Here is a 72089-nt window from a genome sequence, read left to right as displayed (position 1 = left end):
TAGAAAAAGACCAAGCAAATTATACCATAATGACAAGCAAAGGAGCCCACGTTCATTCGTCAGCCCAAATCTTTGACACAGCTAATTTGTTTCATTAAATACAACTCATTTCCGGCCCATTTTAATTGAACCTTAATGCATATCAGGAAAATAAAGCTATTAAAACTGGAGATTGGTGAACTTGTGCTAACCATTTATTTAAATAATGGAAGCACTATTTAATATGCTGTGTAAAATAAAATTTTGCAGAAAAACGGCATAAAAAAGCTGTGTAAAAAAAAAAAATAGTGAATTTCACTGTCCGAACGGCAGATTTGACGCCCTTATTCTACGTAAGTTCCGGCAGAAGTAAAAACACATTAAAAAATGACTCCCTTTTTAATGCAGAAAAGCCTAGAATTGTGGGGCGTATTTTGTTGCTGTTTTTTAAACAGTATATTACATAGGCCCCCAAGGGGCCCATTCACTAAGGTACGAATCAGAAACACAAAATCCGATCATTTCTGATGATTGCAAAGTTTTTGTATTGAAACGATCGTATACGTATTGGCGATCCGAAAGTCACAAAATATTTGTATCCCAACTTTCGTATACGGCGCAAAACCCTTTCGGACTTTGAGCCTTCAGTGCATGATTTTGGAAGCCTCCCATAGGGCTCAATGGCACTCTGCAGCTCCAACCCGGCCCAAGGAAAGTCTCCCATAGGGCTCAATGGCACTCTGCAGCTCCAACCCGGCCCAAGGAAAGTCTCCCATAGGGCTCAATGGCACTCTGCAGCTCCAACCCGGCCCAAGGAAAGCCTCCCATAGGGCTCAATGGCACTCTGCAGCTCCAACCCGGCCCAAGGAAAGCCTCCCATAGGGCTCAATGGCACTCTGCAGCTCCAACCCGGCCCAAGGAAAGTCTCCCATAGGGCTCAATGGCACTCTGCAGCTCCAACCTGGCTCAAGGAAAGTCTCCCATAGGGCTCAATGGCACTCTGCAGCTCCAACCCGGCCCAAGGAAAGTCTCCCATAGGGCTCAATGGCACTCTGCAGCTCCAACCCGGCCCAAGGAAAGTCTCCCATAGGGCTCAATGGCACTCTGCAGCTCCAACCTGGCCCAAGCAAAGTCTCCCACAGGGCTCAATGGCACTCTGCAGCTCCAACCCGGCCCAAGGAAAGTCTCCCATAGGACTCAATGGCACTCTGCAGCTCCAACCCGGCCCAAGGAAAGTCTCCCATAGGGCTCAATGGCACTCTGCAGCTTCAACCTGGCCAAAAGATAGTCATGATACCAAAGCTTAAATGAATCTGAAACTTTCGTACTCGGCGGGACAAATATGATTTTGTCGCACAAATTGTCTTAAATCACAAAAAAGTCCCAGAAATTAACAAAAAAGTTGCAAAAAGTACGCACAGTTCTTAAAGTTAGAAAAAATACAATTTTTTTCTATTCGTAACCAATCGTACATCGATAAACAGGCCCCTACGTGTCTTTTTTAAAATTTCTTCCATGTATATAGTATTTGCTTAGCACTAGTGATGGCCAAAATAATTCCCCAGGCATGGATTTGTTGTAAATTTCCATGTTTTGCCTTCAGTGGATTATTTTGTGGAAAAATTGATGCCCATGTCAAAAAATTGTTGGACGCATCAAAAAAAATTATTGGGCGTGTCAAAAAAATTACTCATCAAAAACAAATGTTTGCCGTGCAATGTTTTCGGCATTTCGCAAATCTTTTGGGACAGATTTGTTCATCACTACTTAGCACCCTTTCCAATGCTGAGAAAGTTCAAATTGTCACTGTTGAGATTTTATATAGAACACAAATGTGCCATAGGGCATTCCTTAATAGAAATATTGCCATTTTTGCCAGTACTAAGGGCCGCCCCCTAGGACCATACATGTTAGGTCACATCAGCCAATGAATGGGCAGAGTTCTGCCTTTTGCTCCCACACTACTTCCTGTTACAGTTAGAGCTGCATCACTTCCTGTCAGCTGATCACTGAGGGAGCACACAGCCAATCACCAAATGGCGGCTCAAGGGAAAGGACGTAAAAGGGCAATATTTACTGATACATATATTATAGTTTGGTAAAACTCTTTAATAGTCCACTTAATAAGATCTAAACTATCTATTGGTTACATATTCCTCCTGGGAGTATAGTTTGCCTTTGAATTACCTTCAATTGTGGCTTTTTTGGGGTAAGTCAGTCCATCTGTGAGCCTACAAACCCATACCGACCATGAAAGACAGACTTCAGCAGACTTTCACATACAATATAATGTTAAACAACTGGGCTACTAACTAAGCAGAAGCCCAGGCACACAAGTTTGTCTTTTACTCCCACACTACTTCCTGTTACAGTTAGAGCTGCATCACTTCCTGTCAGCTGATCTCTGAGGGAGCACACAGCCCATCACAAAATGGCGGCTCAAGGGAAAGGATGTAAAAGGACAGTATTTACTGATATATATATATTATATATAGTTTGGTAAAATTCTTTAATTGTCCACTTAATAAGATCTAAACTATCTATTGGTTACATATTCCTCCTGGGAGCATAGTTTGCCTTTGAATTACCTTCAATTGTGGCTTTTTTGGGGTAAGTCAGTCCATACTGTGAGCCTACAAACCCATACCGACCATTAGGGATGTAGCGAACCTCAAAAACTCAGAAAACTGATTTTAAAGTTGTTTAAAGGGTGCCACGACCTGGACAGTGGCATGCAGGAGGGGGATCAAGGGCAAAAATTTCTCTGAAAAATTGACACACGCTGTTTTTCGAAATGATCGGTAATTTTGCGACTTTTTCGTAATTTCCGGCGCTTTCGTAAAGTTATCGTAAGTTTTGCGACTTTTTCGGAGCATTCGTAACGTTATCGTAAGTTTTGCGACTTTTTCGGAGCATTTGTAACGTTATCGTAAGTTTTGTGACTTTTTCGGAGCATTCGTAACGTTATCGTAAGTTTTGCGACTTTTTCGGAGCAGTCGTACCGTTATCGTAAGTTTTGCGACTTTTTCGGAGCATTCGTAACGTTATCGTAAGTTTTGCGACTTTTTCGGAGCATTCGTAACGTTATCGTAAGTTTTGCGACTTTTTCGGAGCAGTCGTAACGTTATCGTAAGTTTTGCGACTTTTTCGGAGCATTCGTAACGTTATCGTAAGTTTTGCGATTTTTTCGGTGCCGGCGAACCCAAATTGCGAACATCACGAAAAGTTCGCGAATTTGCGGACTTGCGAACACCCGATGTTCGCGCGAATTAGTTCGCCGGCGAACAGTTCGCTACATCTCTACCGACCATGAAAGACAGACTTCAGCAGACTTTGCATACAATATAATGTTAAGAACCTGGGCTACTAACTAAGCAGAAGCCCAGGCACACAAGTTTTGGTTGTCCCTCAGTGCTAGTCGTACCCTACATAGAAATATGGCTTCTTGCATGTTAAAAGATTAAGCTGTGGATCACCGTCAGTTCTCTTCCCGTTTACATAGAAAACAAAAATATCTCCCTTCGCTCCCACCTCCCCAGAGAATTCTATATTCATATTCTGCAATAGCTTTGCTTACCATTTTTCGCCTTGCAGGACTTATTGTCAGATTGGATTAAGTAACCTTCAATACAGCTGCATGTGTAGGATCCAAGTGTATTTCTGCAAGTCTGACTGCAGGATCCATATGCTGCACACTCATCGATATCTAAAATAAACAAGTAAATGGAAAGTTCAGCACAAGGGTTAGAGCTTAAAGGCATCGCAGAATTAGATTTCATCCCTCCATATTTCTATTTTGGTTTTATATACTTGGAAGTTGATGCAAAATATTAAAAAAAACCATTAATGGTGCCATGGAGCCCTATTCTTCTACCTTGCTAAATATCTGCTAATTCATTTGTTTATCCATATGGGATCCATTGTCTGAAAACCCATTATCCAGAAACTTCTGAATTATTGAAAAGCCATTTCCCATCGATTTCATGTCTGTAATCATAAACCAGTACCTTGTACAGGTATGGGACCTGTTATTCAGAATGCTCGGGACCTGGGGTTTTCCAGATAAGGGATCTTTCCGTAATTTGGATCTCCGTAATTTAAGTCTGCTAAAAATCATTTAAATATTGAATAAACCCAATAGGCTTGTTTTGCCTCCAGTAAGGAATAATTATATCTTAGTTGGGATCAAGTACAGGTATTGTTTTATTATTACAGAGAAAAGGGAATCATTTAACCATTAAATAAACCCAATAGGGCTGTTCTGCCCCCAATAAGGGGTAATTATATCTTAGTTGGGATCAAGTACAGGTACTGTTTTATTATTACAGAGAAAAGGGAATCATTTAACCATGAAATAAACCCAATAGGGCTGTTCTGCCCCCAATAAGGGGTAATTATATCTTAGTTGGGATCAAGTACAGGTACTGTTTTATTATTACAGAGAAAAGGGAATCATTTAACCATGAAATAAACCCAATAGGGCTGTTCTGCCCCCAATAAGGGGTAATTATATCTTAGTTGGGATCAAGTACAGGTACTGTTTTATTATTACAGAGAAAAGGGAATCATTTAACCATTAAATAAACCCAATAGGGCTGTTCTGCCCCAATAAGGGGTAATTATATCTTAGTTGGGATCAAGTACAAGTACTGTTTTATTATTACAGAGAAAAGGGAATCATTTAACCATTAAATAAACCCAATAGGGCTGTTCTGCCCCAATAAGGGGTAATTATATCTTAGTTGGGATCAAGTACAGGTACTGTTTTATTATTACAGAGAAAAGGGAATCATTTAACCATTAAATAAACCCAATAGGGCTGTTCTGCCCCCAATAAGGGGTAATTATATCTTAGTTGGGATCAAGTACAAGTACTGTTTTATTATTACAGAGAAAAGGGAATCATTTAACCATGAAATAAACCCAATAGGGCTGTTCTGCCCCAATAACGGGTAATTATATCTTAGTTGGGATCAAGTACAGGTACTGTTTTATTATTACAGAGAAAAAGGAAATCATTTTTAAAAATCTGAATTATTTGATTAAAATAAGTCTATGGGAGATGGCCTTTCCGTAATTCTGAACTTTCCAGATAATGTGTTTCTGGATAAGGGGTCCAATACCTGTATATGCAATCCAAAACGTACTTGTAAGGAGTGAAGGAAGCAGTTGGTGTGTAAAAAATAATCCAAGAACCAAACATGCAGCTAAGAACAGGTTTAAAGAAGTAGAAGAGGATAATGTACCCTTTTTGTAAAATATAAGCATATAATAAGCCACTGAGGAGTTTTATGACCAAATACCATATATAATTCCTCATATTTTACAAGGGAAACATTATCTTTTTATTAATACTCAAGTTTCAATGAGTCATATGACACAAATGACATCACAAAGCACTGTTTTACATGCGATTCCCATCTCTTGTGTATAATAATAGTAATAATTGAGTATACTTTTGTTCATGGACTACACATAAATTCCTTTTTTTAAAGACAATTGCAGAAAACGGAAAATGTGATGTTGATATAATACGATTGTTCTATCCCGAGCTCTCTTCTGGGTACGATGTGCCAGTTATGTTCCTATTTATAAAAAGTGTAGAACCTGTACAGTCATTTTTATAGGTACAAGTGCAGAGGTGTTGGAGGCTGCAGAGCTTTTTCCATAACTATTGCAGTGATCATAAATAGTCGCGGCCACATCAATGGTATGGAAATGATCTCGCTCAATTTACTCTCCAAAGGGCTAAGGGGATTTCAAGGTAATCCATAACATCATATTACTACCTGCGCGCATGGAAATGCAGGATCCAAGCCACAAATTCCGTTTGTAAATATATTTTTGAGCAAGTTTAAAAGAAAAAGTTATTTTAACCCCCAAAATAAATTTAAATTAGGGATGCACTGAACCCATTTTTTTGGGATTAGGCTGAACCCCCCCAAACCCACCCCGATGGATTCAGCCAAATACGGAACTGGGTAAGGGTAAAAAATTAATTAGCATATGCTAATTAGGTTATGGCCAAATGGAATATGCGCCTGCCTAATTAGCATATGCTAATTAGAATCAGAAGGGGTTCAAAATTGCCAGTTGCGTAGAGCGCGGCAAAATTTTTTCCCCCTGACCATATGCTAATTAGGATTGGAAGGGGTTAAAAATTGCCAGAAATATTTCCCCTGACCATTTAACCTTTTCTGAATGCTAATTAGCATATGCTAATTTATGCTAATTATAATTTGGATTCGGTTCGGGCCGGGACCATGGATTCGGCCCGAATCCCGAACGGGATCCAGGATTCAGTGCATCCCTATGAGGAACCAATATCTTCTCAGGTATCTGGCAGCAATTATCACTGTATAAAACAACACCCATAGGTTTTTATCAAAGAAGAGTTGGGGGTGTTTCCCCCAAAGTGTCAGTTTTACTTTACAATGCTAAAGGCTTACCTTTGCAGGTCCTTCCATCTGGTCCTGTTTCATAGCCGTCTCTGCAGTAGCACTCGGTACCATTTCTCATTATTGCACATTTATATTGGCAATTTCTCTTCTGGCATGTTGTTTGCAGCTCTTCAAAAAAAATAAGAAAGAAAGTGCACATTTATATATGAGAAAAAAAACATGACGATACATTAGTGAAAGCCACTGTTATTAATTACGGTATTATAGGTAAAGTGACCACAGTGCCATAGACCAAAAACAAATCAGAGTTAAACATGACAAAAGAGTATCCTGATACAGATATGGGGTCTTTTAACCTGAAACCCAATATGCAGAAGGTTCTAAATTAAGATCAAATTGTGCAATTTTTTTGCCAAAGTGAAACGAGATTCGCTTATCAATAATGGTAAGTAACCTGCATAAATCCATGTTGGTGGCAAATCAATACCAGTATGTACCAGTAGTGATGAGCGAATCTGTCCCATTTTGCTTTGCCGCAAAAAATTCCACGGATTTTTCATCGCTTTGCGTATCTTTTTAAAGAATCTTTTTTAAAAATTTTGCTGGCAATTTTTTGTTATGTTATGAATTTTTACACGACAATGGCAATACTCAGAATTTCACCCTGAATCTATGATTGGCAAAATGTTTTGTTTTCACTACTATGTACTAGTAGTGATGAGTGAATCTGTCCCATCTGGCTTCGCCAAAAAATTAATGAAATGTCAGAAAAATAAGCAAAACAGCGAAAATCTGCATTTGTTGCGTAACTTTTTTTGCAGTGACAGCATCTATTTTGCAGTTTCACCCCCAAAAATTTGCAGAGTGAGGAAAAAGCCGCAGTCAAATCAAAAAGGTAGTGGTTGTGTCAAATACGTTGTGGCACATAAAACTCACATAAAAAGTCACATGTCAAAAAAGCATTTTTTCTTAAAGATTTGCGAAGCGGTAAAAATTTCTTGTGTAAAAAAATTTGGTTGGAATTTTTACACACCAAATTTTGTCGCCCGTTTTGCGAAATAATCTGCCAATGGCAAAACTCAGAAGTTCACCCCGAATCTATGATTGGCAAAATATTTCGCCCATCACTATGTGATGAGTGAATCTGTCCCGTTTGTCTTTGCCAAAAAATTCACAAAATGTCAGAAAAATTAGCAAAACAGCGAAAAATCGGCAAATGCGTTTGCTGCATGACTTCTTTTGTTGTGACCGTGCTGATTCTGCCATAACCGCACCTATTTTCTTCGCGACTGCGCCTATTTTGACGTGAGCACGCCCTATTTGACGCAACCACAACTTTATTTTACTGCGCAATCAATTTTTTCGTAGCAAATTTTCATAGAAGCTTCGCAAAACAATTCGGCAATACCGAGCAGAATTTGCTTGGGCCACATTGAAACCTATACGGTTTTCTCTCTTATTTATTTATGCCTGAAAGTTTGATACATTTCAAGCTCAATTCTCACATAATTTTGAGATTCATTAATATGTTGCAGGGTAACGCCATTACATTTTCATTGCTATACTTTGCTGTAAATGCAAACATTAATGCAGATGTAATAGTTGTAAAATAGATTCTACTCGCACTTTATAATGTCCCCAAATTACAAATCTCTACTTGGTAATGCTTCATTTACTAAAACGGATTTTGTTCCATTTTTGTTTTTATAGTGAAACCACTCTGAAATTGAAACACGTAAACAAAAAAGGTCATTTCTAAAATAAAAAAAAAAAGGTACCTAATGCGTTTACGGTCAGTTGATGTTTTCATTTTAAAAATGTTGGGATAATACACAGCACTATAAGTTTAATGGAAATCAATATACTGTATATACTCGAGTATAAGCCTAGTTTTTCAGCACCCAAAATGTGCTGAAAAAGTCACCCTCGGCTTATACTCAAGTCGGGTGCCATGGGTTCCTTTCAGACTAGCACCCTCTCTCCTTTGTGTGCCAATTAGGCCCCCCGCAACCAGACCCTCCAGTGCCTGTTGTTTTTGTTGACCCTCTTCTCCACTTACAGAGCTAGTTTACTGTTTTTCTTTGAAATAAATATTTAAAAACATATACCCACTGATGCCTCAATTAATGTAATTTTATTGGTATTTATTTTGCTTATTGAAACTTAGCAGTAGCATTTCCCACCCTAGGCTTATACTCGAGTCAATACGTTTTTCCAGTTTTCTTAAGTAAAATTAGGTACCTCGGCTTATATTCGGATCGACTTATACTCCAGTATATACGGTAAATAAAGCTATTTCCTAACTCTGGGGGGAAAAAAATAACACATTTGGTAATAGAAACAAATAAATTGTGTTGTATTTAGACCATTTAAGCCCAGGCTAGAATGACAAGGGTAAAAATCACAGGACACTTTTTTTTTCCAAACCCGACTGCAGTTCTATTGAAGGTGTCTGCATTATTTGGGTCGTCTCGTAAAAGGAGGTTTAATTAGTTGCGACAGTAATTTTAGTGACAGGTTTATTGAAATCAACTGGAAGCAGCTGGTTGGAAGGCTTTACTCTGTAATATGCAGATGTTTTGCACAAATCTAACCCATAAGGAGCAACCTGGGCTTTAAAAGAAGCTTCAAGCAAAATGGATGAAGAGGAAATGTAATAAATTAATTTATGCTCTAAAATACATTTAGGGGCACATTTACTAATCCATGAATCCGAATCCCGAACGGCAAAAATTCGTATTTTTCACGACTTTTCGTCTCAAATTTTCTGTATTGAACGATCGTAAACGCCGGGAAAACCTTTCTGACTTGTTTGTGCAATGAACGTTCTTTCATTCAATCCGAAAATTTTGGTAAGGTGACGAAAAGTCGGGGATAATACGAAAAAGTCGTGACGGCGATGAAAAAGTCGCAAAAATACTGATCGTTACGAAAAAAATGCATTCAGCCGCCTTCGGAGCGTTCGTGGATTAGTAAATGTGCCCCTTAGTCTGTACATATAAAAGAGGGGTTACTAGTGGGTTATTTACCATCCCATAGCTCACTAAAACTCCTTCTTCGCCTTCAGAGTTCCTAGGTTACACTCCTTCCTAGACTTGTTGCTCAACTACTACTCTACAGCACTTTACAGAGATTGTTCATCATTCATATCAGCCCTTGCCCAAAGGAATCTTGCAGTCTAAGGCTCCTATCACATTCAAACGCACTAGAAGCAATTTAATCAGGAGCCAGTTAACCTGCTTTGTTTTTGGTGTGTGGAAGGCAACTACAATACACAAAGGTAACCCCCACATAAATGGGGAGAGCATACGTAAGTCCTTGCAGATAGCACTCAGACCAGAAGTCAGTACACCACTGAGTCACCATGGTGCCCATCATAGTTACATAGTTACATTGGACCAGAGTCCATCAAGTTCAACCCTTCCAAGTAAACCCAGCACCCACAACCTATACTTACCAATCTATACACTCACATACATAAACTATATATACAAGCACTAATACTGACTGTAGATATTAGTATCACAATAGCCTTGGATATTTTGCTTGTTAAAGAAATCATCCAGGCCCCTCTTATAGGCATTAACAGAATCTGCCATTACCACATCTCTAGCAAGGGCATTCCCCAACCTCACTGACCTCACCGTGAGGAACCCCCTACCCAACATCCCCCGGCAGGGCATTTCCCAACCTCACTGCCCTCACCCTGAGGAACCCCCTACCCAACATCCCCCGGCAGGGCATTTCCCAACCTCCCTTCCCTCACCGTGAGGAACCCCCTACCCAACATCCCCCGGCAGGGCATTCCCCAACCCCCTCACTGCCCTCACCGTGAGGAACCCCCTACCCAACATCCCCCAGCAGGGCATTCCCCAACCATCTCACTGCCCTCACCGTGAGGAACCCCCTACCCAACATCCCCCAGCAGGGCATTCCCCAACCTCACTGCCCTCACCGTGAGGAACCCCCTACCCAACATCCCCCGGCAGGGCATTCCCCAACCTCACTGCTCTCACCCTGAGGAACCTCCTACCCAACATCCCCCGGCAGGGCATTCCCCAACCTCACTGCCCTCACCGTGAGGAACCCCCTACCCAACATCCCCCGGCAGGGCATTCCCCAACCTCACTGCCCTCACCGTGAGGAACCCCCTACCCAACATCCCCCGGCAGGGCATTCCCCAACCTCACTGCCCTCACTGTGAGGAACCCCCTACCCAACATCCCCCGGCAGGGCATTCCCCAACCTCACTGCCCTCACTGTGAGGAACCCCCTACCCAACATCCCCCGGCAGGGCATTCCCCAACCTCACTGCCCTCACCGTGAGGAACCCCCTACGCTGCTTCAAATGGAAGCTCCGTTCCTCTAATCTAAAGGGGGGGCCTCTGGTGCGCTGATCATTTTTATGGGAAAAAGAACCCCCCCCATCTGCCTATAATCCCCTCTAATGTCCCCTCGCAAGCGCCTCTTTTCCAGAGAAAACAACCCCAACCCTGACAGTCTAACCTCATAGTTTAACCCTTCCATCCCCTTTACCAGTTTAGTTGCAGTCTCTGCACTCTCTCCAGCTTATTAATAAAATTATGTTTTTATGCCGATACTTCTAGCTTCCTATCTAAATGGGAGGGCACCTTGAGAACAGAGCTCTGCAGAAAATTTCAAAGCCTCACCCATAGCATACACTTTCTTCTTAACAGGAAGACATACATTACTAAAGAGGAACTATTTTAGTGATAGCCAAAGACTAAGGGGCTGATTTACTAATCCACGAACGTCCGAAAAGCGTCCGAATGCATTTTTTTCGCAATGATCAGTATTTTGCGATTTTTTTTTCCGTCGCCGTCGCAACTTTTTCGTAAATTGTTGCGACTTTTTCGTAGCCGTTACGACTTGCGCGAATTGTCGCAACTTTTTCGTAGCCGTCGCGGAAAAATCGGAAAGGTTTGCCCGCCGAAAAAGTCGTAAAATGTTCGTTTCCCATCCGATTTTTTCCCATTCGGAATTCGGATTCGTGGATTAGTAAATCAGCCCCTAAGTATTTCCAAAAGATTGAACCATGTCATAATTAGTAAAGTTAACACACCCGATAATGGAAAATGATCACTCATTTGACGTTTTGGCACACCAGAGACTGATATGACAAAGTAATGTTTTTGGGGCCCTCAGTTACATTATCATTTGTCCATGTATGTCTACAATATCCCTCACAAATATACTTTAACTGCACAAACCATACCTGTTTACTTCTCCCTAAATACAAAATGCTTCAGTGAAGGGCTGAACTTTATAAACTGTTGACTTTTCTCATTGATGCATGCCTGCTATAAAGTCTGCTTATCTCTTTATTTTACAAAGAATGTTCTGTCTGCCTGATTGCAGTACATTATTTCTTCCACGAAAAAAAGCACAGGACAGTTTTCACTCCAAAGGAAGAATAATGATGTGAAACATTGATATTCAAGAAAACATTACAGTCAAAGGATCCTTTGAAAAGATTACATATGCTACAAAAGCAAATTGTTACTGGTTTATTCTATTCCTAACAAATGAAACCCTAAAAAAAAGCCCTTTTGAAATCTTTAGAATCATTGTTTTGAAGAACAGAAGATTGTTAAGTTCTCTAGAAAAGTAAAAACTCCTACAAAGCAAAGCAAAAGTACCATACATTAAGGGGCACATTTACTATAGGTCGAATCCGAGTCCGAATGGAAAAAATTCGGATTGGAAACGAACGTTTTGCGACTTTTTCGTATTTTTTGCGATTTTTTTCGGCGCCTTTACGACTTTTCGGAAATTATCGCGACTTTTTCGTTACCAATACGATTTGCGCGAAAAAACGCGAGTCTTTCGTAGCCATTCCGAAAGTTGCGATTTTTTCGTAGCGTTTAAACTTGCGCGAAAAGTTGCGCTTTTTTCGTAGCGTTAAAACGTAAAAGGCGTGATGTTTTAACACTACGTGTTAAACACTACGAAAAAAAATCGCAACTTTTTGCGCAAGTTTTAACGCTACGAAAAAATCGCAACTTTCGGAATGGCTACGAAAAACTTGCGTTTTTCCGCAAAAATCGTATTGGTAACGAAAAAGTCGTGATAATTTTCCGAAAAAAATCGCAAAATACCGATCATTACGAAAAAAACGCAATCGGACGCATTCGGCCCATTCGTGAGTAAGTAAATGGGCCCCTAAGTAGGCTCTGGCTCCACTTGGATAGTTAAGATAATTTTGTGCTCACTCAACTTTATATTTTTCATTTTTAAATCTGGAAAACGTCTAATTCTGTTAATTTAATTTTATATGTATATATATATATATGATAAGGAATACATTTATAGCTGGTTTAGAAGATAAATTGTCCTTATTGTCATGCTAAATGTAACGGTTGGGTTCCATAAAGGTGAAGCTGACTTTATGCAAGTTTCTCTTTTGCTTGTCTCGTAAGGTTCTATAATTCATTCTGTCTAAGCCTTTCTGTCAATGTGACAGTGCTCATTTGAGGGACTGTAGGGGTCATGGCTGAGTGAATGAATGGACTGTAATTTAGTGAAGGCTGCTAAATGAAAAAAAAAAAAAAAACAGAGCTAAAAAGGGAAAGTTGTGCTCACCAACACATTTTAAATCATTAGGAAGTGGTGCAATGAGGTTGTGACCACAAAATTCATATAGACAGCAACAAGAGCCCCTCTGCACTCACCCATTATCAAATCTTTTGAAAGTGAATTTTTCGGCAAAGCAAAATGGGACAAATTTGCTCATCTACTAACTACTGTTAGGGGCGTATTTATTATGCTGTGTAAAACTAATTCGCCAAAAATGCTAAAAAGCTGTGTAAAATACATGGAAAAGATCGCCGTCTGAACAGCAGATATTACGCCGGATATTACGCCGTTATTTTCCATAAGTTCCGGTGGAAGAAAAAATGTGCAAAAAAAGTACGCCAATTTTACGCCGGTTTTACGCCGTTTTTACACGGCGAAGCCTGGCGATGTGTGGCAAATTTTTTCACCGTTTTTTACACAGCATAATAAATATGCCCCTTAGTCTCCAACTTTCTGCCAGCTTAAGCAAGGAATGCAACCCTTTCTGACAGTTAGGGGCTGATTTACTAATCCACGAATCCGAATTCCAAATGGGAAAAAAATCGGATTGGAAACAAACATTTTGTGACTTTTTCGTATTTTTTGCGTTTTTTTTCGTCGCCGTCGCGACTTTTTCATGAATTGTCACGACTTTTTCGTAGCCGGTATGACTTTCACGAATTGTCGTGACTTTTTCGTATTGGGCACTAGTAAACGGCGGGCAAACCTTTCCGTTTTTTTTCGCGACGGCAACGAAAAAGTCGCGTCAATTTGCACAAATCGTAAAGGCTACGAAAAAGTTGCGACAATTTCCGAAAAAGTCGCGACGGCGACGAAAAAAATCGCTAAAATACCGATCATTACGAAAAAAATGCATTCGGGCGCTTTTCGGACGTTCGTGGATTAGTAAATCAGCCCCTTAGCATTGCCTTTTCCTTTCTATTCTTCTAAAAAAAAAAAAAGCAGATTTGATCTCATGTAAGTGTTCCTGCTGTTTCTTTCTTTATTCATTAATGTATATTGTGCTTTGGTTTATTTCCATGGACCCTTTAGAAATATAGTAATTTTCTTCCATTTCCATAAACATAATGTAAACCATTAATTACTGTTGGCAGTCATATACAGTATGTTAGTTTGGAGACTCCATTGTTTCTACATGACAAGCAAAATATCATAAATACTCTCAGTATTTATATTTCAAAATCCATGTTTTTTTATGACTGTCATTATTATTAACTGTCATTATTATTAACTGTAGAACGCAGCTTGGCAAAGTTGAAACACTGGCTAGCATATTTATTTGAGCTTGCCCCCTGCTTTACTCTAAGGGGCTGATTTACTTACCCACGAACGGGTCGAATGGAGTCCGATTGCGTTTTTTTCGTAATGATCGGTACTTTGCGATTTTTTCGTATGTTTTGCGATTTTTTCGGATTCTTTACGAATTTTTTGGATCCAATACGATTTTTGCGTAAAAACGCGAGTTTTCCTATCCATTACGAAAGTTGCGTAAAAAGTTGCGCATTTTGCGTAGCGTTAAAACTTACGCGAAAAATGCGCAACTTTTCGCGTAAGTTTTAACGCTACGAAAAATGCGCAACTTTTTACGCAACTTTCGTAATGGATACGAAAAACTCGCGTTTTTACGCAAAAATCGTATTGGTAACGAAAAATTCGTACAGAATCCGAAAAAATCGCAAAACATACGAAAAAGTCGCAAAATGTTCGTTTTCAAGTCGGAACTTTTCCAATTCGGGTCGGATTCGTGGGTTAGTAAATCAGCCCCTAAACATTTACTTGTTTCCATACTGTTTTTCAATATATATTTTTTGCATGAATGTTTCTGTAAAAACACCTCAGTTGAAGATTCTTTAAGACAGACAACGAAAACCTGCTGTGTAATGTAGGCAAGCCTCAAGTGCAAAGTGATTTTATTTTAGCGTTTATGGATATTTGTTTGTAAAAATATTCCGAGAACATTAGAGAGAGAAGATTTAAAGAGCAACAGAGAAATATACAAATAGACAGACACAGATATACAGTATAGGCTTAGATCAGTGATCCCCAACCAGTGGCTCGGGGGCAACATGTTGCTCCCCAACCCCTTGGCTGTTGCTCCCAGTGGCCTCAAAGCAGGGGCTTATTTTTGAATTTTTGGTAAGGAGTAGTGATGAGAGAATTTTTTTGCCAGGCTTGGATTTGCAGTGAATTTCCGCATTTCGCCACTAGCGAATTGTCTTGCAAAACTTCCGTGAAAATTTGCTGCAGGAAAATTTGTCGTGCGGAAATTTTGTTGCGTGTTAAATTGGGCACAGTCACGTAAAATCAGGTGCAGTCATGTAAAAAAGGGGCGCGGTCACATGAAAAAAAAAACAAAAAAAAACCCAGTCGCGACAAAATTGTGCGCGCTCACATCAATAAATACACGGGCGCCAGAAAAATAGACGCGGGCGACAAAAGAGATGCGGGCGGCAAAAAAAAACGATCGACAAATGAGTTTCGCAATTTTTTTTGCAGTTTCACGAATTTTATGGCGAAGCAAAACGGGACAGATGCGCTCATCACTATTAAGTTTAGTAAGTTTTGGTTGCATATAAACCAAGTTTAATGCTAAACAGAGCCTTCTGTAGGCTGCAAGTCCACACAGGGGCTATTAAGTAGCCAATTATAGTTCTTATTTGCACCCCCATAAAACTTTTTAATGCTTGCGTTTCTCCCCAACACTTTTTCCATTTAAATGTTGCTCACGGGGATAGTCGGAGGGGATATACAGTATATGGGAGGTATATATACACCTTTTAGGTTCTGGTTCATTAAGAACCACCTCTTTAAGAGAACCAACACAGGTTAAACTACCAGGAGAGTGTGGGCTTGACAGCCTAGGGGGTGTTTAAAGAAGGGAAAGGCAGGTTGGTATGAGCTGAACCATTAATAACTGTTGTCATATATGTTAGTGTGGAGGCATCATTGTGGAGAGAAGGATAGAAAGATAGATGATAGATAGATAGATAGATAGATAGATAGATAGATGATAGATGGAGAGAAGGATCGATAGATAGATGATAGATGGAGAGAAGGATCGATAGATAGATAGATAGATAGATAGATAGATAGATGGATAGATGGATAGATGATAGATAGATGATAGATAGATGATAGATAGATGATGGATAGATTGATAGATGGATAGATGATAGATAGATAGATAGATAGATGAAAGATAGATGGATAGATAAATGGGTAGATGATAGATGATAGATAGATAGAGAGAGAGAGAGAGAGAGAGAGAGAGAGAGAGAGAGAGAGAGATAGATAGATAGATAGATAGATGATAGATAGATAGATAGAGAGATAGATAGATAGATAGATGATAGATGGATAGATAGATGGATAGATGATAGATATATAGAGAGATAGATAGATATAGATAGATAGATAGATAGATAGATAGATAGATAGATGATAGATAGATGATAGATAGATGATAGATAGATGATAGATAGATAGATATAGATAGATAGATATAGATAGATAGATAGATAGATAGATAGATAGATAGATAGATAGATAAGTGATATATTGACAGGCAAATGAAGACATAAATGAATAGACGGCTCTCAACTTTCTGCCTTTTTTAGCTGCTGCAGTTGGCAATGCGGTATCGTTTGACTTGCAATTTTCTAAATGTTCCCTTAGGAACAAAGCTGTGCATTTCAGCTGAGTTTAAGTGAATTCTCTACCCCCAAGAAAATGTATAACAAACACCTGATTTCTGGCCAACTATACACATTATACGCACCAGCTGTGTAACCACCTCTGACTGCTTGAGGAAAAGCAATTATAACTGCCAACTGGATTCCAGTGAGTAGAAGTAATTATGTGCCTTGCCATTGTGCCCTCGGATATATAGCCATAATGTAGGTTGTATTTATCATGAAGGAAGTTTAAGAAGTTGGAGCTAATATAATGCAATTGAGGGCCATTACAAAATGCAGAGTTGTGTGCCGTTGTAGCTCGCAATCTCCCTCTTAAGGAATTTATTCTTACCATATTATTGTGATAATGTTGCGGTTTATTGAATCGGATATGAAAAATGTACAAAATTAATTCCGTACCCCGTTCTGCTTTCTACGCAAAAAGTTTCCGCACATGTTGTAGCCCCAAAAAGATTTCATTGTGCTGGGAAAATTCCAAGAGCCTGTGACAATGTTGTGAAATAGGGATGTAGCGAACCTAAAAACGCGTTCGCGAAAACCCGCGAATATTCGCAAACTTTGCGAACCCCATAGACTTCAATGGGAAGGCGAACTTTAAAACCTAGAAAAGCCATTTCTGGCCAGAAAACTGATTTTAAATTTGTTTAAAGGGTGCCCCGACCTGGACAGGGGCATGCAGGAGGGGGATCAAGGGCAAAAATTTCTCTGAAAAATACTTTGTTGAAAAAGCGTTGCGTAAAAACGGGCAGACCTAGCGGAAATACGCATCGTTTTTTGCTATTTCGCGCTATTGGCACCATGGAAACGGGATTTGCTTACACCAGTACTAGGCTGAAAAACGCCATGTGTGGTTGTGCGGCGTTTTTTAGGCTGAGAAAAAACGCAGCGAAAAAAAACACGGCAAACCCAAATTGCGAACATACGCGGAAAGTTCGCGAACTTCACCGGCGAACAGTTCGCTACATCTCTATTGTGAAATAAGAGATGGCTTCTGCTAGCTTATGGTATGGACATGTTCAATCTTATGGACAAGTCAGTAGTGATGAGTAAATTTTTTCGCCAGGCACGGCGCATTTCACCATTTTCACCATGGCGGATTGTTTAGCGAAACTTCTGTGAAAACTTTGCTGCGAAAAAAATTAGTCACACGAAATTTGTTTTTTTTTTATGCACAGGCATGCACAGGTTTTATGCATGGGCGCAGCCCCGCCAAAATTGGGCGTGGGCGCGCAAAATAAAAGGACGTGGGCGCGGCAAAAAAGCACGGGCGACAAAAAATTGATGCAGACGGCAAAAAAGTAGCTGCGGGCTACAAAAAAATGCGTTTCGCGAATTTGTTGCCATTTCACTAATTTTCTTGCCGCTTCGCAAATTTTATGGTGAAGCGAAACTAGACAGTAAGTCAGTAAAACCACAACAGGGCAATCAAACTTCCAGGGATTGGCAGGCCCAGATATGTGGTGAGGCCACAAAGGCCCGGGCCTAGGGTGGCATGCCGCCCAGCCGCATTGTAATTTTGCTTATATGGAGCAATGGGGACCAGACGTGCAGAAACTTCAGCGCGTCCTCTTCCAAATGCTCTGTATGCAACTGAAGCATTGTGGGGGATGGGGTGGTCCGGCGTGAGGTTGGCAACGGCGAAAGGGGGCAGTCTCGGGGCACCCCATTCGGAATAGTGATAAGCGAATGTTTACACCAGGCATGGATTTGCACTAAAATTCCGCATTTCATCACCTGCAATTTTTTTTTCACCATTTTGTAAATTTTTCTGTAGTTACGCCAATTTTTTTAGTGAAGAGTAGTGATGAGCGAATTTTTTCGCCAGGCATGGATTCACAACGAATTTCCGCATTTTGCCATTGGAGAATTGTTTTGCGAAACTTCCGTGAAAATTCGCCATGGGAATTTTTTTTTGTCTTGAATCAAATTGGGCACGGTTGCATTAGAAAGGGCAAGGTTGCGTCAAATCGGGGGCGGTTGCGTAAAAAGGGCGCGGTCGGGTCAAAATTGGGCACAGTCGTGTCAAAAAATGCGGGCGACAAAAAAAAATATATATATAGGTGACAAAATACAGACATGGGCGACAAAAAGAATTGTGTGACAAATACGTTTCGCAAATTTTATGGCAAAGCAAAATGGTGATAATAATAATAATAATAGTAATAATAATAATAGTAATAGTGATTTGCTCATCACTAGTAAAGAGATACGGGACATATTCACTCATCACTTGTCTGGAATACTAGTCTGGAATATTTATTACTTGCTAATAATGTATGTACAATATTAATTGAAAAGGAAATCCTAGTCAAACATTTGATGGCACCTACTCCATCATCTACAGCCAAATGGCTGACGATAAGATGTTCCCTTTGACGAGAAACCAAACAGGTTTTGCCACAAGGATCCCGTCTGGTTTTGTTTAAAAACTAAATGGCAGAAAAAAATACAGAAGAGAAGAAACAAGCAACACATCTTAACTAAAATAACTCCCAGCTGGGTAGCACTATAGGGGTCCGTACCACAGTCTGGATGATATGAAAATGTTAAAGCAGCCGATAAAGAGAAGTGCAAAGTTAGGAAAAGAACATAAAGTTGGTCTGGAATTCATTGCAACTTCTCTAAGGAGATCCGTACTTTCTCTATCAATTTATAAGAGTCTGAGGAGACATGTGACAGCTGTAATCCATATCAGGAGTGACACTTAGGGATGTAGCGAACCTCAAAAAAAAAGTTTGCGAACCTGTTCGCGAACTTCCGCCGAAAATTGCGAATATTCGCGAACTTTGCGAACCCCATAGACTTCAATGGGAAGGCGAACTTTAAAACCTAGAAAACCCATTTCTGCCCAGAAAAGTGATTTTAAAGTTGTTAAAAGGTGCCACGACCTGGACAGTGGCATGCAGGAGGGGGATCAAGGGCAAAAACCTCTGAAAAATTGACACACGCCGTTTTTCGAAATGATCGGTAATTTTGCAACTTTTTCGTATTTTCCGGCGCTTTCGTAAAGTTATCGTAAGTTTTGCGACTTTTTCGGAGCTTTCGTACCGTTATCGTAAGTTTTGCGACTTTTTCGGATCTTTCGTAACGTTATCGTAAGTTTTGCGACTTTTTCGGAGCATTCGTACCGTTATCGTAAGTTTTGCGACTTTTTCGGAGCATTCGTACCGTTATCGTAAGTTTTGCGACTTTTTCGGAGCTTTCGTAACGTTATCGTAAGTTTTGCGACTTTTTCGGAGCTTTCGTAACGTTATCGTAAGTTTTGCGACTTTTTCGGAGCATTCGTACCGTTATCGTAAGTTTTGCGACTTTTTCGGAGCATTCGTACCGTTATCGTAAGTTTTGCGATTTTTTCGGTGCCGGCGAACCCAAATTGCGAACATCACGAAAAGTTCGCGAATTTGCGGACTTGCGAACACCCGATGTTCGCGCGAATTAGTTCGCCGGCGAACAGTTCGCTACATCTCTAGTGACACTTACATTTCACACTCGGTCTAATTTCTGTTGAGATGCCTTAATCCTATCAAATTTGCATCATATCTGTCTCTCTTCTGTCTAACCCTCTATATGATACGTAAGCCTATAGGAAATATATAATAGGTGTATATGGCTGTGAATACTGTGCATATTTTATTAGGGTCAGTTGGGTGGAGTAGTGATGGGCGAAATAATATGCCATGTATGGATTCTGGGCGGATTGTGTGCGAAACGTGGAAAAATTTGTGCACGTCAAAAAATTGACGCCCACGTAAAAAAAAAAAAAATTGTGACACTGGTGTTGCTGGTCATCTGTGAAAAGGGCCCTACCAACAAGTGAGAAGGGGCACCAATAAAATAAAAATGGCCCATTCATGCATTTTCACGCCCCTACATGCATCGCCATGCCTCAACCAATCAGGCCCTATTCTGAAACCCCTGCAACAATTACCTAACCTCTCCCTCACAAGCCCCACCCTCTTTACAGCCTGTAATTTCATTTTTAATTCTCTTGGGTCCCCAGATTGCATTACTCCCTGTACCCCCTGATGGCAGCCCAGTAGGTTAATCTGGTATGAAATAATATCAGCAAGCCACATTAAAGTAGCTGAACTGGTAGGCAGGGTTCTTATTGATGTAGCATTAATTAAACATGAGCCACCCACTTTTTGATTTGTACCACCTGTTGTAAAATATGAGGATATTAGAAGTCACCTTGAAGATCCATGAATCGGCCTTCAGCCTCATGGTTGGTACTTTATTCACTATATAATATACAAGAGACACAAATAACCTTTATATGGCCATGGAACTCCCCGGGGACTTATAATATCCCTATATTTTACAATAGGGAGCACTTTATTCACTATATATTATAAGGAACTCCTCTGTGACTTATAAAATCCCTAAATGTTACAATAGGGGGTACTTTATTCACTATGTCTATGAAGATTCTCATTCATCCAGGTCATGATATACAGTATCTAGTAGAATTAAGTCTAAAACAACTGGACTTTTCTGAGTTTTTCTTGAAAACGTTTCACTACTCATCCGAGTGGCTTCTTCAGTTCAAATGACTGGTAGGGAATTCCCCGATATTTAAACTCTTGATGGTAGTAGAGTCACAGACATCCAATCACAATGGTTCCATTGAACTTGTTCAGTTAGGTGTTAGCTGAAACTGACAGGTGTAAGAAGGTATGATCCAATCACAATGGTACCAAGATTCTCATTGATAAAGGTGTTAATCCTTCAAAGTACATGACTGGAAGTGTGAACTGTTGTGAAACTGCCGGGGTAAGGATGTCAACGCGCCATTGTATGTTGGTGACAAGCGGTGTCTCAGGCCCCCTCCTCTGTTCAGGGATGGTTTTTCCAGGTTGGCATAAATGGCCTCTTTCACACCTCTTTCAAACCATCTGTCCTCTCGGTCCAAAATATGCACGTTACTGTCCTCAAAAGAGTGACCTTTTTCTTTGAGGTGTAGATAGACCGCTGAGTCTTGTCCTGAGGAGTTTGCCCGCCTATGTTGGGCCATTCTCTTACAGAGAGGTTGTTTTGTCTCCCCAATGTATAAGTCTGAGCACTCTTCACTACACTGGACAGCATAGACCACATTACTTTTCATGTGCTTGGGTGTTGGGTCTTTCGGGTGCACCAGCTTCTGTCTCAGGGTGTTGCTGGGTTTGAAAAACACAGGAATGCGATGTTTGTTGAAAATTCTCCTAAGTTTTTCTGATGTTCCAGCAACATATGGAATGACTATGTTGTTTCGCCAGCTGTGTTCCTCCCTTCTGTTTGTAGGTCTGGTCTTTCTGTTGGTCTTTGATTTGGTTTTGATGAAGGCCCAGTCTGGGTACCCACAAGTTTTCAGAGCTCCTTTTAGATGTTTATATTCTTTCTCCTTGGCCTCTGCATTGGATGCCACAGTTTCAGCCCGATGATGTAGAGTCCTAATTACACCCAGTTTATGTTCCAAAGGGTGGTGGGAATCAAACAGCAAGTACTGGTCTGTGTGGGTGGGTTTCCTGTATACTTCAATATCCAGGTCCCTCCCCTCTTTGATAACTATAGCACAGTCCAAAAAAGCCAGTTTGCTGTCTTTCACATCTTCCCTTGTGAACGTGATGTTTTTGTCCACCGAGTTTATGTGTTTGGTGAAGGCTGGAACCTCGCGTTCTTTAATTTTGACCCAGGTGTCATCCACATATCTGAACCAATGACTTGGTGTTGTTCCCTTGAAGGTGTCCAGGGCTTTCTTTTCCACTTCTTCCATGTAAAGGTTCGCTACAATTGGAGACACAGGCGAACCCATGGCACAGCCATGTTTTTGTCTATAGAAAACGTCCTTGTGCTTGAAGTAAGTGGTATTGAGACATAGGTCCAGTAAGGAACAAACTTGTTCTGGGGTCAGCTTTGTTCTGCTGCTGAGGGTGGTGTCTTGTTTCAGCCGTTTCCTCACTGTATCAATTGCCTCGGCAGTGGGTATGCATGTGAACAGAGATGTTACGTCATAGGACACCATTGTATCATCGATCTCCAGCTTTAACTCCTTCACTTTTTTGACAAAGTCCATGGAGTTCTGAATGTGGTGTACTGTGTTTCCAACTAAGGGGGCTAAGATGTTGGCCACGTATTTAGCAATGTTATAAGTCACACAGTTAATGCTGCTGACAATTGGCCTCAAAGGGGCTCCTTCTTTGTGTATTTTTGGGAGTCCATATAGGCATGGAGTGGCTTCGCCTGGGTAAAGGCGACGGTACAAAGCTGGACTGATGACCTTTTCCTTCTCAAGGTGCTGCAAGCAGTCTATAACCTTCTTCTTGTAGTTGCTTGTTGGATCTCTCTTGAGTTGCTCATATGTGTCTGAATCGTTGAGCAGTTTGGACACTTTGGCATGGTAGTCTGATGTATTCAGTACCACTGTACACCTTCCTTTATCTGCTGGCAGGATGGTGACACTTGAGTCCTTGGCAAGTGATGTCAGAGCCCTCCTCTCTTGCAGACTTAGATTGGAAGGGGGAGCTTTAGCATTAGCTAGGGCTGCTGATACTTTTAACCGGATGTTTTCAGCCTCATCCACTGGTATCTTATTGTTGTGGATGGATGATTCTGTGGCTGTGAGGAAGTCTACCACTGGTACATACCGTGGGGCCACTGCAAAGTTCAGTCCCTTGGCTAAGACATCCTTCTCTGGTTCTGTGAGTTCCCTGTCTGATAAATTCTTTACCCACAGATCCTTGATGTTCTGGCATGTCTTGTTTTCATCTTCCTTCCTCCCTGTTGATTATTCACTATATATTATAAGGAACTCCTCTGTGACTTATAATATCCCTATATGTTACAATAGGGGGTACTTTATTCACTATATATTATAAGGAACTCCTCTGTGACTTATAATATCCCTATATGTTACAATAGGGGGAACTTTATTCACTAAATATTATAAGGAACTCCTCGGGGACTTATAATATCCCTATATTTTACAATAGGGGGTACTTTATTCACTATATATTATAAGGAACCCCTCTGTGACTTATAATATCCCCTATATGTTACAATAGGGGGAACTTTATTCACTATATATTATAAAGAACTCCTCTGTGACTTATATATCCCTATATGTTACAATAGGGGGTACTTTTTCACTATATATTATAAAGAACTCCTCTGTGACTTATATATCCCTATATGTTACAATAGGGGGCACTTTATTCACTATATATTATAAGGAACTCCTCGGGGACTTATAATATCCCTATATTTTACAATAGGGGGTACTTTATTCACTATATATTATAAGGAACCCCTCTGTGACTTATAATATCCCTATATGTTACAATAGGGGGCACTTTATTCACTATATATTATAAGGAACTCCTCGAGGACTTATAATATCCCTATATGTTACAATAGGGGGAACTTTATTCACTATATATTATAAAGAACTCCTCTGTGACTTATATATCCCTATATGTTACAATAGGGGGTACTTTATTCACTATATATTATAAAGAACTCCTCTGTGACTTATATATCCCTATATGTTACAATAGGGGGCACTTTATTCACTATATATTATAAGGAACTCCTCGGGGACTTATAATATCCCTATATTTTACAATAGGGGGTACTTTATTCACTATATATTATAAGGAACCCCTCTGTGACTTATAATATCCCTATATGTTACAATAGGGGGCACTTTATTCACTATATATTATAAGGAACTCCTCGGGGGCTTATAATATCCCTATATGTTAAAATAGGGGGTACTTTATTCACTATATATTATAAAGAACTCCTCTGTGACTTATATATCCCTATATGTTACAATAGGGGGCACTTTATTCACTATATATTATAAGGAACTCCTCGGGGACTTATAATATCCCTATATTTTACAATAGGGGGTACTTTATTCACTATATATTATAAGGAACCCCTCTGTGACTTATAATATCCCTATATGTTACAATAGGGGGCACTTTATTCACTATATATTATAAGGAACTCCTCGGGGACTTATAATATCCCTATATGTTACAATAGGGGGAACTTTATTCACTATATATTATAAGGAACCCCTCTGTGACTTATAATATCCCCTATATGTTACAATAGGGGGAACTTTATTCACTATATATTATAAAGAACTCCTCTGTGACTTATATATCCCTATATGTTACAATAGGGGGCACTTTATTCACTATATATTATAAGGAACTCCTCGGGGACTTATAATATCCCTATATTTTACAATAGGGGGTACTTTATTCACTATATATTATAAGGAACCCCTCTGTGACTTATAATATCCCTATATGTTACAATAGGGGGTACTTTATTCACTATATATTATAAAGAACTCCTCTGTGACTTATAATATCCCTATATGTTACAATAGGGGGTACTTTATTCACTTTATATTATAAGGAACTCCTCGGGGGCTTATAATATCCCTATATATTACAATAAGGGGTACTTTATATACTATATCATATTCTGTTGATCAATCAATCTGGGCGCCTGTCTTTTCATCTTCTTAACACTATTAAACACATACAATGTTTCACTATATTAACAGGACACGATACTTTACTGAAATATAGTTTCTTTTAGGCTAAACCACTAGGATAAGAATAAAACAGAATGTGTATTTTCCTTTTTTGCTTAAAATTTCTCTAAATATTTAGATATTGCAGCAAATACAGTTTAGTGTTCAGGCCTTCAAACTCCTATTTACATCTCCCTCATTTCCTTGCTCGTATTACTGATTCAAACTCAGATATCTCAGGAATAATGATCCTTTTTCATGTTCTTCAGTGAAGAATAATCGGAAGAAATATACATATATTTATGTCACTCTTCTGATGAAACCGACATGTTTGCGGTTAAGAAATAAATAAAGAAAAATAAACCTTGAACATAAGAAACAAGAGACTCAAAATTACTTTTAAGTGGAATCTACTTTCCGTCTAGAGAATACTGATATCAACAGAAGCAGCGAGTATAGATATAGATTCAGCAGGCGTCAATTCACAGCGAAAACTTCCATTAAATTTTGCTGCAAAAAAAATGTGGTCACGTCAAAAAAAGGCGCAAGAAGTGTAAGAAGTTGCCTGGGTCTAAAAAGTTGAAAAGTACCAGACCCATGCAAAGGTTTGGCTGGTTGGCTGGTAACACTTAAGGTGGCCATACACGCTAAGATCTGCTCGCTTGGCAGGGTCGCAAAGCGAGCCAATCTTCTGATATTGTGGGATAACAATTTAATTAGAACGGCGGGTATGGACAATCTAATTAGAATGGCGGGTATGGAGGCCTGTCGGTTTGGGGACGAGCCAATGCAGTCCCCAATCCAACGAAAAATCAAACCTGCCCGATCGAGATCTGCCCGATTTGAGGCCAGATGTCAGTCATGCAGGCCCGTCGTTCATTGGTCTAAAGGACCGATAACGGCAGCTAGAATGCTCTGAGATACAAAAATTTTGGATTGAAATATTACATGTAGTGATGAGCCAATCTGTCCCATTTCGCTTCACCATTAAATTCGCGAAACGGCAAGAAAATTCGCAAACCGGCGAAAAATTTGTGAAACGCATTTTTTTGCACAATTTTTTTTGTTGCCCTGGTATTTTTTGTCCCCTCATCCGTTTTTGTTTTCAGTTTTGGCATGACCAGGCCCAATTTTGGCATGACCAAGCCCAATTTGACACGACTGTGCCCTTTTTTGATGTGACCAGGCCCAATTTTGACACAACCATGCCCAATTTGGTGCGCTGCAAAAGTTTCGTGAAACAATTCGCCAATGGCGAAATGAGGAAATTCGCTGCAAATCTATGCCTGATGAGATTGACAAAGACCCAGCAGTGATTCTTCTTTACCACAAAGTGAAGCCTGTCCCGTCTTATAAGAAATCACTAACTCAATATGCTTTTAATGCAGCCAAACTCTTAACTCCCTGTAAATGGAAATCTACTTCACTACCCACTATTTCTGAATGGATCTCAGAAATGGAGGACATTCGTAAGGTTGAGGAATTACCGACTCGTACAAAACATTTGCTTATAATGGAGTCTATGGGAGATGGCCATGGACTTTCTGGATAACGAATTTCCAAATAATGGATCCCATACCTGTACTAGCATAAGTATGCCGCTGTTCTACGCATTATTGGCAAATTCTTCATAATTGGACGGTGAAATGTAAATTAACGGTTATCATGATAAGGGAGCATAATGCCGTAAAGTCTTTTTTAGAGTGGTTCTTTAAATGTAGTTTAGCAAGACTCAGGACTCACGGAGTTAAAACTAAATTATTTAATAAATCACATAGGAGACAAGTATGAAGACAATATCATTATACTTATTATACTTGCTGCAACTGAGAACCTGCACATTCCAACTACCGGTATTTTGTAAGATTTAGCAATAGACCATGCCAAGATACATTTCTGAAGAAAGTCTATAGCTTTCAACGTTGTGCAATTATCTGTCCATTTTTACTGGGTCCCGCTGCCTAGGCTGTACTTTCAAGACCCAAAGGAAAATGCTGAGGCTGGCAAATAAAAACACATTGCCTCAGAGTTCTGATTTATTTTTTCACCTGGTAAGAACAGTGGATGCTTTCATAACTTAAATGCCTCTTGGGCAGCTCGTGTACATGCAAGGCCTGTTTCTACAAAAAAAAATATGTGGCCGTTTCAAGTATATCTTCTGGATATTCCATGAGCTAAACTTAAACTATTAAGGAAGTGGTTTTGGTCATTTACGGCTACCCCGAAAAATATAATATTCCAAGAAAGCTAATTCTACTATCCAAAAATAATTTTTACTTTAGATGTCCTTCATTTGGCTGAGTGATCAGAAGAAGAGAAGAAGGAGAAAACTTGTTTTGACAATGTGTAATTATTTGGCTATGGGTCGCGGCAAATGAATAGCAAATGTACTTCAAAAAAGTAAATAAGCCACAGTCAATATATTCTTAAGCCAGTAAGTAATGTTTCCACTTAGTCCAGTTGGTACAGTATATTTCCTTTGGTTTATTTGCCCATAAAAACATGGGCATGTCCCCAATGGACCACAGCAGGATGCCAGCTGCTGATCAGAACATGACATGCACATTCTGTTAAGTTCAGCAACATTTGTAAGGGTTATCAAGGCTCAAACACTATGGGGGGGGGAAGAGATTATTCTTAGGCAGGTCTTTAGTGTAAAACTTCCTCCACAGTGAAGGACTGATGGTTAAAGAACCAGATATATTACTATTTGGCTAACTGAGTGGGTTACTCGATACCGATTCTCAGAACATATTCAGCAGCTGACCTGTGTTTCTTGAGTGCACAACTTACATAGTTACATAGGGTTGAAAAAAGAGTCTATCAAGTTCAATAACATAAAAACGATCAACGCACCAGAGCCCCCCTCCCTTTAGATTAAAGAGACTGAACTTCCATTTGAAGCAGCGTAGGGGGTTTTTCACAGTGAGGGCAGTGAGGTTGGGGAATGCCCTGCAGGGGGATGTTGGGTAGGGGGTTCCTCACGGTGAGGGCAGTGAGGTTGGGGAATGTCTTGCTGGGGGATGTTGGGTAGGGGGTTCCTCACAGTGAGGGCAGTGAGGGGGTTGGGGAATGCCCTGCCGGGAGATGTTGGGTAGGGGGTTCCCCACGGTGAGGGCAGTGAGGGGGTTGGGGAATGCCCTGCCAGGGGATGTTGGGTAGGGGGTTCCTCACAGTGAGGGCAGTGAGGGGGTTGGGGAATGCCCTGCCGGGAGATGTTGGGTAGGGGGTTCCCCACGGTGAGGGCAGTGAGGGGGTTGGGGAATGCCCTGCCGGGGGATGTTGGGTAGGGGGTTCCTCACGGTGAGGGCAGTGAGGTTGGGGAATGCCCTGCCGGGGGATGTTGGGTAGGGGGTTCCCCACGGTGAGGGCAGTGAGGGGGTTGGGGAATGCCCTGCCGGGAGATGTTGGGTAGGGGGTTCCCCACGGTGAGGGCAGTGAGGGGGTTGGGGAATGCCCTGCCGGGGGATGTTGGGTAGGGGGTTCCTCACGGTGAGGGCAGTGAGGTTGGGGAATGCCCTTCCTAGAGATGTGGTAATGGCAGATTCTGTTAATTCCTATAAGAGGGGCCTGGCACAATCAGAATATCCAAGGCTATTGTGATACTAATATCTACAGTTAGTGTTAGTGGTTGTATATATAGTTTATGTATGTGAGTGTATAGATTGTATAGATTGAACCTCCCCTATCTGCCTATAATCCCCTCTAATGTACTTGTACAGAGTAATCATGTCCCCTTGCAAGCGCCTCTTTTCCAGAGAAAACAACCCAACCTTCAGAGATGACAACCCCAACCTTGACTTATCACGCATTTATGTATTCATGTATACTATGAAAGGCCAGGGGGGGGGGGTCTCTGTTGACTACCCATAGATGTGGGATACTACAATACTGTCATCCTCCCTTTACATATAGACAACCACCCCCAGCAATAAAACACACTAGACCTTCTTTATAAATAGTCAAATGCTCAAATATTAGACCACCATAATTTTTTTCCAGGGTATTAACATCTGGCAAATACAAAATAATAATAATTCTTAACAGCTTAACATGATATACCCGGTTTTAACCCTAACTATTTCTAAACCTATCATAATTCTCTTTGGGCAAATAGTCCTGGGATTGCAATGCTGTACATTGTACCTATCAATTGCAGTACGCCAACTCGGTAGTATCAATGGTACTCTACTAGAGGATAAAGAGTTGGCTCATTACACACTGTCCATCCATCCAAAGCACTCTGACTCTCACTTACCCTTGGACAATCCTACATAGTCAGAGAGGGTGGACCTGTTTCTGCCACAAGCTACCACAGGTGGGAGGAGGAACTTGATCCCCAAGCCTAACCTTCTCCCAGGTGAAATAGCCTCTATTGTACCAGTCATTCTGCCCTTCTATCAATACATCGGACCTATTTCTGCCACAAGCTACCACAGGTGGGAGGAGGAACTTGATCCCCAAGCCTGACCTTCTCCCATGTGAAATCGCCTCTATTGTACCAGTCATTCTGCCCTTCCATCGATACATCGGACCTGTTTCTGCCACAAGCTACCACAGGTGGGAGGAGAAACTTGATCTCCAAGCCTGACCTTCTCCCAGGTGAAATTGCCTCTATTGTACCAGTCATTCTGCCCTTCTATCGATACATCGGACCTGTTTCTGCCACAAGCTACCACAGGTGGGAGGAGGAACTTGATCCCCAAGCCTGACCTTCTCCCATGTGAAATCGCCTCTATTGTACCAGTCATTCTGCCCTTCCATCGATACATCGGACCTGTTTCTGCCACAAGCTACCACAGGTGGGAGGAGAAACTTGATCTCCAAGCCTGACCTTCTCCCAGGTGAAATTGCCTCTATTGTACCAGTCATTCTGCCCTTCCATCGATACATCGGACCTGTTTCTGCCACAAGCTACCACAGGTGGGAGGAGGAACTTGATCCCCAAGCCTAACCTTCTCCCAGGTGAAATTGCCTCTATTGTACCAGTCATTTTGCCCTTCTATCAATACATCGGACCTGTTTCTGCCACAAGCTACCACAGGTAGGAGAAGGAACTTGATCTCCAAGCCTGACCTTCTCCCAGGTGAAATTGCCTCTATTGTACCAGTCATTATGCCCTTCCATCGATACATCGGACCTGTTTCTGCCACAAGCTACCACAGGTGGGAGGAGGAACTTGATCCCCAAGCCTAACCTTCTCCCAGGTGAAATTGCCTCTATTGTACCAGTCATTCTGCCCTTCTATCAATACATCGGACCTGTTTCTGCCACAAGCTACCACAGGTGGGAGAAGGAACTTGATCTCCAAGCCTGACCTTCTCCCAGGTGAAATTGCCTCTATTGTACCAGTCATTCTGCCCTTCTATCAATACATCGGACCTGTTTCTGCCACAAGCTACCACAGGTGGGAGGAAGAACTTGATCCCCAAGCCTGACCTTCTCCCATGTGAAATCGCCTCTATTGTACCAGTCATTCTGCCCTTCCATCGATACATCGGACCTGTTTCTGCCACAAGCTACCACAGGTGGGAGGAGAAACTTGATCTCCAAGCCTGACCTTCTCCCAGGTGAAATTGCCTCTATTGTACCAGTCATTCTGCCCTTCCATCGATACATCGGACCTGTTTCTGCCACAAGCTACCACAGGTGGGAGGAGGAACTTGATCCCCAAGCTTAACCTTCTCCCAGGTGAAATTGCCTCTATTGTACCAGTCATTCTGCCCTTCCATCGATACATCGGACCTGTTTCTGCCACAAGCTACCACAGGTAGGAGAAGGAACTTGATCTCCAAGCCTGACCTTCTCCCAGGTGAAATTGCCTCTATTGTTCCAGTCATTCTACCCTTCCATCGATACAGTCTCCAGAGTTCCTGTCCACTTTGCCTATGTAACTCCAATTTGAAGCCTGTGGGTTAAATATTTACGGCTTTGCATATTACTTAAAGACTCAGCATATGCATTTGAAAGTAAAATCCTTAATATCAGCATCACAAGGAGAATTTTTCTGCCAAAAATATTAATCTGGAAAATTGTTCCAGCACAATATGGCTTTGTGAATAACAATGGTTTTAAACCACTCAATGCAAAAAAAAAAATCCATAATTACAGTCATAGAGAGTATAGTTATGCAACATTTGCTGCCCTTTAACAATAGACCTAATTTGAGAGAAAGCAGTTTTGGACTCCGCAGAAATGTTTTGTATGAATATTTCAATATAATGGTAATGGATATAAAAGAGTACGTCTTTGTACACAATTACATGGTTCCTTTAGAACAGAAAAATGCTGCCCAAAATGCTGTTACCACTTGTAATTCCTCACTAGGAACGTGTTTTATTCCCATATATGACTTTGTATGGCTACTGCTTATATGATGAAACCATCAGACTAGAACATTTATCCATCTATGAACTGCAGGAAGTCTATTATACATGCCCGGGTCAGAATGCAGTGCCAAAAGGGGATGGAAAACATGGCTACTGGTCACTTATTGGTCACCTCAAACTGTATTGCAGATGTACAAGGATTCTCTATAAGAGTTATTTCTACTCTCTCTATATAAGTTATCTCACGGTAATGTAGTGTAAGACTTTTGTTTGTCAGTATTACACAGTAATGATGAAAACCTCACGGTCCACAATCCACAGTACAGGTAAAGGACCCATTATCCAGAATGCTCGAGACCAAGGGTATTCCGGATAAGGGGTCTTTCCATAATTTGGACATAATTTGGATCTCCATACCTTAAGTCTACTAAAAAAACAATAAAAAATTAGTTAAACCCAATAGGATTGTTTTGCATCCAATAAGAATTATTTATATCTTAATTGGGATCAAGTACAGGTACTGTTTTATTATTACAGAGAAAAGGGAATCATTTAACCATTAAATAAACCCAATAGGGCTGTTCCGCCCCAATAAGGGGTAATTATATCTTAGTTGGGATCAATTACAGGTACTGTTTTATTATTACAGAGAAAAGGGAATCATTTAACCATTAAATAAACCCAATAGGGCTGTTCTGCCCCCAATAAGGGGTAATTATATCTTAGTTGGGATCAATTACAGGTACTGTTTTATTATTACAGAGAAAAGGGAATCATTTAACCATTAAATAAACCCAATAGGGCTGTTCTGCCCCCAATAAGGGGTAATTATATCTTAGTTGGGATCAATTACAGGTACTGTTTTATTATTACAGAGAAAAGGGAATCATTTAACCATTAAATAAACCCAATAGGGCTGTTCTGCCCCCAATAAGGGGTAATTATATCTTAGTTGGGATCAAGTACAGGTACTGTTTTATTATTACAGAGAAAAGGGAATCATTTAACCATTAAATAAACCCAATAGGGATGTTCTGCCCCCAATAAGGGGTAATTATATCTTAGTTGGGATCAAGTACAGGTACTGTTTTATTATTACAGAGAAAAGGGAATCATTTAACCATTAAATAAACCCAATAGGGCTGTTCTGCCCCCAATAGGGGGTAATTATATCTTAGTTGGGATCAATTACAAGGTACTGTTTTATTATTACAGAGAAAAAGGAAATCAGTTTTAAAATTCTGAATTATTTGATTAAAATGGAGTCTATGGGAGACAGGCTTTCCGTAATTCGGAGCTTTCTGGATAATGGGTTTCCAGATAAGGGATCCCATACCTGTATTATGAAAAGCCATGATTTACCAGATTTAATTTTGAATTATCATAGTTAATGTATTAGCACATATGAGAAGGCGCCCGCCCACCTCGACTGCCCCCGCCCCCGTGCATGAGCGCCACTTAACTCATACGGAGCAGTGGGGAGAGGACGTGCTAAAGTTTCTGCACGTCCGGTCCCCATTGCTCTGTATGTGAGCAAAATTCCAGTGCGGCTGGGTGGCATGCTGCCCCTAAATTCTGCCGCCCTAGGCCCCAAGCCTCACCACAAATCCAGGCCTGGCTACACTACCAACTTGTACCTGAGCAGAGAGTCTTGGCAACCAATTACATTTTTGCTTTCATTGTTTATCTACTGCTGATTGAACAGAGCTAATCACTGATTGGTTACTGCGGGTTACTGCCTTAGGAGCAAATGTTCCCAATATGTGTAAATAAGCCCAAGTGAATATAAATTCTCTCGCCTGTACTACGACTGTAGCATTTAGCCAAACAAACAAAAAGAAACAAAACCTAATCCTTAATGTCATTAAAGGTCCCCATACACGGGCCGATAGAAGCTGCCGATATCGGTCCCTTGGACCAACTCAGCAGCTTATCTGCCCGTGTAGGGGCAGAAACGAGCGGGCTGGCCGACCGATATCTGGCCTGAAATTGGCCAGATATCGATCGGCCAGGTTAGAAAATCCAGTCAGATCGGGGACCGCATTGGCTCGTTGATGTGGTCCCCGAACCAACTGCCCCATTTCCGCCTACATAATCCGGTCGTTTGGCCCCAGGGCCAAACGATCGGATTATTTTTTTTTTTAACTTCAAGCTCCCTGATATTGCCCACCCATAGGTGGGGATATCAGGGGAAGATCCGCTCGCTTGGCGATCTCGCCAAGCGAGCGGATCTTACCGTGTATGGGGACCTTTAGTTGTAATTAGCGATGAGCAAATTTTTTCGCCAGGCATGGATTCGCAGCAAATTCCCGCATTTGCCATTGGCAAATTGTTTTGTGAAACTCGCGTGAAAATTCGCAGCAGAACAATTAGTCGTGCATCAAATAAAGTCATGGTCATGTCAAAATAAGACACAGGCGACAAAAAAGTAACGAGACAAATGCGTTTTGTGGATTTTTCACCATTTCATGAATTTTGTTGTCGTTTTGCGAATTTTATGGTGAAGCGAAATTGCATAGATTCGCTCATAACTAATGTAATGAGGTGGGTTTATGAGGGTAAGACTTTTTTCAGTTACAAATGCAGTCGTCTGTGCTCAAATCTGATTTTTTTTTTAGCAAAATCCAAAAGTGATGAATTCAGTGTATCGACACTTCTAAGAAACAGATGTGGAGTTTGGATTTTGTATTCACTGTTTAATTTATGTTATGGCTTTTGATACCCCTAACACTCTCGGAGGTCTATTTGCTTACACTTAAAAGGAAAAATATGCAGGATGAAATAAAAATTGGGTTTTTGTGCTAATTTGAGCATATTTATTTGCCTGCAGGTATATTTTATAACTGTGTTGTCAAGAACAATTCTGTAATTCAATTTTCCGTAATACTTCTCTTCTGTAGTCTTTCAGGCCTAACGTTTCCTGCCTGGAGGTGGTGTAACCCATTATACCCCAAGGGAAGGTTGCTGTCATTCTTACCGCGTTCTTTTATTTATCTTTTTTTTATATATATCTTTTAAAATATTCATTTGAAATGCCGCCAATACATTTTTCAATCGGGATTTTTAGATTTTTTTTTTTTTTGATTCATTTTTTGATTGCTTTTGGGACTACAAAAAATTCCCACTTTTTAAGTTAATTACACATCAAAAGGGGCTCATTCCCTCCTTTCCAAATGCTTTTTTCTAATCTTTTGCAGTTTTTTGCAGTCGCCTTTAGGGATGTAGCGAACCTAAAAAAAAAAGTTCGCGAACATACGCCAAAACCCGCGAATATTCGCGAACTTTGCGAACCCCATAGACTTCAATGGGAAGGCGAACATTAAAAACTAGGAAAGCCATTTCTGGCCAGAAAACTGATTTTAAAGTTGTTTAAAGGGTGCCATGACCTGGACAGTGGCATGCAGGAGGGGGATCAAGGGCAAAAATTTCTCTGAAAAATACTTTGTTGGCACAGAGTTGCGCAAAAAATGCAAGCTATTCTAGCGAAAATACACGGCTTTTTTGCTATGTCGCACTTAAACACCATGAAAACGGGATTTGCGGAAAAACGGCATGTGTGACTTGTGCGGCGTATTGTACAATACTTTTGCGACGATAAAAAATGCGGCGGAAAACGCGGCGCGAACCCAAACTGCGAACATACGCGTTCGCGAACACCCGATGTTCGCGCAAATTTGTTCGCCGGTGAACAGTTCGCTACATCTCTAGTCACCTTAATGAGACACAGATGATAATAGTTTCAACTAAAGGACATGTGAGATATTTGAGATCTTATTTAATAATGCAAGCCCAAGTGCAAAGTACTGGATCAGCTGCACAGCTATTCACAATAATACTTATACCCTTACATGCTCCTTACTAGTGATGAGCGAATCTGTCCCGTTTGGCTTTGCCAAAAAATTTGCAAATCTTTGAAAAGATTCACGAAAAGGCAAAAAATTTGAGAATCATTGAAAAGATTTGCAAAATGGCAAAAAATGATCAAAATTTGAAAATGTTGTTCATCAAAAAAAATTGTTGTAGGACGATTTTTTGACACACCACACATTTTTTCACTCGTTTCACAACCAGTGATGAGCAAATCTGTCCCATTTCGCCATCAAATTCGCTAAACAACAAGAAAATTCGTGAAACGTCGGAAAATCCACGAAACGCATTTGTTGCACGACTTTTTTGTCGCACACGTCTTTTTTTGTCGATCCCTCCCGTTTCAACGCAACCGTACCCAATTTTGAAGTGGCCGTCCCAATTTTGACGCAACCATGCTCTTTTGGCAGTGAATGCACCCAACTTGATGTGGACACGCCCATTTTTCGGGACCACGCCTTTTTTTGACACACAACAAATTTTTCTGCTGTGAATTTTCACAGAAGTTTTGGAAAACAATTTGCCAATGGCAAAATGCAGAAATTTGCTGTGAATCCATACCTGGCGGAAATCATCACTATTCATGACAAAATCCACTAAGGGCAAAACGCAGAAGTTTGCCGCAAATCCATGCCTGCCGACTTATTTCGCCCATCACTAGTCCTTACAATTTTTGACGAGTGCCATTGAACTTCAGGGAATCATGGAACTCCCACCAGCAGTTGCAGGGTTCCCCTAGTACAGGGGTCCCCAACCTTTTTTTTTTACCTGTGAACAGCATTTAAATATAAAGAAAGTTGGGGAGAAACACAAGAATGAAAAAATGTCACGGGGGTGATCCATATGGTCTGTGATTGGTTATTTGATAGCCCAATGTGGACTGGCAGTCTACTCAAGGCTCTGTTTGGCAATACGAGTGGTCCAAAACTTGTCTCCAATTCAGAAATTAAAAATAGGCATCTGCTTTGAGTATTCGGTAACGATGAGCGATTTTTTTCGCCAGGCATGGATTCGCAGTGAATTTCCGCGTTTCGGCATTGTCGAATTGTTTTGCAAAACTTCCGTGAAAATTCACTGCGCAAAAATTTGTTGTGCAGAATTTTTTTTTGTTGCGCGTCAAAAAACACGGTGGTCACGGCAAATCCGGGCGCGGTCACCTAAAAAATGGCGTGGTCACAACAAAACTGGGCACAGTCGCGTCAAAAAGCGTGGGCGACAAAAAATTTATACTCGGGGGACAACAAAATATCGCATTTCACGAATTTTTTGTCTTTTCTCGGACTTTCTTGCCGTTTCACAAATTTTATGGTGAAGCAAAATGGGACAGATTCGCTCATCGCTAGTCCTCTGTGAGCAACATCTAAGGGGTTGGTGGGCAACATCTAAAGGGTTGGTGGGCCTGTTAGTCTGACATCAGTAGTAGGAAAGCTTCTGGAAGGGGTAATAAGGGATAGGATAGTTGAATACATTGCAGTTTACGATACTATTAGTTTGTGCCAGCATGGTTTTATGCGTAACAGATCTTGCCAGACTAATTTAGTTGCCTTTTATGAGGAGGTGAGCAGGAACCTTGATGCTGGAATGGCAGTTGATGTCATCTACTTAGATTTTGCTAAAGCGTTTGATACAGTACCTCACAGAAGGTTAATGATCAAATTGAGGAATATTGGCCTAGAACATAATATTTGTAATTGGATAGAAAACTGGCTGAAGGATAGAGTACAAAGAGTGGGGGTAAATGGAACATTTTCTAATTGGGCCAGTGTGGTTAGTGGAGTACCGCAGGGGTCATTCCTTGGTCCTTTGCTTTTTAACTTGTTTATTAATGACCTGGAGGTGGGCATAGAGAGTACTGTTTCTATTTTTGCTGATGACACTAAATTGTGCAAAACTATAAGTTCCATGCAGGATGTGCCGCTTTGCAGAGCAATTTGACAAAATTGGAAAACTGGGCAGCAAACTGGAAAATGAGGTTCAATGTTGACAAGTGTAAAGTTATGCACTTTGGTAGGAATAATATAAACACAAACTATCTACTGAATGGGAGTGTGTTGGGGGTTTCCTTAATGGAGAAGGATCTAGGGGTTTTTGTAGATCACAAGTTGTCTAATTCCAGGCAGTGTCATTCTGTGGCTACTAAAGCAAATAAAGTGCTGTCTTGTATAAAAAAGAGCATTGACTCAAGGGATGAGAACATATTTTTGCCACTTTATAGGTCCCTGGTAAGGCCTCACCTTGAGTATGCGGTGCAGTTTTGGGCTCCAGTCCTTAAGAAGGATATTAATGAGCTGGAGAGAGTGCAGAGACGTGCAACTAAACTGGTTAAGGGGATGGAAGATTTAAGCTATGAGGTTAGACTGTCGAGGTTGGGGTTGTTTTCTCTGGAAAAGAGGCGCTTGCGAGGGGACATGATTACTCTGCACAAGTACATTAGAGGGGATTATAGGCAGTTGGGGGATGTTCTTTTTTCCCATAAAAACAATCAGCGCACCAGAGGTCACCCCTTTAGATTAGAGGAACGGAGCTTCCATTTGAAGCAGCGTAGGTGGTTTTTCACGGTGAGGGCAGTGAGGTTGGGGAATTCCCTTCCTAGTGATGCTGTAATGGCAGATTCTGTTAATGCCTATAAGAGGGGCCTGGATGAGTTTTTGAACAAGCAGAATATCCAAGGCTATTGTGATACTAATACCTACAGTTAGTATTACTGGTTGTATATATATAGTTTATGTATGTGAGTGTATAGATTGGTTAGTATAGGTTGTGTGCTGGGTTTACTCGGATGGGTTGAACTTGATGGACAATGGTCTTTTTTCAACCCTATGTAACTATGTAACATTTTGCCCCTGAGCCACTGGTTGGGGATTACTGCCCTAGTGGGATGTGTACATGGATTTAACTAACTGGCGTCAAGTGAATCACTTGCTAATGGGGCTACCAATGACATACACATTGATACAGTATGTTGGAAGTAATGCCACTATTCACAAAAAGTTGCTGGTACCTTGTGCTCATTTTGGGGATACCTGCAATTAAGCTGAAAATCTGGGGGTTGCATTATGGATAAAAGAATATGGAATTATTAAATAAAACTATCCTTGCCTTTTGCTTAGGAAATGAGCCCTTGGATATTTGTTACCTGGCTATAATCTCTATAAAAGTAGTTAGTTATATTTTTGGATCAACTTGATTAGACTGAACAGTTTCTAGTCATTTGTAACACTCCGACATTCATCAGGTACGAGACAACATTTTCATTTTCTGCTTCCAGACAAAGTCATCTCTCGGCGTGATTGTTCCGTGCAGACAGTAAAATATGCCCCAACACCTCACTGTCTGTTTATGGCAAAATAATTTGAAGATTAAACCCTACTTATTAATCAGGTCTATATTCCCTTTAGTATTTTAAACTCTGATTACTTTTGTATCCTCGTTCCGCGAAACACAAAACATGTTCTTGTGCCTTGATTAATTAAATTTAAAGCATACTGTAAATTAAACAAAGGGTTTGACAGATAATAATAAAACCTGGGTACTTAAAATGTCATGTACATAGACTAGGGATGTGATTGATGAATCGCTTCAACCTTACAATACACCCCTGTTATTATGAAGACATTATAAATTGCAAAGTGATTCTTTGTCTTTACTCAGCAGGAGATGCCAATAGTACGTACGGCAGGAATGATTCATTTTTAACCATAACCATGAATTTGGAGTGCTATGTTAGGTGTTAGTAAAAAGGAATGATGTGCATGGAATTCATTAGCAAACCTTGTCTTGAACATATTCTTTTTTTCCCTTCAAAAGCTTCACTATGTCTTAAAGAAGGTGAAGTTGTATCTATCAAACGCTGTTAATTTGTGGAGGTGATTGCTACTGGAAGCAGTGCTCCTGCATCAAATGCCGACTGAGGGCTCACGAGTAGATAACAAGTTGTCTAATTCCAGGCAGTGTCATTCTGTGGCTACTAAAGCAAATAAAGTGCTGTCTTGTATAAAAAGGGCATTGACTCAAGGGATGAGAACATAATTTTGCCCCTTTATAGGTCCCTGGTAAGGCCTCACCCTGAGTATGGGGGGCAGTTTTGGGCTCCAGTCCTTAAGAAGGATATTAATGAGCTGGAGAGAGTGCAGAGACGTGCAACTAAACTGGTAAAGGGGATGGAAGGGTTAAACTATGAGGTTAGACTGTCAGGGTTGGGGTTGTTTTCTCTGGAAAAGAGGCGCTTGCGAGGGGACATGATTACTCTGTACAAGTACATTAGAGGGGATTATAGGCAGATGGGGGGGGGTTCTTTTTCCCCATAAAAACAATCAATGCACCAGAGACCCCCCCTTTAGATTAGAGGAATGGAACTTCCATTTGAAGCAGCGTAGGGGGTTCCTCACGGTGAGGGCAGTGAGGTTGGGGAATGCCCTGCCGGGGGATGTTGGGTAGGGGGTTCCTCACGGTGAGGGCAGTGAGGTTGGGGAATGCCCTGCCGGGGGATGTTGGGTAGGGGGTTCCTCACGGTGAGGGCAGTGAGGTTGGGGAATGTCCTGCTGGGGGATGTTGGGTAGGGGGTTCCTCACGGTGAGGGCAGTGAGGTTGGGGAATGCCCTGCCGGGGGATGTTGGGTAGGGGGTTCCTCACGGTGAGGGCAGTGAGGGGGTTCGGGAATGCCCTGTCGGGGGATGTTGGGTAGGGGGTTCCTCACGGTGAGGGCAGTGAGGTTGGGGAATGCCCTGCTGGGGGATGTTGGGTAGGGGGTTCCTCACGGTGAGGGCAGTGAGGGGGTTTGGGAATGCCCTGTCGGGGGATGTTGGGTAGGGGGTTCCTCACGGTGAGGGCAGTGAGGTTGGGAAATGCCATGCTGGGGGATGTTGGGTAGGGGGTTCCTCACGGTGAGGGCAGTGAGGGGGTTGGGGAATGCCCTGCCGGGGTATGTTGGGTAGGGGGTTCCTCACGGTGAGGGCAGTGAGGTTGGGGAATGCTCTGCCGGGGTATGTTGGGTAGGGGGTTCCTCATGGTGAGGGCAGTGAGGTTGGGGAATGCCTTGCCGGGGGATGTTGGGTAGGGGGTTCCTCACGGTGAGGCCAGTGAGGTTGGGGAATGCCTTGCCGGGGGATGTTGGGTAGGGGGTTCCTCACGGTGAGGCCAGTGAGGTTGGGGAATGCCCTGCCGGGGGATGTTGGGTAGGGGGTTCCTCTATGGTCTAATTCAATTGTTTGGCCCAATGGTGTAAAAGATAGAATTAAACCAGAGGGTATAAGCAACGATTCAAGGTGGTCCCCGATGCAACGGAAAATCAAGCTTGCCCAATCTAGATCTGCCCAATTTTAGGCCAGATCTTGGTCAGGTAAGCCCAACTGGGGTGCCCATATAAGGGCAGATAAGCTGCCGAATCGGTCTAAAGGACCCGAATCATGTATGGCCGCCTTTAGTTAGTGCTGAGAGATAAGAAGCTCTTTATAAAGAACTACTTTCTTCCTCTAATTAATGTCTCTGTTTTAGACCTACAGAAAAGGAGTTGTTTATTGTAAAAGGAGTTTTATGGGGAGGGAAATAGCCCCCTTCCTATCCAATTGCACTAAAAAGCAATGGGTTCCAGGAAGTCATGGATAGCAGCCCATCTTGGAGGAGGGGCAGCATGACCCAAGCTCAGCCGATGCAGGAGCCCAATAGGTGGGGTTAATTAAATGGGAAGGGCTGATATGGGAGGGAGGAGTAGGTGGCCATTTCAGTTTGAGGTGAGGTTAACTTGCCACCATTTTACGGTAGCAAGCAGAAAAGCAAAGTTTAGATGGGGGTGGTATCCATGGTCTGGTTTGTTGTTTTCTTAGATGTCACAAATAGGGCCAATGAGCACTGGGGTAAATGAGTTTATAGTTAGTTAGTGTCAGGATAGGCAAATCTTGGTGGGATGGTTTAACCCCTAAGGTGGGTGGCCATTATTGTGGATGCATTCCAGGGGAAGAAAAGGTGATGGCGGGGGGGCTCCAGGTTAGGTGGAGTCTCTTTTATAAGTACGGTTGGGCGGCCTATCCTCTGGGCTAGAAGGCTTTACGGCTGGAGGATAGTGCTTCAGGTGAGGAAGGGCAGACTGACAGAGGTTCAAGTTATATGGATCTTATACATTTGTACAATATTTACAAGGTTTAACATGTTTTGATATTGCTGTTATAAATAATGTAATGAGAAGATGGATATTGTATATTACTAAATTGTAATGTTTTGGATTCTATTGCTAAAAAATGAATAAAGCTGTTGCACATTGGATAAAATTATATTTATACTTTTTCCTAAATATAATAAAACCATTTTTAATTATGGAAACCCCTGGTTTGTAAAGTCTTTTCTAAGGAACCACACGACAACATTAAACCAGTTTCATTGAATCATTGGCAGCTCCTACTGATATTAATTAAAGAAAAAATGCATAATAGTCAAATGACCGTATAAATAGCACAAACAATTAATATTTTATACACAATATGAATATTTCATTAAGCTTTGATAACTAAAACTGTTTATTAAGATGCAGTAAGACATATTGGTGACCAACAGCTATAAACGTTAAATGCACAAAATGCCCAATGAATAAAATAAAACGTTATGTATGACAGCCACTGTTTTATTTACATGGTCAGATGCGGAGAACAACAGGCATCACAGAGACATCCAGAGCGCTTAGCCTAACATGCACGGAACAGGAACTGTCTACCTGTCTCGTATCTCACACATGGAACTGTGCTGGAAATCCCTTGCAATCCGCACTTTCAAGATTACTTGACACATTGAGAAAAAATAAAAGTATGAACCCAATATGTCATTCTAACATATGGCTGCTCAGAGCAGCAATCTTTCGAGACACACTCCTGTTCCCTAAGAGCCATCTTCACCGGTCTCTTGATGTATGTTCTAGGTGTTTGTATACATGCACTTCTTTAAAATCTTATCCGGTGTGTACTTATATTGTCGTTTCAGCTATACGCTCGCTCAGAGGAGGGGGCGGAAATAAAAAAATAAATCTTTCATGCTCTACGGACCGCTACGGCGTTTCCAGGAATAGCATTTGCCTCCCTGGAGTCCAATGAACTAAAAGCTTATCAGCAGTAGTTTTACCAGTAGATTTATTCTGGGATGAAACTTGTGAATTTATTGAGGTGAAATCTATAGAATCTACTTAGATTATGTAAAATAGAGTCTCTTATATAGAGATATATAGATAGATAGATAGATAGATAGATAGATAGATAGATAGATAGATAGAGAGATAGATAGATAGATAGATAGATGATAGACAGATAGATAGATAGATGATAGATGATAGATAGATAGATAGATAGATAGATAGATAGATAGATAGATAGATAGATGATAGATAGATAGATAGATAGATAGATAGATAGATAATAGATAGATAGATAGATAGATAGATAGATAGATAGATGATAGATAGATAGATAGATAGATAGATAGATAAATGATAGATGATAGGTAGATAGATAGATAGATAGATAGATAGATAGATAGATGATAGATAGATAGAAATATGATAGATAGATAGATAGATAGATAGATAGATAGATAGATAGATAATAGATAGATGATAGATAGATAGATGATAGATAGATAGATAGATAGATAATAGATAGATAGATAGATAGATAGATAGATAAATGATAAATGATAGATAGATAGATAGATAGATAGATGATAGATAGATAGATAGATAGATAGATAGATAGATAGATGATAGATAGATAGATAGATAGATAGATGATAGATAGATAGATAGATAGATAGATAGATAGATAGATAGATAGATAGATAGATAGAAGATACAGGTGTGGGTGCTCTAAAATGGAAGTGGGAAGTGTCCAAAGTGCACCTTTGGGGGAATTCATTCCCCCAATAAGGGGTAATTATATCTTAGTTGGGATCAAGTACAGGTACTGTTTTATTATTACAGAGAAAAGGGAATCATTTAACCATGAAATAAACCCAATAGGGCTGTTCTGCCCCCAATAAGGGGTAATTATATCTTAGTTGGGATCAAGTACAGGTACTGTTTTATTATTACAGAGAAAAGGGAATCATTTAACCATGAAATAAACCCAATAGGGCTGTTCTGCCCCCAATAAGGGGTAATTATATCTTAGTTGGGATCAAGTACAGGTACTGTTTTATTATTACAGAGAAAAGGGAATCATTTAACCATGAAATAAACCCAATAGGGCTGTTCTGCCCCCAATAAGGGGTAATTATATCTTAGTTGGGATCACGTACAGGTACTGTTTTATTATTACAGAGAAAAGGGAATCATTTAACCATGAAATAAACCCAATAGGGCTGTTCTGCCCCCAATAAGGGGTAATTATATCTTAGTTGGGATCAAGTACAGGTACTGTTTTATTATTACAGAGAAAAGGGAATCATTTAACCATTAAATAAACCCAATAGGGCTGTTCTGCCCCCAATAAGGGGTAATTATATCTTAGTTGGGATCAAGTACAGGTACTGTTTTATTATTACAGAGAAAAAGGAACCATTTTTAAAAATATGAATTATTTGATTACAGTGGAGTCTATGGGAGATGGCCTTCCTTTAATTTGGAACCTATAGGCAGGTTAATTGGCTCTTAATAAAGTTAACCATGGTTTGTGTGTCCGTAGATTGCAAGCTTCTCTGGGGCAGATACTGATGCGAATGATGTACATGTCTAATCTCTGTAAAAGCATTGCAGAATATAAATAATGGATAATAATATACTGGCAGTTACAATCCGGCAAATTTGAGCAACACTGTTATGGAAGGTTTATGTCTCCTTTAATTGCATGTCTTTATAAATATATATATAGAAGAATCAAGAATACGGCTGATGCATGTTTATTGATTATACGCTTTGCATTTCAATAATGGTACTAAATTATGTAGCGCCGAAACCAAGTATATACACTGTTGTGGCTTTGAAGTTTAGACTTGAAAAGAAAATCAGTGCAGAGCCGGGGAAATTACTCATTTCCAACTCGGGGATGGTTTCTTGTCAGTTTAATTTCTGTTTGGGCCCAGTATCGCTATAATATGTCACTGGTGTGAAACAAAAAAAGGCATCTGAAGTGAGAAATCTGGGGAAAAAAAAATGTGTATTCACATACAGTTGTATGGATGACTTGGTAGATAGATGTGCTCCAAGCCTGACAATGTGTTTCATTAACAAAGGGCATTAGAAACAATACACTTTATTCTAAGAGACTGATGTGAGCAATAGGGACAGTAAAGAAATGACACAGGAACACACAGTGATAATGCAAACACGGAACGAGCAATAATAATAATAATAGAATATACCGATAGAGAACCGGGGATCCCAAGCAATCTCTCAGCATACCCCTAGGTAATTAGATTTTGTCTAAATTGGATTTATAAGGGTTAATTTGATTAATCGGCTCAGTATATGTTGCACTCTACTGGGATTAGGACAGCAAAGATGTCTCTAGTATCTTCTGCCATCTGAATTTAGTAAACCTCTAGAGAGCGAGCTATAACCATATACTCACATCTGTACCCCTATTTTTAGAAATACACACCAGAAATAAAAGAAATTGATTTCATGTAATTATCAAGGCACGAGGCTACATGATGAATTGAACATTTTTAATCAGTCATGTATCATAAGTGGCAATGTACCCCCTACTGTAAATAATAAGGATAATAGAAGTCACTGAGGGGTTCTGTGCCCCCCATATAAAGGCACAAGGCTGCAGGCTGAGTTATACAGGGAACTCTGAGTATCACTCATGTATTATAAGGGATAATGTACCCCCTACTGTAAATGATAAGGATATTAGCAGTCACTGAGGGGTCTGTGCCCATATAAAGGCACAAGGCTGCAGGCTGAGTTATACAGGGAACTCTGAGTATCACTCATGTATTATAAGGGATAATGTACCCCCTACTGTAAATGATAAGGATATTAGCAGTCACTGAGGGGTTCTGTGCCCATATAAAGGCACAAGGCTGCAGGGAGCTGAGTTATACAGGGAACTCTGAGTATCACTCATGTATTATAAGGGATACTGTACCCCCTACTGTAAATGATAAGGATATTAGCAGTCACTGAGGGGTTCTGTGCCCATATAAAGGCACAAGGCTGCAGGCTGAGTTATACAGGGAACTCTGAGTATCACTCATGTATTATAAGGGATAATGTACCCCCTACTGTAAATGATAAGGATATTAGCAGTCACTGAGGGGTTCTGTGCCCATATAAAGGCACAAGGCTGCAGGCTGGGTTATACAGGGAACTCTGAGTATCACTCATGTATTATAAGGGATAATGTACCCCCTACTGTAAATGATAAGGATATTAGCAGTCACTGAGGGGTTCTGTGCCCATATAAAGGCACAAGGCTGCAGGCTGAGTTATACAGGGAACTCTGAGTATCACTCATGTATTATAAGGGATGTATAAGGGATAATGTACCCCCTACTGTAAATGATAAGGATATTAGCAGTCACTGAGGGGTTCTGTGCCCATATAAAGGCACAAGGCTGCAGGCTAAGTTATACAGGGAACTCTGAGTATCACTCATGTATTATAAGGGATAATGTACCCCCTACTGTAAATGATAAGGATATTAGCAGTCACTGAGGGGTTCTGTGCCCATATAAAGGCACAAGGCTGCAGGCTGAGTTATACAGGGAACTCTGAGTATCACTCATGTATTATAAGGGATGTATAAGGGATAATGTACCCCCTACTGTAAATGATAAGGATATTAGCAGTCACTGAGGGGTTCTGTGCCCATATAAAGGCACAAGGCTGCAGGCTAAGTTATACAGGGAACTCTGAGTATCACTCATGTATTATAAGGGATAATGTACCCCCTACTGTAAATGATAAGGATATTAGCAGTCACTGAGGGGTTCTGTGCCCATATAAAGGCACAAGGCTGCAGGCTGAGTTATACAGGGAACTCTGAGTATCACTCATGTATTATAAGGGATGTATAAGGGATAATGTACCCCCTACTGTAAATGATAAGGATATTAGCAGTCACTGAGGGGTTCTGTGCCCATATAAAGGCACAAGGCTGCAGGCTGAGTTATACAGGGAACTCTGAGTATCACTCATGTATTATAAGGGATAATGTACCCCCTACTGTAAATGATAAGGATATTAGCAGTCACTGAGGGGTTCTGTGCCCATATAAAGGCACAAGGCTGCAGGCTGGGTTATACAGGGAACTCTGAGTATCACTCATGTATTATAAGGGATAATGTACCCCCTACTGTAAATGATAAGGATATTAGCAGTCACTGAGGGGTTCTGTGCCCATATAAAGGCACAAGGCTGCAGGCTGGGTTATACAGGGAACTCTGAGTATCACTCATGTATTATAAGGGATAATGTACCCCCTACTGTAAATGATAAGGATTTTAGCAGTCACTGAGGGGTTCTGTGCCCATATAAAGGCACAAGGCTGCAGGCTGAGTTATACAGGGAACTCTGAGTATCACTCATGTATTATAAGGGATGTATAAGGGATAATGTACCCCCTACTGTAAATGATAAGGATATTAGCAGTCACTGAGGGGTTCTGTGCCCATATAAAGGCACAAGGCTGCAGGCTAAGTTATACAGGGAACTCTGAGTATCACTCATGTATTATAAGGGATAATGTACCCCCTACTGTAAATGATAAGGATATTAGCAGTCACTGAGGGGTTCTGTGCCCATATAAAGGCACAAGGCTGCAGGCTGAGTTATACAGGGAACTCTGAGTATCACTCATGTATTATAAGGGATGTATAAGGGATAATGTACCCCCTACTGTAAATGATAAGGATATTAGCAGTCACTGAGGGGTTCTGTGCCCATATAAAGGCACAAGGCTGCAGGCTGAGTTATACAGGGAACTCTGAGTATCACTCATGTATTATAAGGGATAATGTACCCCCTACTGTAAATGATAAGGATATTAGCAGTCACTGAGGGGTTCTGTGCCCATATAAAGGCACAAGGCTGCAGGCTGGGTTATACAGGGAACTCTGAGTATCACTCATGTATTATAAGGGATAATGTACCCCCTACTGTAAATGATAAGGATATTAGCAGTCACTGAGGGGTTCTGTGCCCATATAAAGGCACAAGGCTGCAGGCTGAGTTATACAGGGAACTCTGAGTATCACTCATGTATTATAAGGGATGTATAAGGGATAATGTACCCCCTACTGTAAATGATAAGGATATTAGCAGTCACTGAGGGGTTCTGTGCCCATATAAAGGCACAAGGCTGCAGGCTAAGTTATACAGGGAACTCTGAGTATCACTCATGTATTATAAGGGATAATGTACCCCCTACTGTAAATGATAAGGATATTAGCAGTCACTGAGGGGTTCTGTGCCCATATAAAGGCACAAGGCTGCAGGCTGAGTTATACAGGGAACTCTTAGTATCACTCATGTATTATAAGGGATAATGTACCCCCTACTGTAAATGATAAGGATATAAGATGTGGAGATAATGCAAGAGAAACCATAGAAGCGGAGCTCAGGGTTAGGCTATATATATATATATATATACAGAATTTATCCAGATGATATATTTATTTTTCTAACCAGCTTCAAAATATAACAATAGAACCCATCCGTGTTTTCTCATAAAAGATGTGATTTGTTTAAGGTCACTGTCCCATTATGTCCATCAGCCTTCAATTATTTTACATTTTTATTACAAGCCTGCAATGCCCGGCATTATTTGTAATGATTTCAGAGTTAAAACAAATTGAGTGCAATATCCCCATGAAGGACAAATCGCTATCATGCAGCTACGGAATTTTCAAGCTAATCTTCCTTCTCCAAGGCCAGTTTCCGGGTGAATTATGGAATTTTATAAATGTTAAAGTATTGTATTTTATAGTCTAGATTCAATAAAAGTCTTACATGGAGCAAAGTTTCAATGCAAGACCGAAAAGTGTCAAACGTTCCTTTTTTTAAAATGCATGATACTTAAGAGTATAAAGCTTATAAAATATATAAGCAATCTGTTATCTGCAATACTAGGAAGCTATGGTTTCTGCATAAGGGGTTTAGGTGCTTCAGAATAAAGAATTGCACCCAACAAAAAGTCATACAAGTATAGGACCCGTTATCCAGAATGAGGGGTAATTATATCTTAGTTGGGATCAAGTACAGGTACTGTTTTATTATTACAGAGAAAAGGGAATCATTTAACCATTAAATAAACCCAATAGGGCTGTTCTGCCCCCAATAAGGGGTAATTATATCTTAGTTGGGATCAAGTACAGGTACTGTTTTATTATTACAGAGAAAAGGGAATCATTTAACCATGAAATAAACCCAATAGGGCTGTTCTGCCCCAATAAGGGGTAATTATATCTTAGTTGGGATCAAGTACAGGTACTGTTTTATTATTACAGAGAAAAGGGAATCATTTAACCATGAAATAAACCCAATAGGGCTGTTCTGCCCCCAATAAGGGGTAATTATTATCACGGGGGGGTACGTTGGTTGATGAAAACGGGGAAAAAGCTGAAATTTTGAACTCTTATTTTTCATCTGTCTATACATCTGAGGAGCCAGATAATGAAGGCTTCCCTTGTAATATGCCCAGTTCTAGTAATTTAGCTACTGACGCATGGGTCACTCGGGAGGAAATTCAAAAGAGACTTGAACATGTAAAGGTAAACAAAGGTCCAGGGCCGGATGGGATTCATCCCAGGGTATTAAATGAGCTGAGCGCTGTGATTGCCAAACCTCTTCACTTAATTTTTCAGGATTCATTGAGGTCTGGCATGGTGCCAAGAGACTGGCGGATTGCTAATGTGGTGCCGTTATTTAAAAAGGGATCCCGTTCTCAGCCTGAAAACTATAGGCCTGTTAGTCTGACATCAGTAGTAGGAAAACTTTTGGAAGGGGTAATAAGGGATAGGGTACTTGAATACATTGCAGTTCACAATACTATTAGTTTGTGCCAGCATGGTTTTATGCGTAACAGATCTTGCCAGACTAATTTAGTTGCCTTTTATGAGGAGGTGAGTAGGAACCTTGATGCTGGAATGGCAGTTGATGTCATCTACTTGGACTTTGCTAAAGCGTTTGATACAGTACCTCACAGAAGGTTAATGATCAAATTAAGGAATATTGGCCTAGAACATAATATTTGTAATTGGATAGAGAACTGGCTGAAGGATAGAGTACAAAGAGTGGTTGTAAATGGAACATTTTCTAATTGGACCAGTGTGGTTAGTGGAGTACCGCAGGGGTCAGTCCTTGGGCCTTTGCTGTTTAACTTGTTTATTAATGACCTGGAGGTGGGCATAGACAGTATTGTTTCTATTTTTGCTGATGACACTAAATTGTGCAAAACTATAAGTTCCATGCAGGATGCTGCCGCTTTGCAGAGCGATTTGACAAAATTAGATAACTGGGCAGCAAACTGGAAAATGAGGTTCAATGTTGATAAGTGCAAAGTTATGCACTTTGGTAGAAATAATATAAACGCAAACTATCTACTGAATGGTAGTGTGTTGGGGGTTTCCTTAATGGAGAAGGATCTAGGGGTTTTTGTTGATAACAAGTTGTCTAATTCCAGGCAGTGTCATTCTGTGGCTACTAAAGCAAATAAAGTGCTGTCTTGTATAAAAAAGGGCATTGACTCAAGGGATGAGAACATAATTTTGCCCCTTTATAGGTCCCTGGTAAGGCCTCACCTTGAGTATGCAGTGCAGTTTTGGGCTCCAGTCCTTAAGAAGGATATTAATGAGCTGGAGAGAGTGCAGAGACGTGCAACTAAACTGGTTAAGGGGATGGAAGATTTAAACTATGAGGTTAGACTGTCGAGGTTGGGGTTGTTTTCTCTGGAAAAGAGGCGCTTGCGAGGGGACATGATTACTCTGTACAAGTACATTAGAGGGGATTATAGGCAGTTGGGGGATGTTCTTTTTTCCCATAAAAACAATCAACGCACCAGAGGTCACCCCTTTAGATTAGAGGAACGGAGCTTCCATTTGAAGCAGCGTAGGTGGTTTTTCACGGTGAGGGCAGTGAGGTTATGGAATGCCCTTCCTAGTGATGTGGTAATGGCAGATTCTGTTAATGCCTTTAAGAGGGGCCTGGATGAGTTCTTGATCAATCAGAATATCCAAGGCTATTGTGATACTAATATCTACAGTTAGTACTAGTGGTTGTATTTATAGTTTATGTATGTGAGTATAGATTGGTAGGTGTGGGTTAGGTGTGCTGGGTTTACTTGGATGGGTTGAACTTGATGGACACAGGTCTTTTTTCAACCCTATGTAACTATGTAACTATGTAACTATGTAATTATATCTTAGTTGGGATCAAGTACAGGTACTGTTTTATTATTACAGAGAAAAGGGAATCATTTAACCATGAAATAAACCCAATAGGGCTGTTCTGCCCCAATAAGGGGTAATTATATCTTAGTTGGGATCAAGTACAGGTACTGTTTTATTATTACAGAGAAAAAGGCAATCAGTTTTAAAATTCTGAATTATTTGATTAAAATGGAGTCTATGGGAGACAGGCTTTCCGTAATTCGGAGCTTTCTGGATAATGGGTTTTCAGATAAGGGATCCCATACCTGTACAACCTTATTGGGTATACAGTTTGCTAGTTGCACCTCCTTTGTTATGTAAGCTTATGGTAAATTGGTACATATATATATATATATATATATATCAGGCGTTAGATATTACATATATAGGAGGCCAGGGTGTTGTGCTACTATAACTCTCACAAAGAGCAATGCCAATGGATCTAGAACTTAAGCATTAAGTTTTATTTAACTCAATCTACATAGAAGTAAAAACAAAAAGAAATGCAGAATTCACTTATAGCATTGATCTGGTATTCTCATAAGACTGGGTCAATGAGACTCTATCCCCACAGGGTCAATCAGGCACAATATGTAGCAGCATAAGTATAATGGGTTACCCCCAGCTTTCAGGAATCTCCTTCCAAGTAGAACCTAGGGAATTCTTAATCTAGCACCGCGTCTATACAAATTGTTCCCTATAAGTAAACCCAGGATCTTAATCCCACTAACAATCCTCATTGGAGCCAAGAGCTGCTCACTAACTAGTAGTAATAACGATCTTTCGTGTGACCATTGGTCGCACAAAAGATCGTTCCTACCTTCCACTGACGTTTAGGGCTGAATCGTCAGATATGGAGGTAGAAACAATTCTACCTCCTTCTGACGATTCAGCCCTAAACGTAGATTTTGCTCGGGCGCCATCAAAATCTTTTATCCTGGCCGATTGACAAGTCGACTGATATCCGCAGCCTTCTGCGACATCGGTCGTCTCTTTGAGCTGCCATACGCACACCGTATATTATACAAAAGGAGGTTTTGTACAATAATATTGGTGTGTGTGTATTGCTGTCTTAACTGTCTGTCGCTCCTTGTGTGACCTATAACATAGTATATGCTGATCTAACTAGGCCCCTACCAGACCTAGGTTCCACTGTTGTCCCAACCTGCCTGTTCAGGTGGGATTTTGCACAAAATGGACCCAGAGCACATGTTCTGCCTTATATAAATTACTACACATTGCCATGGCCAAACTAGAGAACTACATTGGTCATAATTTGACCCAGAAAAGGGGACTACCTTCCCTTCTAGACTGAGGATCCCATTAGGTGTCTAAATCACTAGAGGACTGCTAAAATAAAGGGGCAGCCATTTTATCAGTCCCTTCAGTTGCATGAGGTACTTGGTTCTAGATGTAACCTTAACTGCAAAGAAAGCCATGTACCTGCCTTGACCAATTGGCATGTACAAGGCTCACTTTGTACATTTACTTATAAGCACTTGCTGTTCTGCCACTAGAATTGTGTGCTGCTCAAGGGCATAAAAAGACTTGTTTGATTTGTATTTCAAGAAATGTTTCATTGTGGTTAAATGTGGACTTTAGTATATTAGCCCTTTTGCCTGACATTTGTCCAATTAAGTTATAGTAAACGATATGGGAATCTGAATGATAAATACTTAGATAATTGCCTCTGCTGCTCTCTCAGAACAGATGAGATTTAGGTTTTTCGGTCCTAAGGGAAAATATTTCAGCACCAAAAGAGTTGTTTACAGCTGCTGCTTTGATGACCACTTTAGATATTTGGTGGGAATATTTTTTTAAAAAATTGAATTTTGAAAGCTTCACTTATTTCTAAGCCACTTATTTCCCTGCTCGCCCAAATGTACAATGATGCTTTAATTTGTCATTTTACACTTGAATCTCTGCAACTTCAGTAATGCAATGAATTCTCCGCAGATGGACAGAAGTAAAAACAGAAATTTCAGAGCTAAATATGCTCCAGATCCATTGCTGTTGTTCTCAGAGCCTTGGCCTGGAAATTAAATACCCCAGAGAACATCAAAAGGCACCATATATAACTGTACATTCACCCTTGAGCAAAAGGAAAGCTAGGCTTCCAGCCCGACTGCTGGACATTCCCCGACTCCCAGCATGCACAGGTTTAGGACTTAAGGGAAGTGACACAATTAATGGCGGCCATGACAATGTTGGAATTCCTCAAACTTCTTTGGGGAAAAACGTTTTTGCAGTTCACCTCATCTCACTGAGCACCATCATTAGTGAAAAGGTAATGTACATGGATTTTGTTCTTGTTTTGTTCTTGGTATGATGTAGATATTGGTGTTCTGAGACAATTTACAGTTAGTCTTCATTTTTTATTTTCTATGGTTTTCCAGTTATTTAGCTTTTCATTTGGGAGCTTTCCAGTTTAGTATTCCATCAGCTATCTGGTTGTTGGAGTCTTGTTTACTAGGGATTAGCAAATCTCTCCTCTTTCGCTTCGCCATAAAATCCGTGAAACGGCTAATAATCCTCATATCCAAATAATCCTATTTTTTGGTCTTATTTGTGCCAGAAATGTCTTTTTTTGATGCAACTGTGCCCAATTTGACACGATCGCGACTTTTTTTGACACACAACACATTTTTCCATGATGAATTTTCACGGAAGTTTCGCCAATGACAAAATGTGGAAATTCGTTGTGAATCCATGCCTGGCGAAAAAATTTCGCTCATCAGTACTAGGGATGCACCAAATCCACTTTTTTTTTAGATTCGGCCGAACCCAGAATCCTTTGTGAGAGATTTGGACGAATACCGAACCAAATCTGAACCCTAATTTGCATATGCAAAATAAGGTACAGAAGGGTTAAAATTTTCAACTTCTGTGTTTATATGACATGATTCGGTTTGGCCAGGAGCGTGGATTCGGCCAAATACGAATCCTGTAGAAAAAGGCAAAAAAGGCTGAATCTTGGCCAAATCCTGGATTCGGAGCATCCCTATTATTTACCCTAGCAACCTGGCAGTGGTTTGAACAAGAGACTTGAATATGAATAGGAAAGGGCCTGAATAAAACATAAGTAACAAAAAAGTTACAATAACAATAAAATTGTAGTCAAAGGTCTAAAGGCCATATTCTAGCTGCCGATATTGGTCCCTTAGGCCAATTCGGGCAGATCTCAGTCGGGCAGGTTTGATTTTTCGTCGGATCGGGGACCCCATTGGCTCGTTGATGCGGTCCTCGAACCGACAGATGCCTAAACCTGTCGTTTGGCCCAGGGCCAAATGACCGAATTAGTCCGATATCGACCACCCATAGGTGGGGATATCGGGAGAAGATCTTAGTGTGTATGGCCACCTTTACAGAGCAAAAGTTATTGATTGCTGTGGTCAGTGACCCCCATTTAAAAGCAGGGGGAAGGCATGTAATTCAAAAACTATAAAAAGTAAATAATCAAAACCAATGCCAAAGTTGCCAGGAATAGAGCATTCAGTAACATACTAATAGTTACATTAATGGGGAACCACCCCTTTAATGATGAGAGCTATGTGGGAGGAGTTTGAACATTAACCTGTTCATGGGCCTCTGTTTTATGTGGGAAAGGGCTACTAGGTATAGAAGGAGAAAGAACAGCTTTATCCCATAAGTAAAATGAAAACAATTTATGCAGTTCAATAACAAAAAAACTCACACTAAAAACAATTGGAAAAAATCCTGCCTTGCTAAAAAAAATGTCCTGCAAATAAACCCCAAAAATGTTGATTTAAAAAACCGGCATAGTTAGTATCTAGAGGCAAAGATAAAATATAAAATGATGAGATTATTATTTGAGCACTATAAGGGAAAGTAAATTAATTTTGCCTCGGGTTAGGAACAGGCAGTACAATTTCAGGGGTTTGGGGAAGGCAAAACGTGTTTAAGCAAAGTACCAAGAAGTACCAAGTTTCAGCAATATTTCATATTTAAGTGACTAGATTGGGAAAGTTAAAGACCATTACAGAACATTTCCTGTTTTTTCCCAAATCTTACTCGGGTTTCTATAAATACTCACTGCAGAAATTACTGGTGTCATACTTTTAAATAAATCCCTGCTGTTATGCAAAAATAGAGCTCGGTACTGTCAGCTCCTTCCTTACACGCATTAACTAATTTCATATTTGGTTCATATGTTACTAACTAATAGCTGGGGCTGCTCCGACTGACAGGTTACCTACCCATCCCAGCATTCTCAGGTTGGGATTTGATAATGGAGGCCATGAGCAGCTGTATGGGTCTATATGTGAGTGTGTGGGTCTGTATGTGAGTGGATAGATTGGTCTGTATGTGAGTGGATAGATAGGTCAGTGTGGGTCTGTATGTGAGTGTATAGATAGGTCAGTATGGGTCTGTATGTGAGTGTATAGATAGGTCAGTATGGGTCTGTATGTGAGTGGATAGATAGGTCAGTATGGGTCTGTATGTGAGTGTATAGATAGGTCAGTGTGGGTCTGTATGTGAGTGTATAGATAGGTCAGTATGGGTCTGTATGTGAGTGGATAGATAGGTCAGTATGGGTCTGTATGTGAGTGGATAGGTCAGTATGGGTCTGTATGTGAGTGTATAGATAGGTCAGTATGGGTCTGTATGTGAGTGGATAGATAGGTCAGTGTGGGTCTGTATGTGAGTGGATAGATAGGTCAGTATGGGTCTGTATGTGAGTGTATAGATAGGTCAGTATGGGTCTGTATGTGAGTGGATAGATAGGTCAGTGTGGGTCTGTATGTGAGTGGATAGATAGGTCAGTGTGGGTCTGTATGTGAGTGGATAGAGGTCAGGTCAGTGTGGGTCTGTATGTGACTGTATAGATAAGTCAGTCTGGGTCTGTATGTGAGTGGATAGGTCAGTGTGGGTCTGTATGTGAGTGGATAGGTCAGTATGGGTCTGTATGTGAGTGGATAGATAGGTCAGTATGGTCTGTATGTGAGTGGATAGATAGGTCAGTGTGGGTCTGTATGTGAGTGGATAGATAGGTCAGTGTGGGTCTGTATGTGAGTGGATAGATAGGTCAGTGTGGGTCTGTATGTGAGTGGATAGGTCAGTATGGGTCTGTATGTGAGTGTATAGATAGGTCAGTGTGGGTCTGTATGTGAGTGGATAGGTCAGTGTGGGTCTGTATGTGAGTGGATAGATAGGTCAGTATGGGTCTGTATGTGAGTGGATAGATAGGTCAGTGTGGGTCTGTATGTGAGTGGATAGATAGGTCAGTGTGGGTCTGTATGTGAGTGGATAGATAGGTCAGTGTGGGTCTGTATGTGAGTGGATAGGTCAGTGTGGGTCTGTATGTGACTGTATAGATAAGTCAGTCTGGGTCTGTATGTGAGTGGATAGGTCAGTGTGGGTCTGTATGTGAGTGGATAGGTCAGTGTGGGTCTGTATGTGAGTGGATAGATAGGTCAGTATGGGTCTGTATGTGAGTGGATAGATAGGTCAGTAATGGGTCTGTATGTGAGTGGATAGATAGGTCAGTATGGGTCTGTATGTGAGTGGATAGATAGGTCAGTATGGGTCTGTATGTGAGTGGATAGGTCAGTGTGGGTCTGTATGTTAGTGGATAGATAGGTCAGTATGGGTCTGTATGTGAGTGGATAGATAGGTCAGTGTGGGTCTGTATGTGAGTGGATAGATAGGTCAGTATGGGTCTGTATGTGACTGTATAGATAAGTCAGTCTGGGTCTGTATGTGAGTGTATAGGTCAGTATGGGTCTGTATGTGAGTGGATAGATAGGTCAGTGTGGGTCTGTATGTGAGTGGATAGATAGGTCAGTATGGGTCTGTATGTGAGTGGATAGATAGGTCAGTATGGGTCTGTATGTGAGTGGATAGATAGGTCAGTGTGGGTCTGTATGTGAGTGGATAGATAGGTCAGTGTGGGTCTGTATGTGAGTGGATAGATAGGTCAGTGTGGGTCTGTATGTGAGTGGATAGATAGGTCAGTATGGGTCTGTATGTGAGTGGATAGATAGGTCAGTGTGGGTCTGTATGTGACTGTATAGATAAGTCAGTATGGGTCTGTATGTGAGTGGATAGGTCAGTGTGGGTCTGTATGTGAGTGGATAGATAGGTCAGTATGGGTCTGTATGTGAGTGGATAGATAGGTCAGTATGGGTCTGTATGTGAGTGGATAGATAGGTCAGTGTGGGTCTGTATGTGAGTGTATAGATAGGTCAGTATGGGTCTGTATGTGAGTGGATAGATAGGTCAGTATGGGTCTGTATGTGAGTGGATAGATAGGTCAGTATGGGTCTGTATGTGAGTGGATAGATAGGTCAGTATGGGTCTGTATGTGAGTGGATAGATAGGTCAGTGTGGGTCTGTATGTGAGTGGATAGATAGGTCAGTGTGGGTCTGTATGTGAGTGGATAGATAGGTCAGTATGGGTCTGTATGTGAGTGGATAGATAGGTCAGTGTGGGTCTGTATGTGACTGTATAGATAAGTCAGTATGGGTCTGTATGTGAGTGGATAGGTCAGTGTGGGTCTGTATGTGAGTGGATAGATAGGTCAGTATGGGTCTGTATGTGAGTGGATAGATAGGTCAGTATGGGTCTGTATGTGAGTGGATAGATAGGTCAGTATGGGTCTGTATGTGAGTGGATAGGTCAGTGTGGGTCTGTATGTGAGTGGATAGATAGGTCAGTATGGGTCTGTATGTGAGTGGATAGGTCAGTGTGGGTCTGTATGTGAGTGGATAGATAGGTCAGTATGGGTCTGTATGTGAGTGGATAGATAGGTCAGTGTGGGTCTGTATGTGAGTGGATAGGTCAGTGTGGGTCTGTATGTGACTGTATAGATAAGTCAGTCTGGGTCTGTATGTGAGTGGATAGGTCAGCGTGGGTCTGTATGTGAGTGGATAGGTCAGTGTGGGTCTGTATGTGAGTGGATAGATAGGTCAGTATGGGTCTGTATGTGAGTGGATAGATAGGTCAGTATGGGTCTGTATGTGAGTGGATAGATAGGTCAGTGTGGGTCTGTATGTGAGTGGATAGATAGGTCAGTATGGGTCTGTATGTGAGTGGATAGATAGGTCAGTGTGGGTCTGTATGTGATGGATAGATAGGTCAGTGTGGTCTGTATGTGAGTGGATAGGTCAGTATGGGTCTGTATGTGAGTGGATAGATAGGTCAGTGTGGGTCTGTATGTGAGTGGATAGATAGGTCAGTGTGGGTCTGTATGTGAGTGGATAGGTCAGTATGAGTCTGTATGTGAGTGGATAGGTCAGTGTGGGTCTGTATGTGAGTGGATAGATAGGTCAGTGTGGGTCTGTATGTGAGTGGATAGGTCAGTATGGGTCTGTATGTGAGTGGATAGATAGGTCAGTGTGGGTCTGTATGTGAGTGGATAGATAGGTCAGTGTGGGTCTGTATGTGAGTGGAGTGGTAATGTGGAGTGGATAGATAGGTCAGTGTGGGTCTGTATAGTGGATAGATAGGTCAGTGTGGGTCTGTATGTGAGATAGGATATGTGAGTGGATAGGTCAGTGTGGGTCTGTATGTGAGTGGATAGATAGGTCAGTGTGGGTCTGTATGTGAGTGGATAGGTCAGTGTGGTCTGTATGTGAGTGGATAGATAGGTCAGTGTGGGTCTGTATGTGAGTGGATAGATAGGTCAGTGTGGGTCTGTATGTGAGTGGATAGATAGGTCAGTGGTGGGTCTGTATGTGAGTGGATAGATAGTCAGTGTGGGTCTGTATGTGAGGGGATAGATAGGTCAGTGTGGGTCTGTATGTGAGTGGATAGATAGGTCAGTGTGGGTCTGTATGTGAGTGGATAGATAGGTCAGTATGGGTCTGTATGTGAGTGTATAGGTCAGTGTGGGTCTGTATGTGAGTGTATAGATAGGTCAGTGTGGGTCTGTATGTGAGTGGATAGATAGGTCAGTATGGGTCTGTATGTGAGTGGATAGATAGGTCAGTGTGGGTCTGTATGTGAGTGGATAGGTCAGTATGAGTCTGTATGTGAGTGGATAGGTCAGTGTGGGTCTGTATGTGAGTGGATAGATAGGTCAGTGTGGGTCTGTATGTGAGTGGATAGATAGGTCAGTGTGGGTCTGTATGTGAGTGTATAGATGGGTCAGTGTGGGTCTGTATGTGAGTGTATAGATAGGTCAGTGTGGGTCTGTATGTGAGTGTATAGATGGGTCAGTATGGGTCTGTATGTGAGTGGATAGGTCAGTGTGGGTCTGTATGTGAGTGGATAGATAGGTCAGTGTGGGTCTGTATGTGAGTGGATAGATAGGTCAGTATGGGTCTGTATGTGAGTGGATAGATAGGTCAGTATGGGTCTGTATGTGAGTGGATAGATAGGTCAGTGTGGGTCTGTATGTGAGTGTATAGATGGGTCAGTATAGGTTTATGTGGGTGCTGAGGTTCATTTGGAATGGTTGAACTTGGATGTTGGTCATTTTTCAACCCAACATGGAGGCCTAGTTATGAATCAAACTCCACATTTCATTTCACAAAAAAAACTTCTATTAAGATGCAATTATAAATTATGATGATTCCGTTCTAACAAGTCTTCTGAAGTTCCAACCTATAGCAGCGGCCGTGACCGACGCACTGAAAATCCTTTTTAGTGAAATACGTGGAAAGTCGGCAGCATTGCTCTGCAAACTTCCTAATTTTATCAGTCGAAAGAATTGTTTTCTAACTCACTTTACCGTCTTTCACACCGAGTAAAAGCAACGGCAAGAGCACGAAATGATATGCCTTTCAAAAACCAATTTAATAGCAAAACTCACTGTTCTAGAAAGAGAAGAGATGATAAAAAACAAAATATTCATACCGTATTATACACAACAAATGCAGAGATAAGAGTCCATTTTCAAAATGACAGCGGGTTTTAATAAAAAAAGGGAGACATGAAAGGATGTAGATGATAGGAAAACAAACAAATCTGGCCGGGGGGGATACAGAACACCCCCACACATGGCGGGTTATGAGGCCTTTGAGCTAATACCTTGGCATTGGCTGTGTTACATTAATCAGTTTTTGGGGTCACAAGGGATTCTTGACACCCAAATAGTTGTTAGTGGGCAGAACAAAACCTTGTTTTCGGAGGAATTAGTCCTAACTGGGACCTCAATGGAATCCTTATTACAATATTACAGAAACAAATACAATGAAATTGTTTTTTTTCACTCCTGTTATTTATCCTTTCTCAAGGATAAATTAAAAAGGACATACTGTGTGAAAAACAATATAGTTACATAGTTACATAGTTTCATAGGGTTGAAAAAAGACCAGAGTCCATCAAGTTCAACCCTTCCAAGTAAACCCAGCACACACAACCTATACTTACCAATCTATACACTCACATACATAAACTATATATACAAATAGAGATGTAACGAACTGTTTGCCGGCGAACTAATTCGCACGAAAATCGGGTGTTCACAAGTTCGTGAACTTTTAGCGATGTGCGCAATTTTGGGTTCGCCTTAGCTGGAGCCAAATTTTGATCTCTCACCCCAGAGCCAGCAGATACATGGCAGCCAATCAGGCAGCTCTCCCTCCCGGACCACTCCCTTCCATATATAAACCGAAGCCCAGCAGCCATTTTACATTCTGCCTGAGTTAGCATAGGGAGAGAGCTGTGCAGGGGTTTGAGGGACAGTTTAGGTAGCTTTGCTGACTAGTAATCTACTTTCTACTGCTCTGTATGTAGCTGCTGGGGACAGCTGTCCTGCTGATCATCTGCTGTAACCCAATAGTCCTTGTAAAAGCAGTTTATTACACAAGTTTAGAAATGTAGTGTGATTTCTGCCCTTTACAGCACAAAACGCAACGCTGTGTCAACAAAGTATTTTTCAGAGAAATTTTTGCCCTTGATCCCCCTCCTGCATGCCACTGTCCAGGTCGTGGCACCCTTTAAACAACTTTAAAATCAGTTTTCCGGGTTTTAAAGTTCGCCTTCCCATTGAAGTCTATGGGGTTCGCGAACTTTTTTTGTGACGTTTGCTACATCTATATATACAACCACTAATACTAACTGTAGATATTAGTATCACAATAGCCTTGGATATTCTGATTGTTCAAGAACTCATTCAGGCCCCTCATTGTGCCAATGAATTGTACTTTAAAAAGTAGTGTCTGGTGCTTATTTATTGAACATTTCTCCAAAAAAAAGACTAGTCCCGCCCATCTGTTCCACTTCCTGCTGTCTCCATTCGCAGACTGTGCAGAGGGGCAATGGCACTCAGTACACGGCACTGTAGGATAGACTGACCTGATAGGGAACTGAAGCCTGTCTGTGCTTGTGTGACTGCAGGGCTGTGATTGGCTACTCCCCTCCTACTGTGCTTCTTGCAGGGACCCTTAGGACACACCCACCCATTGTTTGAAACACAGACAGGGACCTGATAGGATCTATAGGGAGCTCCAGTAAAGGGGACATTTTTACAGATAGAATTAGTTTTTAGCCCAAAGTGAAAAGAGCACCTTATATTATTCATAATTGCCTTCAAAATTAAAGGTTTTTTTTGTTTATCGTATCCTTTAAAGCAAATCATTGGGTCCTCTGCTGTATTATATATTACATTTTCCTTTTATTTGTGGAAGTCTATAAATGAATATAACTTGCTCTTGCTATTTTTTCCCAAGTTAACTTGTGTTTAAGACAATTATGACCCTACTTACTGTAACCTCTGCTAAGTAAGAATTGCTCTTGTTCATTAGCCCTGACTACCTTATACTGTACCTCTGGTGTGTAACATGACAGAATGCTAGTTACCCCATCTTCCCTAAGGAATGGTTGTCATAGTCTCCAAGCTTTTCTTTTATAATGAGGCCTACCTCCTACTCAGATCCACCTCCTGCTATGATGGAGTCCCTAAGACAGTGATCCCCAACCAGTGGCTTGTGAGCAACCCGTTGCTCCCCAACCCCTTGGATGTTGCTCCCAGTGACCTCAAAGCAGGTGCTTATTTTTGAATTCCTGACTTGGGGGCAAGTTTTGGTTGAATAAAACCAAGATTTCCTACCAAATAAATCCCCTGTAAGCTGATAGTGAGCATAGAGGCTGCCTAATAGCCAATCACAGCCCTTATTTTGCTCCTCCATGAACTTTTATGGTGCTTGTGTTGTTCTCCAAGTCTATTTACATTTGACTGTGGCTCATGAGTAACAAAGGTTGGGAACCCCTGCCCTAAGTAATGGTTACCGTAGGATAAACTTTCATAATGAGGCCTACCTCCTACTCAGGTCTTCTGGCAGATCCACCTCCTTCTATAAGCAAGTACAGAAAGAGACTAAAGGTCCCCATACACTATAGGATCCGCTCGCTTGGCGATGTCGCCAAGAGAGCGGATCTTCACCCGATATCGGGCGATATCGGGTAGCAAGTAGCTTAAAAAAAATAATCGAATTACATTTGCGGCCATAGGGGAAACGGTTCAGGGACCGCATCAACAAGCCGATGCAGTCCCCGATCCGACTGGATTTTCTAACCTGGCCGATCGAGATCTGGCCATATATCGGTCAGCCAGGCCCCTCGGTAGTGCCCCTACACGGGCCGATAAGCTGCCGAATCAGTCCAAGGGACCAATATCGGCAGCTATAATCGGCCTGTGTATGGGGACCTTAAGCATGTTTCCTCCATTTTAATCACTAGGGCAGGGCCAGACCCGGGCCTTCTCCCTCCACTAACTGTAGGTACCAGCCCATGTCCTCCCATAGAATCCATAAGGAGGAAGTGTGGTATACAGTGGGGGGAGGGGTTTGACATCACTACTGGTTTGTGGGGGCAATCAGGCACAGTCCTGGTGAAGTTGCCACTATATCCCCTTTTGAAGTTTTAATGGTACCAGGAAAACAGTAGAAACAACAGGAAAAGCAATAACATTTACAAAAGAAACTTTGAAAAACGACATTAAAAAAAATTGCCATCGAGCAGTGGTCATTAAATTGTCTTGCCCAATGTTTTGATGGACAATAATATGAGAATTATCATGTCATATAAAATGCTCTACGGAGCCCTTGAGCAGACGTGAAGCCATACGAATTCCATGTTGGGCTGCCCTGTCTGGGGGTTCATCTACCTTAAAGCAAACCTGTGGAAGTTAGCCATTGCTTGACAAGGGATTACTGCAATTTGTGCACCGGATAACTTCTGTCATTTCTCTGTACATCCTCCTAATGCAGGCTAAAGGGTAAAATACTATTTCTCAACATTCATGATTTTTTTTTTCCCATTTCGACAAACCCGGAACAAAGTAGACCCTTTATACTCGGTGGGCAATACAGAGTGGTGTTTAATGTGCACAGCAATGCAGGAGTTAATTGATATCGTTCTGCCCTCTGGTCTGTGCCACCTGCTGCCAAAATGAATGCTTTATGCGGAAAAAAGAGGGATCAAAAGATCCTACGGTCACGGCCGGTCGCAGCTCCTATGGCTACAGACCCACAGATCAGAATTAGATCAATCAACACTTACCTTGCTGCATGATGGAACTAAAAAATACAGAACCATGCCACATGTAAATGTTTACAGATATAGAGCTTTATATGTAACTAAATTACTAATTTTTATAGAAAAAGATTGCCAAACTCGCACTCAGGGGAGGAAATTGGGTGGGGAACCTTCGGGGGTTAGGGAGGCCCAGCTGAGGCCCCTGCAGGGGGATAGGGAGGCTCAGTGGGGGCCCCTACAGGGGGGTGTGGGGGACACAGCTGACAGGGGCACCTGCAGGTCCTCTGGGGTAGCAGCCCCGGTGGGCCCTGGACCCCCCAGTCCGACCGTGATCACTTCTAATGGCTAACGATGTGCTGGCAATTTTTCTCCTTTTTTTGTGTACAAAAATGCCTCAGTGTAAGTTAGTGCTGGTGGTTTTTTCTGTGGTTCTTGTACAAACTGTAATCAAATATTGCTTCTAGCTGCCATTCAGCCTTTGGAACAGTGATCCCCAAACAGTGGCTTGTAAGCAACACGTTGCTCCCCAACCCCTTGGATGTTGCTCCCAGTGCCCTCAAAGTAGTTGCTTATTTTTGAATTCATGACTTAGATGCAAGTTTCAGTTGCAAAAAAGCCTTATGTAGGCTGCCAGTCCACATAGGGGCTACCAAATAGCCAATCACAGCCCTTATTTGGCACCCCGAGAAACATTTTTCATGAGTGTATTGCTCCCCAACTCTTTTTACATTTGAATGTAGCTTATGGGTAAAAAAGTTTGGGGACCCCTGCTCTAGAACAAGGAACTCCTTACAGGTGGGGCTTAAGAGCTCCCTACTTGCTCAACAGAGCAAGGGTAAGTGCAACATGGTCTTACTACTCACTCGTTGATGCCGTCCCCAAACCGACGGTGCCTATACCTGCTGTTCTAATTGGATTGTTTCGCCCCAAGGCCAAGCGACTGAATTAGCCAATATTGCCCACCCGTAGGTTGGATATTGGAAGAAGCGGATCTTACTGTGTATGGCCACCTTTAGAATTCTACTAGGCAGTGTAGGGGCCTTGATGTGGCACGTGAGCTTACATATTTTGGCCAAAGGGTGGTACTAACACCTTTATAAAATCTTTATAAAAATGACTTCTAAAGGCAAACTGTGCGCTGGCAGTTTTACTCCTTCTTCTCATATTAAACTTGTACTTACATAGGGCCTTTATGTAATGGATACATATTTAAAATATTAATTGAAATGAATAATTAATTCATCCTGGCAGTCTGATGCTATAATGCAGCGTTCCTTCACAGCACTGTTATTTATAGAGTATTCAGATATACTGCAAAATAGCTTGGCTTTAAAGCTTACTAGTCAGACCCTTCTATTTAGCTGGTACAAGTATAGGACCCATTATCCAGAATGCTCGGGACCAAGGGTATTCCAGATAAGGGGACTTTCTGTAATTTGGATCTTCATACCTTAAGTCTACTAACAAATCCATACAACATTAATTAAACCCAATAGGATTGTTCTGGCCCCCAATAAGGGGTAATTATATCTTAGTTGGGATCAAGTACAGGTACTGTTTTATTATTACAGAGAAAAGGGAATCATTTAACCATTAAATAAACCCAATAGGGCTGTTCTGCCCCCAATAAGGGGTAATTATATCTTAGTTGGGATCAAGTACAGGTACTGTTTTATTATTACAGAGAAAAGGGAATCATTTAACCATTAAATAAACCCAATAGGACTGTTCTGCCCCCAATAAGGGGTAATTATATCTTAGTTGGGATCAAGTACAGGTACTGTTTTATTATTACAGAGAAAAGGGAATCATTTAACCATTAAATAAACCCAATAGGGCTGTTCTGCCCCCAATAAGGGGTAATTATATCTTAGTTGGGATCAAGTACAGGTACTGTTTTATTATTACAGAGAAAAGGGAATCATTTAACCATTAAATAAACCCAATAGGGCTGTTCTGCCTCCAATAAGGGGTAATTATATCTTAGTTGGGATCAAGTACAGGTACTGTTTTATTATTACAGAGAAAAGGGAATCATTTAACCATTAAATAAACCCAATAGGGCTGTTCTGCCCCCAATAAGGGGTAATTATATCTTAGTTGGGATCAAGTACAGGTACTGTTTTATTATTACAGAGAAAAGGGAATCATTTAACCATTAAATAAACCCAATAGGGCTGTTCTGCCCCCAATAAGGGGTAATTATATCTTAGTTGGGATCAAGTACAGGTACTGTTTTATTATTACAGAGAAAAGGGAATCATTTAACCATTAAATAAACCCAATAGGGCTGTTCTGCCCCCAATAAGGGGTAATTATATCTTAGTTGGGATCAAGTACAGGTACTGTTTTATTATTACAGAGAAAAGGGAATCATTTAACCATTAAATAAACCCAATAGGGCTGTTCTGCCCCAATAAGGGGTAATTATATCTTAGTTGGGATCAAGTACAGGTACTGTTTTATTATTACAGAGAAAAAGGAATCATTTTTAAAAATTAGAATTATTTGCTTATAATGGAGTCTATGGGAGATGGCCTTTCCGTAATTCGAAACTTTCTGGATAACAGGTTTCCGGATAAGGGATCCTATACATGTACTCTTTCCCCCATATTTATATTGTGCCAGCTTTCTTATTTAAAGAAATAAAATTCTGGACACCGGATCTTTACCAACAGTGGCAGATTTGATTACTGTCAATTAAGAGCAGTAGCTTTAACCTGATCCTAAATGAGTTGCATTGATCCATATTGGCAGCTGGACAGTCCCACTGGGTTTATTTAATGTTTAAATTAATTTTAGCAGACTTAAGATATGGAAAATTCCAGACCCCAAGTGTTCTTGACAATTTCTTTGCAGTTTATCTGCTACTATTGACAAAGTTGTGTACTGTTTTTTTCTGGCCAAGGACTGTTTACTGGTACCTTGTCTGTGCTTTGTGCGGATTCTCCTTGGGTTAAAACGTGTCTATTATAAACCTTGTTCTTACAGAATAGCAATTAAGGGTTCATGTGTTGCAAAGCTTTATATACTTCAGCTACAGCCAATTTCTAACATGAATAGAACGCACTGTACTTGTTTTTAAATGTCAAATTCCTTGGCATTATACATAAAGATTTAAAAGTGTTTATCACAGAGCAATTTCTTACAGCAATACCCACTTTGGCTCAAGTCAAATACATCTAGTAGTATTCATATTTATATACTTGAAATACATAATCATTTTCTATTTTGTCTTGTAGCCAATTAACCCTGATGCTGTCACGCTTCAAACTGGAAAGTATCGGAATGGTTAGAGCTTTTGGTAGCATTAGCTACATGCTTCATATTTAATCAGAAACAAGGAGAAAGCATTGGAAGGGTTACTGCCTGCCCTGCTCTCATTTCCCTACAGAAATAGGGGTTGGTAGCACTAGGTAGGTACCTAATATATAGGGGCAGAGACAGGGGAAAGTGATGGAAGGGTTACTGCCTGCCCTGCTCTCATTTCCCTACAGAAATAGGGGTTGGTAGCACTAGGTAGGTACCTAATATATAGGGGCAGAGACAGGGGAAAGTGATGGAAGGGTTACTGCCTGCCCTGCTCTCATTTCCCTACAGAAAAAGGGGTTGGTAGCACTAGGTAGGTACCTAATATATAGGGACAGAGACAGGGGAAAGTGTTGGAAGGGTTACTGACTGCTCTGCTCTCATTTCTCTACAGAAATAGGAGTTGGTAGCACTAGGTAGGTACCTAATATATAGGGGCAGAGACAGGGGAAAGTGTTGGAAGGCTTACTGCCTGCCCTGCTCTCATTTCCCTACAGAAATAGGGGTTGGTAGCACTAGGTAGGTACCTAATGTATAGGGGCAGAGACAGGGGAAAGTGTTGGAAGGGTTACTGTCTGCCCTGCTCTTACTTCCCTACAGAAATAGGGGTTGGTAGCACTAGGTAGGTACCTAATATATAGGGGGGGAACTTAATGTTTCATAGGAATACCTATTCAAAACCCAAGGAGCTTTTAAAAAGGGGTACATTTATGGTGCTTCCAAACTCTGGCATGGTTTCTTCATCCAAATAGCGCGATTCATGTGAATTGGGTTTTTCTTTCCCCAACCAAAAAAATAAAAAGCTTTGGAGGTTTTAGGTGCAGAGCTTTTTATTTTTGGTGAGGGAATGAAAAGATGGATTTGCACAAATCAGATGAAGAAACCACACAAGAGTTTGGGAAGTCCTGTGTGGTTTCGGGATACGAATGCTCGAGTCCGAAGGTTCGATCGTTCATAAACGTTCCCCTTAATTTTGGAAAATGATGATTGCTAGTGATGAGCGAATCTGTCCCGTTTCGCTTTACCGAAAAATTTGCGAATCTTTCAAAAGATTTGCGAAACAGCGGAAAATTAGCAAAACGGCGAAAATGACGCACGTCAAAAAAAAATTGACGCCCGCGGCTATTATTTGTTGCGCGGCTATTATTTTGTCGCCCGCGGCTAATATTTTGTTGCGCAGCTATTATTTTGTCACACGGCTATTATTTTGTCGCCCGCGACTATTATTTTGTTGTGCAGCTATTATTTTGTCGCGCAGCTATTATTTTGTCGCGCAGCTATTATTTTGTCGCGTGGCTATTATTTTGTCGCCCGCAGCTATTATTTTGTCGCACGGCTATTATTTTGTCGCCCGCGGCTATTATTTTGTCTCCCGCGGCTATTATTTTGTCGCGCAGCTATTATTTTGTCGCACGGCTAATATTTTGTCGCCCGCGAAATTTTCCGCGGTGAATTTTTTCATCCGTTTCGCGAAACAATCCGCCAATGGTGAAATGCGGAAATTCGCCGCCAATCCATGCCTGGCGAAATATTTCACCCATCACTAATGATTGCTCATTTGCCAAATGATCAATATTTGTTTAATGGAAATTTTAAAGTTATTTTTGTTGCCTTAGAAAGCAAAATATATTCATTTTGTGTATACTATATCCCTCTTTGGAAGTGAAGTAGACATCAATGCTTCAGAATATTTTCCCCAAAGTAACTGTATCGTAGCTGTGCCTTATAAATGGCGTTTCCTACATCGTCAGTTCAAATGATGACATTGCTTTCAATGAGAAAGAGCAGCATCTCATAAAAACACAATCTTTTGTTCTAATGCAATCTATCTACCCTTCCATTTTTATCTATTTTCTTGTTTCCCTTTCAGACACTTGAGTTTAATTCTACCTGTGACATTTACACTTTTTGGTGAAGCAAGTATACTTCTGTAATATGAAATTGCATTATATTATGCTGAGAATTTAATTAACCTTTGTCAATATGTCGTACTACAAAATAACAATATTCTGTATATTTTCAGATGCTCTTTTATTCATGAAGACTGAATACAATAAAGTGTAATTCTGTGTTTTTCAATATACCCTTTGTGTAAATACGTTCCCAGTACCTGTTCCAGCCAGTAATGTGACTATTCAAGGATGTTTACAACCAACACCTGTTATAAATATAAAAAAAAATGCAAGCGACAGTTTGTCAAGAAAGATAAAGAGCCATAATGACATATTTGTTGTAAAGAAATTAGAAATGTTTAATATAAATACTAAAATAAATACGAATTGCAAGATGATTAATCATTTTTATACTTCCTGCTTGTTCACATAGGATATAAGTAGTGATGAGCGAATCTGCCCCGTTTTGCTTCGCCATAAAATTCGAAAAACGGCAAGAAAATTTGTGAAACGGGCAAAAAATTGTGAAACGCACTTGTTGCACGTTTTTTTGTCGCATTCATGTTGCCGCATCTTTTTTGGTCGTCCGCGTCTTTTTTTTTTTTGTCGCGTGCGCCCTTTTTTTATGCGACCCCGTCCTGCGTGCAATTTGACGTGCGGCAAAATTTTTTTTACATGGGGCGAATTTTTCCACAGTGAATTATCGCTGAAGTTTCGCAAAATAATTCGCCAGTGGCGAAATACAGAAATTTGCTGAGAATCTATGCCTGGCAAAAAAAATTCGCTTATCACTAGATATAAGCAAACAGAGCTCACTGCAACTGCACTTGTGTAGCGATGAACAACATTTTTCACCGCAAAAGTTCTCCACGGAAAAAATTCACCGCGTGTCAAAAAAGAAAGTTGCGGACGTCAAAGAAATTTGTCACGCGTCACCTTTCACAATGTTTTGCAAATTTTTCGCAATAATTCACAGCACTCAATTTAGGGATTAATATGGAATATACTACAGGCATCTATTCAGAATGAGCAATACATTATGCCCCAACTGCTCACCATTAGTGATGAGCGAATCTGTCTCGTTTCGCTTTGGCCTGCGACTATCCTTTTGCTGCCCGTGGCTATTCTTTTGTCGCGCGCCTATTCTTTTGTCGCCCCCGGGTATTCTTTTGTCGCCCGTGGCTATTCTTTTGTCACACGGCTATTCTTTTGTTGCCCGCGGCTATTCCTTTATTTTCATCCGCTTCACAAAACAATCTGCCAATGGCGAAATGCGGAAATTCGCCGCAAATCCATGCCTGGCGAAACATTTCGCCCATCACTACTCGCCATATTATATTCTATGGTCCAGGTTCAACTTGCCCCAGACCCTGCCCTTGAGTTTTAAATCCCTTGAAAGGTAGGATCTAAAGCCACCCCTTGCACTTCAGCATAGTTATTCTTAGCATCTACATGATCAACCCTTCTATTGACACTGGGGAACCCTAGAGCTTCTGCCCCCCTGAAAGTAGTGGTAGCCCTCGGAATGTTGTGTCAGACTTGCACTGAATCACACACTAAAGCTGGCCAATCAGGTTCAGGTTTTAGTCTTCTCCTGATGAATGTTTGGATATCGATTGAAATGCTGGAGATGCATTGTAGGTCCCCCCAAGGATATTGCAATACATGCACAGATTTTATCGTTATCCAACCAAAATTTTCTAAGCTGACCAATGGACCGAACAACTAATCGGGATTATAATACGGAACCCACATGCGGTCCGAAAATAGTAGGAAACACAGGTTTTTTTCAGTGCAGTATGGCCAACTAAACAACTATCTCATGCCAGAGATAGAAGTGATGTCCCCCTACAATACAAAGGTTTTGGCCACAATTTTCACCCAGTTTACAAATTGATTACAAATTTATGTTGTTGTATCAGTCACAAATGCTGTGAATGCAATGCTGAACTCAATCAATGAACAATTCTGGAATGCTGAACACAAAATTCTGCATTCTAGGTAAAAAACATGACCAATTGTGTCCAAAATTGCACTTCTGCAATTTTGTGTCCAGTAAGACTGGCCTAGTCTTAGCAAAACCAAGGGTTGTCCCTTGGTCTTGCTAAGACTAGGCCAGTATCATTTTGTAACTGAACCCATCCAGTTTTCCCTGCCCCGACCCTCTGAGCTATAATGCAATGTCTCCTGTGATGTTATTGGGAAGAAAAGCTGTGACGTTATTGGGAAGAAAAGTCACAAATGCTGTGAATGCAATGCTGAACTTGACTACAACAATTTTGGAATTGTGGACACAAAAGGCTGCATTCTAGGTAAGAAAACATGACCAATTGTGTCCAAAATTGCACTTTTGCAATTTTGTATCCAGTGATACTGGCCTAGTCTTAGCAAGACCAAGGGTTGTCCCTTGGTCTTGCTAAGACTAAGCCAGTATCATTTCATAACTGAACCCATCCAGTTTTCCCTGCCCCGACCCTCTGGGCTATAATGCAATGTCTCCTGTGACGTTATTGGGAAGAAAAGCTAACCTGTGATGATAGCTTAGACAAGTCTCAAATAAGAAGATAAACCAGTAAAAATAGAGAAAGAGATGTTTTTACCTTAGATAAATAAAAAAAATAAAAAATTAGCTACAATAGTTCATTAAGAACTCAAGGACCATGTAAAAGTAACCATCTTATATAAAAACATCATCAGAAGCAGATCAAGTCTTTCATTTCTCCTACACCTGCATTCTCGGCTGTCTGTACTATGTGATGCTCAGTATTTTATTAATTTCTTGGGTGTTTTTAACTTTCCCTTTTGGAATCGGTGCAGATCTCTGACTTTGAAATAACAGCATGACGCGCCCGTCTCAGGGGTTCCATTACGATAAAACAATAATGCATTTTTAACGGCTGCCACATGTTTAGACTCATAGAAATTGGAATTTTTATATATACTCCTGGGGAAACAACAGACATCAGACAAAGGGGATCAATGTCGAGAGAGAGAGAAAGAAAGACAAAGAGACAGAGGCAAAGCCACATGATAGGAAGTGTTTGTAGCTGTATAGATCAGTATGGATTCCTATAACATAAGGGGGGCTCTTGGAACTTTTTGCTGACTGTATTATGAAGGATAAATCATTTACAAGGAACGGGAATGTGCTTGAAGGACTCTAACTTTATAGAAATTCGAATGAATGTTGTTGTTATTATTATTATTATTATTTATATAGCGCCATCAATTTACGCAACGCTTTACAGAATAGGGGGGTACATAGCAACAATACATATAAACAATTCACAAAAATGGTTTGCAGTTACATTGGATGAGGATTAGAGATAGAGATTTAGCGAACTGTTCGCCGGAGAACTAATTCACACGAAAATCGGGTGTTCGCAAGTTCGCAAGTTCGCGAACTTTTAGCGAAGTTCGCAATTTTGGGTTCGCCTTAGCTGGAGCAAAATTTTGACCTCTCACCCCAGAGCCAGCAGAAACATGGCAGCCAATCAGGCAGCTCTCCCTCCTGGACCACCCCCGGCCCACTCCCTTCCATATATAAACCGAAGCCCAGCAGCCATTTTACATTCTGCCTGTGTGTGCTTGATGAGTTAGCATAGGGAGAGAGCTGTGCAGGGGTTTGAGGGACAGTTTAGGTAGCTTTGCTGACTAGTAATCTACTTTCTACTGCTCTGTATGTAGCTGCTGT

This window comes from Xenopus tropicalis, chromosome 9 (assembly GCF_000004195.4).
Source record: "Xenopus tropicalis strain Nigerian chromosome 9, UCB_Xtro_10.0, whole genome shotgun sequence".
NCBI classification, from domain to species: Eukaryota; Metazoa; Chordata; class Amphibia; order Anura; family Pipidae; genus Xenopus; species Xenopus tropicalis.
Note: the sequence above shows the minus strand (reverse complement) of the source record.